This window comes from Scomber japonicus, chromosome 13 (assembly GCF_027409825.1).
Source record: "Scomber japonicus isolate fScoJap1 chromosome 13, fScoJap1.pri, whole genome shotgun sequence".
Lineage (NCBI taxonomy): Eukaryota > Metazoa > Chordata > Actinopteri > Scombriformes > Scombridae > Scomber > Scomber japonicus.
This window is the reverse complement of record NC_070590.1, coordinates 6,808,919-6,877,202: the sequence shown is the minus strand read 5'-3', so window position 1 is coordinate 6,877,202 and position 68,284 is coordinate 6,808,919. Positions and strand designations below refer to the sequence as shown.

Sequence of the window (68,284 nt, the reverse complement as noted above, 5' to 3'; positions counted from 1 at the left end):
AAGCACCATTAAAACACAACATGATCGGACATGATAGGAGCTGTACCGGATGCTCAGATACAGAAAACATTAAACTCCATCAGAGGTCTTGTTGGTGTGGGTGTTTTATTTCAGGCACTGGTGAGATAATGAAATATAATCCAGGAAGGCCAGTATGACAAACTCTGCAAGGCAATACTGTGTTCTCAGTTTATTTGACAACATAGTGTAGTGGTAAAAAGAAAAATAATTTATTGCTGGTTTAATATAATATTGTGCTTATAGTGTATTTACTTAAATTAGGTTGCGTTTAATCCATTCAGGCTGCAACTGATGATCAGTTTTATCAATTAATTTGCCAATTATTTTCTTGATTAACCCTCCTGTTGTCCTCAGGTCAAGGAAGGATAGGAGGAAGGAAGGAAGGAAGGAAGGAAGGAAGGAAGGAAGGAAGGAAGGAAGGAAGGAAGGAAGGAAGGAAGGAAGGAAAGAAGGAAAGAAAGGAGTAAGGAGGAAAAGAGGAAGGACTTTAGGAGAGAAGGGAGGAAGGAAGGAAAGGAGGAAGAAGGAAGGAATTTAGGAGAGAAGGAAGGGAAGGAGGAATGAAGGAAGGAAGGAAGGAAGGAAGGAAGGAAGGAAGGAAAGGAGTAAGGAGGGAGGAAGGAAGGAAGGAAGGAAGGAGGGAGGAAGGAAGGAAGGAAGGAGGGAAAGGAGTAAGGAGGGAGGGAGGAAAGGAGGAAGGAAGGAAGGATGGAAGGAGGGAAAGGAGTAAGGAGGGAGGGAGGAAGGAAAGAAGGAAGGAAGCAAGGATGGAAGGAAGGACGGAGGGAAAGGAGTAAGGAGGGAGGGAGGAAGGAAAGAAGGAAGGAAGCAGCAGACCCGGGAGGACGACACAAGGGTTAAAGATCTCCTCCTTTATTTTAAGACACTTTGTAATAATAAAATATGTCTAGTGTGTTTTATCCACCTTTTTAAAACATCCTTAAAATAACAACTGTGTTTTAACATTAGACTCCTTGTTGGGGAAAATTGTAGACAGTGCATTAGCTTTACCGCAGCACCCATTAGTTCTTTTAACAGCTGTGGTCAAACGCATCCGGGCTGAAGTGATGAGAACACAGCTGCTGGTCTGCAGGTCTTTAGGAAGTTATATTCTCCTTTTCTTTCTCTTTGAAGACTTACATCACTTCCCTTGTTTCATTTCGACTGGAGCATGCAGCCAAAAGCAGAACAGTCACCTCTCCAAATGCAACCATTTTACATCATCAACGCAGAGTTCATGTAGTATGTAGTGTTAGATCATCTTCTATATGTCAAAATATGTATTAAATGTTGAGGATGTTTAAATGATGAACATATTGAATGTGTTTATAACCACGTATTTTACATGGAGAAGGCAATTATAGTGTATTAAGGCATACAGGTCTTAAGAGTCGGGGTTCCTTTAATCCTCCTGTTGTCCTCGAGTCAAGGAAGGAAGGGAGGGAGGGAGGGAGGGAGGGAAGAAAGGAGGAAGGAAGGAAAGTAGGAAGGAGGGAAGGAAGCAGGAAGGGAGGAAGGAAGGACAGAAGGGAGAAAGATGGAAGGAAAGGAGGGAGGGAGGAAGGAAGGAAGGAAGGAAGGAAGGAAAGGAGGGAGAAAGGGAGGGAGGAAAGGAAAGGAGGAAGGAAAGGAAGGAAGGACAGAGGAAAGAAGAAAGGAAGGTAGGTAGGAGGGAGGGAGGAAAGAAGGAGGGAGGAAGGAAGGACAGAAGGAAGGGAGAAAAGAGAGAGGAAGACAGAGGCAAGGAGGGAGGGAGGAAGGATAGACGGAAGGAAGGAAGGAGAGGAAAGAAGGAACAGTCAAAACAGACGGGGTCAATTTGACCCGGGAGGACGACACGAAGGTTAAAACTCTGAGTTAAGATGACCTCAGAGGAACTTTCCACGTCCAGCAGGTGGATATGAAAAAACAGCTTTCTAGTCAAACTCTGCACAGTGAAGCTCAAACATCCAGCTGTAGGAACAAGAGGACAAGCAGCCAAACATATGGCACACACACACACACACACACACACACACACACACACACACACACACACACACACACACACACACACACACACACACACACACACGGCCACCAGGCAGAGGAAAGCACGCCCTTCGGCACCGAGACAAAGATTGCAGGCAGTGCTTTTTCATTAGTCACTGCACATTTCTGTAATTATACGTGATTTATGTGAAAGTGACTACTGCAGTTTATACTCAACACAACAATAACAAAACATTTTCATAAAAATATGTATTTCACAATTGGAATTACGGGCATGACGGCGCCCCGCTGCCATTACTGCACCACAAGACCCTGACCCAAACCATAATCACTACTTGCTCAACCCTAACGTTACCCTTAACCTTAACCACTGACCCAAAAAATCAGCTCCTTCCCATTTGCAACTATTGTCACATTTTGAAAGATTGAATAATTTAAGCATTTAGGAAATATCAATATAGATAGTTGAGTTTCATTTGTTGAACATGGAGACCTCAGTTTGACAAGCTGTCCCTAATTAACTAGAATTAAGTTTGAAATATGTCCCAAAAGTAGGATAAGTCAGATTCACTCACTCACTCACACACACACACAGGTTAACTTAGCTCACTTTTGGGGACATTTCATAGACTTACATTCATTTTCGAGGAGACTTACCCTAACTCAAACCTGAACCTACACCTAACCCAAAAATCAGCTTTTTCCCACTTGGAGACCCGTCTTTTGTCCCCAGTTGGACAAGTAGTCCCCACTTAAATGGTCTTTATTCTGAAATGTGTCCCTGAAAGTAGCCTAAAATAGACTTCACACATACACCGGTGTGACTTATACACCGGTTTTTACGGTCCACTTCTGGGGGACATGACATAGACTTACATTTATTTCCTGAACCCTAACCTTAACGTACCTGTAACCTTGACAACAAACCCAAAAATCATCTTTTTCCCACTTGTTGTCCCCAATTAGCTGGTCTTTAATCTGAAATTTGTGCCTGAAAGTAGCCTAGCTGTTCCCAGTCAACTTGAAAGTGACTTAAGGTATACTGTTCCCCCCCATCCCAGCTCCCACCACACACACACACACACACACACACACACACACACACACACACACACACACATACACACACAGACACACACAGACACACACATTTTTGGCCTCAGCACTTCTGAAATGAACCTGGCTGATACAAAGCAGCAGTTATCCAATTACAGCGAGGGAGTAACCTCTCTCTTCAGACTGCTGTTTTAAGACACACTCGAGAAACTGTGAACTCATCCTTTTAATCATTGTGTAAACAGAAAAAATGCTCACTAATGAACATGTGATATTACAGCTGAAGGGTAAGAGTGTAAAGATAAACACATGCACACCTCCAAACAAAATGTGCAAATGGAACCATGGCAACGGCCAGAAAAAAAAAAAAAGTCAGTGAAGATCCTAACCAGCTATTTTTCCACAAAAACTAAACCACAACTCTAGAAGAGCGATGAGTATCACTGCTGTGATTTCACATTTCAGCAGCCAGCAACATGTCCGCAGCCGGATTAGAGGCAAGGCTATCATCAAATGCTTCGGACAGACTATAAACTGTCTGAAATGTGCTGCTGCTTCTCGTCTTTTGGGCAGTTTTGAAAGAGAAGCAAAAATCCTGCTTTAATGTACAAAAATAGTGACTTAATATTCTTTTGGTTTTCTTTTATAGGATGTCAAAATTTTAAGTATATCAAAATGTGGCACTTTATAGTGAACAGAGGTCTATTTCTATGTTTTAAAGAATAGGTTGTTTTTCATTAAATGTCTTGTTAAGTTAGAAATAAAAAAGTCAAATGATATTTTAGTTGCATTTTGTGATTTGATATGAATGGAAGTGATTGTGATATGGTCTACTAACGATCGCTGGCTCCTGAACCGAATCAAATTGAAATCGTATTGTGGCAAATTTTGTGATATCAGAAAATATCAGAAGTTGCAAAAGTACTCACATTCTGTACTTAAAGGTAGAATATGTAGAATGAGCAGAACAACGCCATCTAATGTCTCGAGATCTTAGTCGCAACAACCAAAAAGTAATTCCAGCAGTCGGGTTGCCAGGTCCGGTGCCGGATTTTATTTTAGCTCTAACTCTGTAAATATACCACTTTATCCACATGTCTAACCTTTTTAGGTGAGAAAGTATCCCTTTAGATCCACAATGTGACGCTAATTTGTCCAAATAACATCTGCTTAAAGTTTTGTTCCTGCGAATTCAGAGCCACTCAAGTTAGCCGTAGCGAGTAACGCACTTCCGGTCATTTTCACAAAATAAAACACCCGATGCCTTTTATTATTAAGAAAACCATAACGATAGAGTTGGTGCTTTTATTTTGAAAACAGGAAGCGAACATACCCTCGCTGTAACTGACTTGCTTGAAACAGACCACCGAGGTACATTACATTGTAACGCCAGTGGGAGTAGCAGCAATGTCTCTGCATGTACTGCCTAATCCTAAACACCGATTGGCTTGTGTGTGGTGTCGTCAGAAGCAGAAGAGGCTCACGGTCGTAAACATCTAGTCACGTGTAGTCTGAGATGGACGTGCAGATCAGGAAATGACGTAAACGGACCGTATATGGTTTGTTATTTGTGTTATTACATTATGTGTTGGACTAAATACATGGACATATTGAGGAAAATATTCCGGTTTTATGAAAACGGATTTCATATTTCACAAGAATGGATACTTGGCGAGCTGTACAGAAAGTCCTGAGTCATAAGATGATCGTTGTGGATAAAGGGAAGACTTTGAAGGTAAGTAGGCATTATAGCTTTTCTCACTTAGCTGAGTGGCTAGCCGAGCTAATCGGTAATACTATTACGGCTGTGAGCAACCATATAAGTCGTGAGTGGCCTTGAATGAATCAGAACGATCTAAGCTTTCCAACAATGTACGGCATGAGTATATATGTTTAAGGGTTGGTGTTTAAAACATTCAGAAGACCGTGTGGCTACCTCCTAACATCCGTCCCGTCCCGTGAACGGAACAGCGTGCGTTAAGAGGTTAATGATCAAATATCAAAATCCGAATAGCGTCAGAAAGTCAACCCACTCTCCACATTTCCATTGCTACCGTTTTGATACTTCATGGTACACAAACAAATAGCATCTCATGTGAAAGCTAAGACCCTGTCGAGTTCAACAGTACCACTATTATTGCGCTAAAAACTCAGTGAACCAGCAGCATACAAAGGTAAACAACCACTTATTTACAGTGACTAACAGATATTCTGTCTTACCTTCGAAGTTTTGTGATGAAAAGTTGTACTTGAGAGCAAAAAACGCTGGTTTTACTAAGTCCAACACGGCTCTGCTTGTTAACAACTCCATTTCACCCAGTGCCAGCCTACAGTAGCTGCACCGGAACAACAGACAACCCTGGCAACCCGCAATTCCGGCCGTTAATTGGCTGGTACAATGTACACAGAACGTGTCAGAACGTCATTGTCGAACCCGTCAAAAAATTAAAAAAATATTAATTCAGACTAAATATTTTTTTTTATGGAAAAGCAATACTTTCATTCTGTACCCCTCAAAACGCCCGTGGCTGTATTATTTTTTTTAAAATATAGCTTTTAATAAATATTCTACATATTCAACCTTTAAGTAGAAGTACAGACTCTGGTAAAAGTAAAAGTACTGATTCAACTCCTTTACTTTAAGTAAACGTAAGAAAGTACAGGCTCTGAAATATACTTAACCCTCGTGTCGTCCTCCCGGGTCAAATTGACCCCATCTCTTTTGATTGTTCCTTCTTTCCTTCCTTCTTCCCTCTTTCTTTGCTCCCTCCTCCTTCCATCCTTGCTTCCTTTCTTCTTTCCTTCCTCCCTCCCTCCTTACTCCTTTCCCTCCTTCCTTCCTTCCTTCCATCCTTGCTTCCTTCCTTCCTTCCTTCCTTCCTTCCTTCCTCCTTTCCTCCCTCCCTCCTTACTCCTTTCTTTCCTTCCTTCCTTCCTCCTTTCCTTCTCTCCTAAATTCCTTCCTTCCTTCCTTCCTTCCTTCCTTCTATCCTTCCTTGACCCGAGGACAACTGGAGGGTTAAGTAAAAAATAAAAAGTAAAAATGAATTTTTACCATCAATGATACATAATACCTCTTTTATTTCAATAGGATAGTTTTCCTCTTTTTTAACAACCTGCGCAGGAAACAATGACTGGACCCAGTCTAGTTTTGCTTCAAGGCAAATTTCAAGACAGAATATGTATATATAAATATATAATATATATGATATAAATATATACAATTTAAATATTAGGGCTGTCAGCGTTAACGCGTTAATCACAATGCAAATAAGGGCTGAGCATAACGTGTTCATTTTTTAAATCACGTTAATCACTCTGCTCTGACTCACTGTCACAGATTGCTGTTATTATCGACCTCTGTAAACTGACAGTGCTCAGCATGTGTTCATATGGTAGCAGTCTTCCTGCCGCTGTCATATTCCTGCACCGTCTGAACACATTGTTGGGACTTTCTTTATGATATGAGCAGCCTCCAGGGCAACACGGAGCGCACACACCAAAAGAAGAAGAAAAAAGAAAGATTGGTTTTCTGTCGCTTATTTGCAGGTCATGCCTTTTTTTTATAACGTCTGAGGTTAAAACAAGTAAGGAGTCTGTTTTCATAATGTAAGGAGTAGACAGTACAAATGTTTGTGTTCAGATGTAGGGAGTAAAAGTAAAAAGTCATCACAAAAACAAACTACTCACATTAGCAAGGGAAGCTGATTTTATCTGCAGTTTAGTTTCACTAAGTTTTGGATTGTTCATTGTAGTTTTTGTTTAGTTTTCTTTTTTTCTTTAAGTAAATTATTTTTTCACTGCTAGTTTTAGTTTTAGTTAACTATAATAACCCCGATACAGTAATGAAGTATCTGTACCTCGTTACTGTACTTAAGTAGATTTTTCCCAGTTCCACCTCTGGCAAATATCGAATCGTTGTGCGTTGAATCGATATAATATAATATTGTGAACAAACGCACTATTGCTGGGTGTTTTACTTTGAAGGTCTCGACGGGATGAGACCTGTTTGTGGTCTCCCTATACTGGTCCTAGCCCTTTATTTCAGGAAGTCAAACTGAACCGAATATAGTAAAAATGGAGGGAGAAAATGAAAAGAATAGACTAAAAATTAGGTGTATTTTAAGTTAGTTTTGCATTGTTCATTGTAATTTTTATTTAGTTTTTAAAAAACTTGTTTAGTTTTATTTTAACTGAATTATTTGTTCACTGCTAGTTTTAATTTAGTTACTTATTTACTTACTTTTTTAATTGTTTTATTTATTTATTTTTTTACAAAACTCTTATTTCTTTAAAATCTCAGTTAATTAAATAATGTTTTCACTGACAGTTTTAGTTGACAATGATAACAATATAATAACTATAATACTTAGTAAGTACTTACTAAGTAAATGTTCCCCACCTCTGGAAATTATCGAATCGTTGTCCATTGAATCGATATAATATAATATGATATCATATCGTGAACAATTGCGCTACTGCAGGGTGTTTTACTTTGAAGGTCTCGACAGGATGCGTGCGCAGCTATGTGTTTACAGTGGCAACATTGACGCTGCTGCACGCGGGGCTGAACGCAGCATTCCAGTGTGACTCCTCGAGCGAGATGTGAGCGCTGTGCGGGACTCTGCGTTTCCCCCTCTTCTCCTCCTCTCTCTCTATCTATCTATCTATCTCTCTCTCCCTCTCTCACAGCTCCAGAAGCCGCATTTCTTTTTTTTTTTTTGAAAGGGAATTATAAAAAAAAATGTCCAACTTGAAGGAGTCCAACACTTGTCCTCCTGACGGTTACAGAGCTTTGAGCACCACTGAGCTGAGGGAGCTTTTACAAAACGACGACAAAATGGACCAAATCATTCGTCTCAATGAGAAGGTAGGCACTGGTACCCCTTCTTCTTCTTCTGCTCCCCTTCAAGCAAAGTGCTGTGAGGAATTTGCACTGCATGTTAAATCTCTACTTGTATCCCTTTGTCGTTTCCTATCCCTGCTTTTTCCTCTTCTGTTGCTTAAAAAAGAGCATTTATGGGGAGTGTTTTCCTATTTAAATCACGTTTTTTATGTGCAAATCCGCTCTTACATGGCTCATCGATTGTCTGCGTGGCGAGTGGTCGGATTTCCAATTCTTTTTTCCCCATGAACCCCCCCTCAAGCCTCTCTTTAGATGTTTTGTGGTACATTATTAGTTGCTGAAGAGGGAAATACAGTGTTAATGTATCAGTGTTGTGTGCGTATATGGGGTTATAATGTATCAGACATGTTCTTATTGTGCAAGGAGGCATCAATCCGTGTGGTGTTGTTGCCCCAGTCATACGCGCCGTTGTGTTGGTTCAAATCTTCTGCAAGACCCCCTTTAAAAATCTGGCAATTAAACGTTTCTGCATTAGTTTGTGTGTCTGTACGTCACTTAAAAGATAAATTGAGATTATATCACATTTTTTAGCTCACGTTGTGCAATTCGGCGCTGCTTTAATATACATAGGGACACTTATTTGAATAAAATTTCAACTTTTATAAGTGGTGGTGCTGCTTTGTGTTCCCTCCAAAAGATACAGGGGAAAGTATCAGCGAGCAAAGAGGAAAAGTGCACTTTTATTAGCAGTGTTTTGCCTCCAGATGTATTTAATTTATGCCGAATTAAGGAGTGGGTTGTGACCTTTTAGGAAACATCTTTAATTGTGTTGTTTTATATGTAAGAGGCAGCGTTTTAACATGGTTTATTTAAATTGGCGACATTTTAAATGGGGTTTCGCATGTATTTCTAAACATGTCAGAGAGGCACGTTCAGGGGCTGCAAGATGACCTTCCTGGACTTCAAGTGGTGCAGCTCTCTCTCTCTCTCTCTCTCTCTCTCTCTCTCTCTCTCTCTCTCTCTCTCTCTCTCTCTCTCTCTCTCTCTCTCTGACACACACATATATGTACATACATGTATACAGGGTTGGGAAGGTTACTATGGAAACGTAATAGGTTGCAGATTACTAGTTACCCTATGTAAAATGTATCAAATGTAATTATTTCAATGACTGATGAAAGTAACTTATTACTAAGCCCACCAAAATGTAAGTTGAGGTGTTTTTCATGGATACTGACATGATTTATAAAGGAGACAAAGTTTTATCTATCATTTGAAAATGTATTCATTAGTTCATGTAGATTTTGGAATATAAAATAAAGACATTTTATGAAGAAAGTCAAGAATCAGCATCAGCTGCATTGGTACTGTGACTCAATTTAAGCCCATGTGTTCTCCAGATAAGCCCACATCATGATTTATTCACAAAAAAATATTGATTTCAAAGAATTAAAAACAACAATATATGTATTCAGTAACATGTTGAATATTAAAAAATGAGGAAAAATCCCTCCTGAGCAAAATCTTAAGGGTCTGACTTCAGATGTAACCTCCTTTTGAACCGTAATTTAAAAACACATTTTTTCTCATTAACTGTAACAGTTACATTTATTGTCTAAATAAATTGCTTTAACACTGTTACATGTAACCAGTTGCTCTCCAACACTGCATACATGTATATACGTAAGGATTAAGGGGGGAGAGGTGCCCAAACATTGTCAAGGGCCCCTATTTGGATTAGGTTTACCTTGTGGGGGGTGCTCAAATAGAAAAGACTCTCACTCTCAGGACTCTGTGGACTAAAGAGCTGAATGCATTTCTCAGCCAGTGGAAGCAGTGAAACACAACCAGGGTGGCCTCATCACCTTTCAAATTACACTCACCTTGATTTTATGACCAGTTCAAAAAAGCTGAATATCAGGTTATCTCACTTTAAGAAAGACAATACGTGGCGGAGACGGTGTGACATTTAAAACCTGACCTCTCTCTCTCTCTCGCTCTGTATGAATGTGAAATTTGGGACGACTGAGCCAAAGTGGTTGATTCTCACCAGGAGGTCATACAATCTTCCCCCGAGAGCAGAGCGGTGTGTGACTCAGAGCCACCATCCACAGACCTTTAGGTGGGGGGTATGAGCAAAGTACTCACACAGGAATCCCATTTTATCTGTCACTGACTAATAATATAGAGGACATGTATCTTATTATAGTAGCAGTCTAGTTTTAGAATCTCGTGTTTTACCTGAAGGCTACACGGTTGACTGCTGCATTTATTTTTCTTAACACGTCTCTCTCATGTCTCATGCATCAATATGAGCTTTTTTTTTTTTTTGAGCACTGTGCTTCATTAATGTCATGTTAATGATCTGTGTTACGTAAACCACTCAGTTTAATCATTGCTAATGATCCATAATCATGAACGCCACAGACTGCTGCTGCTTTCTTATTCTCATTAATAACCAGCCACACAACAAGCTGCATGCCATGTTGTTGGATTTTTCCAATGCAGCTGTGATTGAGTTTGATTTTAAAAGCTGCAGTGATTAGTCAGCTGACAGGAAATCAAACATCAACTCATTTAGACTTCTTTTAAGAAAAAAAAAAAGCCCAATTCTGTTTGTTTCAGCTTGTTAAATGTGGATATGTTCATGTTTTTTATATCTTAAATAGTGGTAAATTGGATATCTTTCAGGTTGGACAAATTTCAAGACATTTTTAGGTTGCATCTTGGGCTCTGGGAAGCATCGATCGACATTTTCTGACATTTTAAAGACCGATTTTTAACTTGAGAAAATGATCGATAAAGAAAATGATTGTTATTTGCAGCTCTAGTTTGAGGACATTTTCAACATCAGGTTTCAATGTCAGTCCTACAGGAGCTTCTTCCTAAAGTCATTGTAATGTAGTGATAGATCAATGTCTTATTAATCCTGACAGTGGAAACTAATTTAAAGCCATAAAAGGAGAAAAAATGGGACAAAGAACTGCTGTGACCTCGGCTGCCTCTAATGCTCTGTCGCTGCAGCACTTTTTTGGGGTCTGTCCATTAAAGACTCATCATTAGGGATCAATTATCAGGTATCAGCCTTTTAAATGAAACCAAAATGTGTCTGAATCTGACCAGAAGTCCTGATTACTGCTTCTCTAATCACGTAGTTTTAGGCAACACTTGTTAAATGAATGAAATGAAGGATTTTGTATGTCATTTACAGATACAGCCTATATTTATATCTCTAAAAGTTAAACCACCGAACAGTTTAAATCATTTTTAAATTTAAAGTTGAAAGAGAAAACCCACAACTTTACTATCTTAACAAGCTTGTAGGAGATGAACGTTTTAATCGCCGACTTTTCCCAGTAAATCTAACCAGCTGTAGCTCATAAATCCAACGAGTTCAATAAGAAACCGACTGTTGTCTGGCCAGCAATTTACTCTTTGTCTAACTTTATTTTTTATTTGTGTGGGCTGTGTCTTTTTAACATTTAGTGGACACCAACAGAGTGGCGACACTGGAGCTGCAAAGTTGTTTTAATCTGTCAATTTATTTTCTTTGATGTCAGAAAATGATGAAAAACGAATGAAAGCAACGTGATCATTTTAACCCTAACCATGAAGTGCTTTCTGTGTCTAAACCTCACTAGACTTTAACCACAATGTTATCACATAATTATAAGAATAATGATAATACAATAACTTAATTTATGACGGCAAAAAAACAAAAAATCAAGTACAAAGTCATCAAATAAATGAATAAATGACAGATAAATGATGTCATGCTGCCTTTTACTTCTGATCTGGACTCGAGGACTTGTCTGAAAATGAAAACAAAGTGGTGAAAAAAGCAATAAACAGCAGAGTTGGGTGATAACTCTTTCATTTGATCATTTATTATAATAGAAATATTAATTTAAAGTTGCTTTAAACTCATCCCAAATGTTGCTAGAAGAGATCAAGATGTTCTTCTTCTTTGCATACTTACAGACTCACAGCATATAAACCTTCATTTCTCTTGAATACAGGCTTGAATGTTAAATTGATGCTTTTTTGGATCTTCAGAATCCTAATTAACCTGATGAACCTTCATTTCAAAATAAAAGAGAAACACCTACTGTATCTCATGTGGTCAAACATGGGCAGACATTGTTTGTTTTTCTTTTGGGTGGGTGCAAATTTTAAAAAGAGGGTGAGCGATCTTTCTCACAGTCAAAACAGACTTTTTAATAGAAAGTTAGAAGAAGAAGGGAGGAGAAAAACAAACAGGCTGTTTACTTTGCAACATCCTGCATAACAAAAGGCCAAAAAAAGAAAAAACACACACACACCGCCTCTATTTATCCAACATGATCAACAAACACAGCATCAGTGTATAAAAGCTGAACTAAACAGGAAAGACAGAAGACTTACTGCTCATCAGCGTTGTTAATGATCTGTTTTATTCAATCCATTAATCAATCACTTTTTATTTGTATAGCACTTGTCATACATAGTAATGCAACAGAAAGTGCTTTACATGCCAATAGATGGATAAATAAATAATGACTCAATAAAAACAGGAACTGGGTTTAATTTTACAATTCAGTACACCCAAATAAAATATAAGATGAATAAATGATGATAATAAATAAATAATACAATAAAATAAAGTGGATAAAAAAAGCAGAAACGTGAAGTGGGGAGTATTAAATGGAAAATAAAGATAAAAAAAAAAAGAAAATAATAAAACAACTTAAGAGGAAATGTGATGAAGAAGAGGAAACCCAGGGGCAAATGTAAAAGTCATAATTGGTCTTTACATAATTAGTCTCTATACCAATTCACACTCATACATTCCCCATCAGTCATTAATAAGCGTTTGATTGATCCTTCTCTTTGTTTAATCTTATGGAAAAAGACTATTTTATGTTCCAGGAGAACATTTTATAGAATATGAAGTGTATATAACAACATGTTTGAATCATCAAACTTGTACATTTGCATATTTAAAAATGTGTTTCAGCTGCACAAAAATAAAAAAGATGAATTTTGTTTCCTTTTTTTATATACTGTGGCTCACATTAGGAAAAGTCCTGCTAAAAGAAACATGTAAACTGTGCTTTTATAGCTATTAAATGTAAAAAATGGCTGTGAACAGTATTTAAGGATTAACCGCTTTATTAATTAATGCACATATGTTTATATATGACTGGTGTATTTCTAGAAATCTGTGAGTTAAGATGGAAAAGGTCCCCTAAAATCAGACATCTTGGTGTGTTATGAAGAGGAAAACAATCAGGAGATGAAAATAGAATAAAAAAAGGACAATCTAAGAAGGAAAACAGGCTAAAAAATACAGATAAAAGACAGATGAATAAATAAAAAGCACAAAGCGGGACAGCAGAGAAGGTGTTAGCTTACACAGAATGGGTAATACACCCCTCATGCATTCATTATAGCTAACAGCCATTGTTGCTTCAGTGATATTTGATAACATGCACATTTTACGTCCTTAGATATTAAGAAAAGTGTCAAACAACACTTTGATTTTCCATTCTTGACTGTGCAGGAAAATACTTATAAATGAAATGAATCAGCAGGTGAAGCCTCAAGAGCATCATTTCAGTCAGAAGTGCATAAGTGCTGACTATTAACCCCTCTACCCCCCCGTCAAAAATGTTTTATTTTATTAAATACTCGCAGCAGTAAGGAGAAGTCACTGTCTGACTGTCTCCCCACTGAGACAGACGCCGCGCGCATTTATGCAACTTCATTAATTATTAAAAATCTTCCGACACGCCGACAGGATCAGTCGGGGATCTGATGTTAATTAATGTTCTGTGTTCTTCTTCTACACATCCCAAAAGGTGAAACAGCGTAGTTTAGGTTCATACGGTGAAAGCAGCCATTCCAAACTCCATCAGAGCTATCTTCAAAAATTCATTTCAGAAGCTAAAAGTTTAATTTAGAGTTTTTTCTTCTGTCCTGTTGAGTTTATAAGTACAGTTTTTAGCAGATCTGACACATTCACATTGACCCATTCACACACTAATGACAGTAGTGACCACGCAGGGTGCCAACCTGCTCATCACATGGAGACTAAACCATTCACACACATTCATTCACCGCCGACGCAGCCATAGGGAGCAATTTGGGGTTAAGTATCCTGCCCAAGGACACATACTGTAGACATGAGGACTGGAGGAGCTGAGAATCGACCGCTCTACCTCCTGAACCACAGCTGCCGTGGGACCTCGTTATTTAGAACCATGAAGTCTGTATTTTACTTGCATTCATGGACAGTATCCCCCCTGGAGATGAGTGACAACATGAGAGGCTGTGAACTTTGCAGCCTTGTTTCTAAATGCAACATAAGTGTGATGGGAGACGAGGACAGCGTTACTCCAAGCCCTCAGCTCTGGTGTTAAATGCAGAAGAGTCTCTGCTGTCTTCTCCACTGCTGCCAGTGTGATCGACTCCACAGCACCTCAAACGAATAACAATAGGGTTAAAATTCGAGTCTTGCAGGTAAAACTTGACTCATGTAGGCTGATGTTCCAGTTCAGTGTAGGTGTGCTTCATGGAGGTCTTGTAAGAGCTAGATAGTGAACTAAAAGTGGCGCCAATTCAGTCCTATAAGAATTTCTCGGCTGGTGCATACGCTCAAAAAAAAAAAGTGTCTAGTTTCTGGGTTTGCTTCCAAGTAATGCGACCCACTAAATGGACTCAGTAGTGTTTCATCCACCGACCCCGCCTGCAAGTTCCTGCTCGGCCCACAGAATCACACTACATAACAGAACAGGTGCAGGTAATAATTAATTATACATATATATATTCATGTTTTCAGAAAGATGAGTTAATGTATGGCAGAGTAAGTGTACTGCACATACATTAAGGGGCTCATATGGGTGTTTAGTGTCCTGATGGCCCACAGAAAGTCAGTGGAGCGCTCATGGTCAAACAGTGCACTCCGTTGTTTCATTTGGAGGACTTCTTGGTAAAGTCATGGGCCGGAAAACTAAAACAAAGTGGTGGAATACACAAAGTAAAGCTCAGTAGAGAAGAAGAGAAACAGCAGTGATGGGTGATACTTCTCTAAGGGGTTTGTCACCTCTCACTTAATCATTTATTATAATAAAAATATTATTTTAAGTAGCTTTAAACTCATCCCAAATGGTGCAAGAAGAGAGCAAGCTGTCCTTTCCCCCCCCCTCACAGACTCACAGTATACAAACCTTCTCTGGGCTGAGTACGGGCTTGCACTTACATGAAGAATTCTCTTTCATGGAAAAGGCTTTTACACCCTGTCAATTTCATCTCAGACCTGAATGTTAAATGGATGCCTTTTGGGCTGCAGAAGCCTAATTAGGCTCGAGCCTCATCTATGATAAAAGAGAAACACCTTATTTACTGCGTCTCATGCGGCGAGACATGTTAAACCACAGAAAACAACAGATCTACCCTCCTCCTCCTCGTCTTCCTCCTCTTCCTTCGTCCTCTCTGGAGCAGAATACCTGACTCCTAAGTGCTCTCTAAATGTCATTTGTCAAAGCACTGTAAACACTCACTCTCCAAAAAAAGAGTGCAACAGCGTGGTTTGATAAATGGAGGCGGACTAGCCAAAGCAGGAAATGGCATGTCCGTATTTGATTCCTGTTTAAGGAAAACAGCAAGTCTGAAACGAGCCGCGTTATCGTCATTCTCCCAAGACGTTTTTTTTTTTTTTTTCCAGACCTGTAGTATATATCTCTCTTTCTCTCTCTCTTCACTACGGGGCACATTCTGCAAATTCCTCTCGACTCGGGACCGCGATTGCTTCATACATCCTTTTGATGACCCGTAAAATGTGAGACAGATGCACCGTACAACACTGTGCTGAATGAAACAGGCCTTCAGGCTTAAACTTTGACTGACTGACTGCTGAAAGAAAGCAATTGAGCAAGAAAAAGTATCCGGCTGGGCAGAGACCCCAGGAATGCTGAGACTGATGGAAGAGTCAAAAGAGATTCAGATTAATTTTTTTTTTTTTGCCTGGTGAATCTCACTTAGTGTCAGTTTTTCTTTACAGCGATGTCGTGACAACATTGTTTGGCAAGACTTAAAAGGGAGTGGCGTTCATTTTAATAATTTATGAGGGTTTTTTTTATGGTCTAGTGACAATGACTCTCTCTATCTCTATCCCTCTCTCTCTCTCTCTCCAGCCCCTCTTGACTGATGACCACCCCTCCCCCCATTTACACATACATACACCCACTACCATCCCTGAAAACCCCCAACATGCAGCATCACTGAACGACTGCTGCTTAAAGGCATAAACGCCCCCAAAACCTTGACCTTTTTGATTAGGGCTAGACGATACGAGGGAGAAAAAAAAACAATAAAATATTTTTCAAAAATCACATTTTTAATTCCCTGCAGAATACAGAACATTTTTAAAGCGTTATATACGAGACAGAGCTGAGCAAGAATAATACAAAAAAAAAAGACCTGCACCACCACCTGCATGGCTGTCATCATTAGGCTTGAAATACAGCTTGTCCCACACAGCGAGTAAATGTCAGTAACAGATGCCTGAACTAAGTGGAACATCCAGTTTTAATAATCAGTTTCGGCACGGACGAGCAGAAATGTGAGCTCACTAACTGATCTGCTCCTTCTGTTATGTTGTTCCCTTTGCAGCGTGATACCTGCAGACTGCTGTTAGTTAATGTTAGCCGCCATGCAGGTAGGAACAAACTGAATAAAGTCACCACCTGGCACCCAACCCCTCGTAGCCAGAGGTGATGCCTCATCAGTAACCTTTACATACTGTTCACGGTCAAATTTGACCAATTAATCTGACATTTACACCCTATACTTTGTGACCCAAAGTTTACAAATGTGGAAATACAAAGCAACATTTATGCAGCTGATACACATTTTAATACAAGCAAATGTACAAATTTGACCTGCATTTATTCAAAAATTCAAAAATCTGTTCTCCTAGACGATATATAGTGATAGTGAATGTTCTTTTTCTCCCCATACATAACTATAATAACACTGTTTGCTCTCAGACAGCTCCGTTAAAGATCAATCCAACATTTATTAATGACTGATGGGGGAGTTTATGAATGTGAATTGGTGTAGATACTAATTATGAATCAGAATATGAACAGTGTTAAACATAAGCTCTGTAAACTGCAGCAGGTGAAGATAGCGTTAAGTAAAGTAGCGTAAACCAAACAAGTCAGTTTTCAGGACTGTCGTGACCCATAATAGCTAATATATATATCAGCTCTCTTTTATGCATATTATAATATACATGTAATGATACTGTAGAGGACTTACACTAGATTTCAATGGTGTGAATACAAATCATTTACATGTCATGGTACTGATGATGCAAACCATACATTTCCATGCTGCTGCTCTTTCACATTAAAAGCTTTCTACCAGCTAGTAAAGCAACTAGTACAGGGGTGTCAAACATGCGGCCCGCGGGCCAGATACGGCCCGCTGAGGGGTGCAATCCGGCCCACTTGCCATCCTGTGTTCTTGTCCTTCCTTTCATCTGTCCTCCCTACCTTCCTTTTTTCCTTTCTTCATTCCTTCCTTCTGTTCTTCCTTCCTCCCTTCCTTCTGTCTGTCCTTCCTTGCGTCCTTCAGTCTCTGTCTTTTATACCTTTCTTCCCTCCTTCCTTTTGCCTGTCTTTCCTTCCGTCCTTCCTTCCCTCCTTCCCTCCTTCCTTCCCTCCCTCCATCTTTTTAATGGTCCGGCCCACATGAGATCAAATTAGTCTTTATGTGGCCCTTGAATGAAAATGAGTTTGACTCCTCTGAAATATGAAATGTGTTGTATTTGTTACAGCAATGATATTCTTCAATAAAAAAGGTTGACACATTAAGATAGAGACATATTAAGTGCTGTTTGTTGAGTGGATCAGTTTTAGGTTGTTTTTTTATTAAGTATGGATCCTCTACACTTCATTATTTTTTGCATGTAATAATATTGTAGAGCACTTTTACTGCATTTCAATGGTGTGAACACACATTTTTCACATGTCAAGTTTTACTGCTGATGCAAACCATACACTTCCTGCTGCTGCTGCCCTTTCACATTAAAAGCTTTCTACATGCAAACCAATGGGAGACTTCTCTTAATGAAGCAGATTCACTTTATTTTTGCAGGATTGAACAACATAAGTAGTAAAACATGGCACATCAGTAAAGTTGAGACTAATAAAGGATTATCTTATTTTAACAGCTCTCAATGATTAAACAAATCAACAACAAAAAAAAAGAAACAAATGAAGAAATAATAGGAGGACAAAATGCATTACAATTTACATTTTTAGACAGAAAAGGGGGAAAAAGAGCAAATCAGTTTAAAATATTGCAGGGAGGAATAGTGCAAGCAGAGATAAGTAGCTGAAAAGACAGAGACAACATTTTCCTATAGACGTGGAGGATCGAGGTAAACAACTTTTAACTTGCAGAGCTGTGTAGTAGGAAAAAAAAACATGTCTCACAGCTCAGCGAGATTTCCCACCACCACAAAAAAAAATAAAAACGACCCTAGCCTTCAGGTGATTCAGAGGTTTGTGTGCAACTTCCATTTGCTGGCAACAGAAGATAAGCCAGTCTGCCTACATACAGTGATTGGATCAGGCAGCTTCCCATAGACTTTCTTTAACACACAGAGGCAACTTTCATCACATCCCTCACAGATCTAGTTTCAGGCTGCGTGAACTCCTGCATGTCAGATGTGTCGTCACATGAATTTCTGAATAATAATAATAATAGATTTTTTTGTTTCTGTTAAGTTTCAGGACCTTCAAGTGGACAGAGAGATGCTACTGACCTCCAATCGGAGTGTAGCCGAGGACAGCCTTGCCCGACGACCCCGCCTTAATAACGGCAAACTCCAACTGGCGGAGAAATACCGGGAACTGTCCAACCTGGCAACCACATGCTGGGAAAAACAGAGTCAGCTTGGTGAGTTAGTTTACCCCAATGCACAAGACACAAAAGGAGGAGGAGAAGTAAAAGAGGGGGGTGGGGGGTCGGGGTCATTTTTTGGTTCCATATAGGATGCCAGCGGATGATTGCTGTCGAGGCATAAGTTAAGAGGAACGAGGTTGTGATGACAAGGTCACAGGTTCAAATTCCAGAGCTGGATGGGTAAATACATCGGCGCTAAGTCCAAGTTGAAACTGCAGCTCCTTAAAATGTCATTTTTCAGATGATGTATGACCTTTTTAAAACAGCTGACTGAGGCCAAAGCATTGTTAGCTTAGATGGCCGCAGAGATTTCTTAATTTTGTTGACTTTAGTGGAAAAAAACCAAAAGAAGCTATCCAAGTAAACCACTTAAGGCTAAAACTAATTATACACGATGTCCCACAGTGGCTCCTCATTGCCTTAAGGTTTAAAACCAATGATCCCGACAGTACCCACTACTGTACTCTTTACCAAAATGTTGGCCGGACATCACTGGCAGCGAGGAGAGCGTTGGTTTTATTCATATAATATAAAGCTTTACTACAGATACTGCCACCCTATATTTAATCTCTTTTAACCCTGAAGTTGCATGATAGTGGTTCTTGCTAGAGCACAGCTGATATATCGGTCAGCTGATAGTGACCGATCAAAAGCAAGGCAAGGCAATTTATATAGCACATTTCATACACAGGGGTGACTTGATGTGCTTTACATAATTTTTTTTTTTAAAAATCAGAAAAATTGGAAACATTGAAACATATATAAAAAAAAGAATCCAATTATAATGAAGATAAAACACAGTAAAGGATAATAGAAAGAGAGAAGGCAGACAAAAAGCTAGACTAAAATAGAGCATAAAATAGATAAATTGGTATTGTTAAATATATTGTCCAATATGTGCTGAGTTATATATATATCAATTTTCTTAATTCAAGTTTAATGTTTTTTTCCCAATTCATAGCTAATTATAATTAATAAATTCCCAATGAAGTTTACTGTTACTTTAAAATATCACAGTTTTCTGTTACATTATTTTTGTAATTAATTGACCACATTTAAGAGATCAGTGCTAAATATATGTGTGTTATGTATATATTCTTTACATATAACATTATCAGCAACTACATCGATATCTCATGTTTTTGTTCCCCATTGTCAGTGTCAGCATCGGCCCCTTAAATCCAATATCGGTCGGGATCTAGTACTCACTCACAGAATAGCTTGTTGCTCTACGCTCCATTAGTCATAAATGAAGTAGGAGAAATGTAATTCACTTACAACTCACCTTACACTCGGAAAAATCTGCAAAAGGTCTTAAAATTAGATTATTTACCACCACTACTGCTGTTTTAAAGGTCTTATTTCAGACTTTGTCTTAATTGACTGCAAATGTTTTTAACTTCACTGTAATCTCATCTGTTTACTTGGATTCATTCGTCATCATTGTTGAAATGATAAGTGAGGATTCCTTCAAGGTAAAAATAAAGGTTATTAATCACAGTAAGAAAAACAGCCTTTACTGGACTCTCTGAGACACATTAAAGCCAAAAAACTTGTTGTGACACTATCGCTGGTTTAGATTTAAGAAACAAAAAAAAACAAAAAAAAGGAAAAAGGAGAGGAAACTTCACATCAGACTACAGAAAAGCTTCAGTGTCAGTGAGACAAGCCTTCAACCACTCAGCGAAAAAGCCTCAGCATGACTGGGGTTCGGTCATGGGAACGAAACGGAGCATATCAAATGCCAGCAGGAAGCTTGCAGCAGTTGTCAAGGAATTTGCAGGGTGAAAAGGGGCCTTGTCTTTGTTTAGGCAAGTCATGCTTTTGACGGCGAAGCTATAGGGCGGCACCAGAGGATGTCTCATAAGCCTCAGCCCCTAAATTTTAAGCGCCGTGGGCATACTTACACTGACGGCGTTAGAGCCAAAGCTAAGAGCAGGTGATAAATCCTTTCCTGCATTAATTTCCAGAGGTATTGTCAACTCTTACTTATTTATAACTCTTGAGTGGAAGCTTTTATGGATCAGGCGCAGTGCGTGGTTTACTCTAATGAAAACAATTCCCACTCCAGTCTCAGCTGCCGGGCCAGTGATGGAAGTTTGGAGGAATGTTAAACTTCCTGTCGATGTGTGCGCAACACACAGATGCTATCCCACCTCCCCAGCAAAGCTGCAGGATGGGCGGGGGTCCATCCTTCCTCTGCACAACATCTGATTCTCATTTGGCGCAACAAGGGAAGGAGGAGGTGGTGGTCGGGGAGGGGAGGGGGGGGAGAGAGAGAAGGATGAATGAGATGAATGGGGAGGCTTTTCTTGAGGCGAGTAATCGTAGCAGAGACAAACTGTGGAGTGGATCAAGGTAGACAGCTGTGTTGTTGAATACATCCTGCTGTTGGTAGAAGGGATCTGTGAGCGGACAAAGCTGGCAGAGCGCGTTGTGGTTGCGGTCCCTAGGTGGAGTTGCTAACCTTGAATGTTTGTCGACTCCTTCTCCAGACAGTTTCTCACAGCTATTACTGGCGTCTTAGTTATACATCTGTTTTTTTTTCTCTGCTACTAAACAAGTAACTATAATCGCTGGCACAGGCTTTTAAACATTTCTAATAGTTTTGCCAAATGCGTTTTGAGGATTATGTTGGATGTTGGGTGTATAAACAGAGGTGTTAAGAGTACTGAAAGGTTTCTGTTACTCACTAAAAAAGTACTCAAAGTAAAAGTTGCCTAGTTACTCCCCAGAGTTAATGTGCAATGGAGTGAAAAATGAAGAAAGGTGTGTTAAATTGCTTAGCTCTTTCTCTGCCTCCTGTCGTTAGCTGAAAGCAGCTTGAATGTTTGTCCACTCCTTCTCCAGACACTTTCTCACAGCTATTACTGGCATCTAGTTATACATCTGCTTCTTTCTGCTACTAAACGAGTAACTAATCATTGGCACGGACTTACAAACTTTTCTAATAGTTTTGGCAAATGTGTTTTGACGAGTATGTTCAAGGAGTTATATTTTATTGTTTCCACGTGTAAATCGTAGGGAGTTCATCAAGGTGGATGTTGGGTGTATAAACAGAAGTGTACTCAAGTAGAAGATACTGTTACTTTATTTTGAAATTGTACTCAAGTAAAACTAAAAGTGCTAGTTACTCTCCAAGGTTACCAAGGTTACCATAAATTGCTTAACTGTTTCTCTGCTTCCTGTAGTGATAAGAGTTCATAAAATAAGTGTAATTTATTAGCTGTGTTGGAGGCGAGGCTCAGTGAATTATCAGCTCCGGGGGCGGACGCTGTTCTTCCGGTGCTGGCAGCTTTGTTTTGTAATGAGTTTTTTGATGTGATGCATTTGATTGGTGGGGGAGGGGGGGGGGGTTTGTAGCTCAGAAATGGATGAATGTACAAATATAACTTCATTTAAACCATACTTAAGTAAAAATATATTTACTGACTTAAAAAGATACTCAAAGTACAAGTAAATGAAGTAACCACTCAATTACAGTAACTTGAGTATTTGTAATTCCTTGCTTCCACCTCAGCATATAAAGCGTGGGAGTTTGACACCGGAGAGCTGGTTTAGATCCTGAGCGGGGGCGTTTGGAGGACTTGAATCCATCAGGAGCTGAGCCCAGATTCTTATAGTGGCTACGGTGGCATCCCCTCCTGAGAGGAAAAAATCTGAAAACCTTTTCTTCTCCTTAACTGTGAGGATCTACACACCAATAAAACTCATACAAATACTACATTGAAGGAAATAATGAAGTACTTTTCAAGAACTATAGCAGCAGGATTTAACTTCTTTTTCTTTTTCTGTACTACAAGTATAAACTTCTCAAATACTTCTGTGCATGTTGTAGGGCCCTGTGATTTCCCCAATCACGGAATCGCGGAAGTAGCCGATTAAAGCGGAATATCGCGGAATTTGACATAATTTGACCGAAATGTTGTTTTCGTGTGGAAGAGGAACGTATGTCTGAACGGAGGGAAGCAAATCTGGGTGGCACAACAAGCCCCCCTCCACACAATAACCCCTTCCCACTTCAAAACAACGTAACCATGGCGAAGCAGCTGAACACGGCTCTGTCTTCGTCTGCGGAAAAACTTCGAAAACTCGACACTAAGCCCTCAGTACAGAGCCGAGCAGTTCCTGAAGGACTTCTATGTGTCAGGTAAACTGTTATTTTGCAAAAACACACTGTTTTGGTTAGTAAAATAAGAGTAAAAGGTAAAAAAAACAGCATTCATAAAAATTAAAACGGAAAAAACGGAATTTGGGAAAAAAATAATGTAGGAGCCGAAATCCGACAAAAGTCAACATCCACAGCAACTAAGATGACAGTAGGGCGTCTCTGTTGTGGTAAATATTATGCTTCTTAACTTACCTCTTCTCTATGTTCAGCTCTCTGTACTACAGAATCTCTTTGGTCTAAAGATCCCTGCTGAACACTTTCAGTCGTATCACTAGTGTTAAGTTACCGCTGTTGAAAACCTTCCACTTCCTGCTTTTGCTGCTTCAAACTAAAAGCTTTTAAAGGACCTTTTAAAAAAATAAGACTTTTATTGCACTAAACACAGGCCGACACAACGAGATGTGGAGATATTTGGAGCTCTTTTTGTTCAGCAGATCATTTAGAAATAATGCAGTGAGTAATAGTACAAGCAGAAACAGCTCCTTTATTTAAACACCCACACTACAGCAGCAGCATAGAAAGAAAGCTATCACGTGTTTGCATCAGTTTGGTGTTAAAGTAGAAAAATAACCTGATGGAAAACAGAGCGTTCAAGGCAGTCTGATGCTTTTTGCTCACAGGGATTATTTTCTACATACATTTCCCTCCATTATTTGAAAACATCCAACATTGTAATATTATGTAAATGACAGATAGGGAAAGCACAATGGTTGCCTTTTTTAATGACACAATCCCTGAATGAAATGGAGAAAATATTAGAGATCCCAAAATGCCAGTCAACTGTTGCTGTTTCTTACTAAAGCTAAATTTAGAAAAAGGAAGAAAAAAAAAAAAAAAAAACCCCTGTTAAATCCGCAGGGCCCAAAACATGAGGACTGAGTTACTCTTGCAGAATAATCCATTGTCATACAGTGTGTGAGTACTCTGCTTGTCTATCACTCCTCTCCTCACATAATAATTGACTCCGGTAGTCTCTTCTCTCTCGCCTCGCTTCGCCTCGCCTCGCCTCACCTCGCTTCTTCTCCTCCTCCCTTCCTCTTAGTGTGTCTTCCCTTTGTCCTCACCTCACCTTTTTCCTCCCTCATGATGTAGTCGACGCCGATATTCTCTTTGACATTACCATTTCTGCTCCAGTCAGCAGTCAGAATGGACAAAGAGAGGCTAATTTACACCTCCACACACATACTTCCTATTTACTATATAGTTCACTACATTTACCCTCTGCCATTTCATTTGAGTGTGTAAATATGCTGGCTATATTTTGCCCTTAAAGTCCAGAGTCCATGGCATGTACACTACTTTCTACTAACAATCCTACAATGCGATGCTCCACATTTTAAAGATGTGAAATCTACCGTCACACAGCTGACGGTGACGACATAAAATGATGGTGATCTGCTCTCTATTGATTACTCTTTGGTCACGAGCTTTGGGTAGCGACCGAAAGAATAAGATAGTGGATACAAGCGTCTGTGCTCAGCTTTAGAGATAGGGTCAGGATTCAAAAATCAATATTGGCAGGATCAAATATTATGAATATACGACTATCTGTGCTTTCACAAAATATCTTCACAATGAGATTTTTGATAAATGGATATAATGACTAAATGGATAAAGGCAGACAATATAACAGTCTGTCTGTCTTTAAAAGCAAGACAAAGACGACACTTATTCCATACCACGATATTCAAAATCTAAGATGATATCTATAAAATATCAATATCATTATAAAATCAATTTATTACCCAGCCCTACTGTCTGGGTTTCATTACTCAGCCTTATGCCTCCAAACCCGGCCCTGAGTAAGCGTCAGAATAAAAAAAAAAAATGGATGGTGTCTTTATTATATAGGGAGTAGTGAATGAGTGAATGAGGGAGTGATTTCGGACCCAGCCCTCATGTGTAGGCCACCAAGTGCTGGAGGGGGTGTAACCAAAAACGGATTCGGTCTCAGTGTCTTTTTGACCCTATCTCCTCTCCTCTCCTCTCAGGCTGAGTTTAAACAAGAACAGGAAAGTCTGTTAATCCTGCAGTGCCAAAACATGAGGACTGAGTTACTCTTGTAGCATCATCTCATTTATACAGTGTGTCAGTACCTCATCTACCTCCTCTCCTCTATAGTCTCTCTTCTCTGATGGATGATTAATGATCTCAAACCACGCGTATACTGTCAGTATTTCTCTTTCTGTTTCCTTTTTCTCCTCCAGGTTTTTCTCCTGAGGATATGTTATCCTCTCTTGTCGCTGTCATGTCTTTCCTCTTTCTTTTCAACTAGTTTGTCTCAGTGCTTCGTAGGTGGAAGCACAATTAATAATGACCTCAAGTCTTCTCTTTACTTGTCAGGTTTTTGCTCCGAGTATACGTGCTACCCTTCCTCGTCGCTGACATGTCTCTCTCTCTCTTTCGGGTTCAGCTCATCTATCTCAGGACTGTAGCTTCTCGGTTTAAGTCGAGCAAATCTATCAGTGACCTCTCCGCTGTCCAGACCAGCCAGTGACGCTTTCTCAATGGACATCACAGCCAAGTGAATGAGCTGTCCTCTAAACCATTGTGCTTCTAAAGCCAAGTATGCAATCAGCTGCAGCTGGAGGAGGGAGGGAAGGAGGGGAGGAGGGAGGGAGGGAGGCAGGGAAAAGACGCTTTGGGATATCAGTGGAGCTCTTTTTTTTGCAACCATGATCTCTTCTGGCAGTAGGTGGATGTTGTAATGTGTGGTAAGGTTTCTTCGGAGGGGGAACTGTTATGAAGCCGGATGACACGCCTGTAAGCCTGTCATAAATTGTGCTCCAACTCTTGGGAAGCTGCTCTCAAGCTCCTGCAGCGTTTCATCAAGGACGGTAGAAAGCGATCCTTGCCTGAGATGAAACTCTTTGCCTGAGCTTGCCGTCCAGCCTTTTTCTGCTTCGTCCATAGTTTAGTTTAGTATATTAGGACACTGCATGTTAATAATTACTGTAAATATGCCAGAATGAACCCAAATCTATCAAATTATATTCATGTAGCACCTTTTTATAAGGGTTAATGTAGCTCAGAGTGCTTCCCAGTTGATTGACAAGCTGATGTAATAAGATGAGATTATTGTTAAGATGGTGACAAATCTGTAAAAGCTCTGATTACAGTCCCATGGTGTAATTAGATCGTTGAGATACTCTGAAGGGTCACTCCAGGGAGGTTTCCCAGCACGACTTTGACAGACTCGACCTAAAATGCTCAGCGAGTCTCGGACCTCTGGACATGTTCTCCCTTCCCTTATGCCAAGCTGTCTCCAATTTGTTATGATTGACTAGCGATCTGTTAAAGAAAGACGAGACACCCTCAAGCAGATCAGATCAGTCACGTGCTTCGGGGACTTTTTTCTTTTTGCAAATGTGGCAAAAAGAAGCAGATTTAGTTTCATGGGCGTAGCAATAGACATGGATTGCTTCAGGGTGTTTTTGTCCAAAGCGAGCTGGAACTCATAACAGAGTCGTTGTTGTTGCTGCTGCTTGAGCGACACATATGAGATGTTTCAGTTATGTTTGACAGACTGCTCCTCTAGTGATGTTGGCGTCAAATGCATCAAACTTGCAAAATCCAAGTTGTTCCTTTATCAATATTCAGCTCCTTCTCCTGCTATGACATCAGATCAGCTTTGGATTTGTATGTATGTACTTACCTCATAAATCTGCCTTGGCTATCATCCTTTCTCCCTCAGTGTGACCCCGAAAAGCAATCCCCCTGTTTCCCCCCATGAAGGTCATCCCTGCCACTGTGCATTAAAGATATCGGCCTGTTACATCGCAGGAGACTCGAGTAGCTTTAAAACTCATCATTGAGGAACGCTCATGCTCCCTTAAGGAATCTCTTTATCCAGTTAGTATACCCTGCATTCAAGAGGGGGAAATCTGTTTGGTTTTTTTTTTTTGGGGGGGGGGGGGGGTGGTTTGGTTTTGCATCAAGCCTGCAAACAAAGAAAAATGCAGCATTTTTCTGCACAGAGCGTTCCAGCCACTCAACGTTTGAAACCAGCTCTGTTGGAATGCTTGTTTTTTTTCTAGTTCGAGCTGATTGTGTGGCAAACCGTAATTCTTCACTTGCATCGGGCCTGTTTGTGGGGTCCCGAAGTCAAGTCGAGGGCTTCAGCTATGTGTGTGTGTGTGTGTGTATCTCAGTACCAGAGAGACTTCCTGGCTCTCTCTCTCTCTCTCTCTCTCTCTCTCTCTCTCTCTCTCTCTCTCTCTCTCTCTCTCTCTCTCTCTCCCTCTCTCTCTCTCTCGCGCTCCCCCTTCCTTCCTTTTCTCCTTCCAGGCTCATCTGTATCTGAAGTCTAAACAACAGCCAAGTTCATAAACTCTCACTTTGATTAATTGTTTGAATAAATTACACGTGCCAACATGCAGCCATGTGTATCAGTCTCAGATTGCGTCACATCGGCTACTACTATGAAGTCTTTATGGAGTTCCTCACAGCATCAAGGCCTATTTGCCTCACACAGAATATTACATGTAGGGCTGGGCGATATGGACAGAATCAAGATATTATTAGAAAATAGATAAAAGGCAGATAATAGAATAGTTTGTTAAGCTCAGAAAATGACATTAATACTGTAATGCAGCCTTTAAAAGCAGGAAAAGACACTTATTCCACATCATTATATTACGATATCTAAGACGATATGTATAAAATATCACAATATCGATATAGTATAGATTTATTGCCCAAACCATGTGTTTGAATCAATTTCCAACTACCATAAATCTCACCTGTAAGCCATAATCTACCTCTTATACTGCCAACCTCAAACTCCTGACTGAGGTTTTCTGCTTTTTTTTATTTAGTTTTTTTTTTTTTTTTTGAATGAGAGAAAGAAAACTTTTCCCTCTGCATCGGAACGAACTGCAGATGTCAAATTGAAGTCAGTGTTTTGCTGCTAACTATAACCTGACAGTGGTGATAAAAAGCTGCAGTATCAGCTACAGATTCACACCGCTTCCCTTCACCAGTTTTATTGCTATCTGCTTAAACATGATCATAAAAAAGATAGTGTGCTGCAAGAGAGAATATATTTGAGAAGAAACTACTTATGTAGGAAACACAAATGGTACTTTATGCATCATACGTGTGTATATATGTATGCAGATCTGTTTTTGAATAAGCATTTTATAGTATACATTCATTCAATCCATTTTATTATGAACATTATTATTATATATGGCAAGGCAGCTTTATTTATATAGGGCATTTCATACACAGGGGTAACTCAATGTGCTTTACATAAAAACTAAATATTAAACAATTAAGATCAAGAAAACCATACATACATGACACGCTATTACAAATTATTGTTGTATAAACTTTATTTAGGAAAGGGATTATTTTTATTTATTTTATTTTATTATTATAAAAAAAAAATTCTAATGTATTCTTGGTTATTGGTATGGTTTTTATTTTTTTTATTTTTTTTTATTTGGTGTTTTAGATGTTTGTGAAGGAAAAGTTTATACCATGGTTCTGTGTATTAATCTTAAAATCAATAAAAAATAAGTGAAAAAAAGGGAAAGGGAAAAAAACTCTTTCCACTAACTGTTAACAAGCATTAATAGACATATATATATAATGTATGTATATTTTTAGCCATCTTTTCTATTGATAACAAGGCAAATCTTCACAGCATCAGATCACTTTGAGATACCAGATACATTCCTATTCAAAAGCTCAGAAGTGTCACTACCTATGAATCAAAAAGAAAATGCATCAAATATCTGATTCTAAGATAAGGAAGAATTTTTAAGAAGAAGCCGCGACTTTAATCATCACAGAAAAAACCCCCCGTGAAAAAAAACGCCCGACTTTCACAGCTTTGTAGCGACGTTAAACACCATTTGTCAGCTCGGTAAGCACAACAGCCTCATGTTTGACTCTTGGCACCGGTTCAGTCGAACCTTCTCAGATAGACTGTGGCCGATCGTTTGATGCTATTGAGTGTTTTCAGATGTTTGACTGCTGCAGTTGACTGACAACGGCTAGACTGCTCCTTTTTGTCTCATACAATTCCTCCTTAATCTCTCCGTAATCCTTCAGCCAACACGCCTCGCAGAAGCATTAAAAGAACATTAGAGCGCAGGAAGTGTGTTTTTCTTCTGACAAATAAAATATCGAGTCGGGCCTTCAAACGTTGACCTCGCAGTAACTGTGAATCCACACAGGAAGTGAGATGTGAGAGGCGCGTGTGCTACGACGCCCACCTGCATTCAGCTTCTCTGTCCATTTGTGAGCAGCAGCTGGCAAAAAACGCCTTCGCCAGCCTGGACTGTATGTGTATTTATTATTTATTTATTTATTTATTAATTCATTGATTTTCCCCTCACACACTATAATAATAAAAAATGTATTTAGATAGATAGTACCTTTCATACATAAAATACAGCTCATAGTGCTTTACATTTGAAGCTATAAAACAAGAGGAAACAAGCTAAATTGATCAGCATAGGCTAAAAAACATTAAAATAAACAAGAAGAGATGACAGTTAAACAGATTTAACCCTTACATACTGTCCTGGGTCCAATTTGACAGCTGTAAAAACAAAGTAAAACATTTCATTTAGTCATTATTTTTATTTTTGTACAGATGATACACTTTTTTATATGTGCAAATGTGCTAATTTGATCCATATTCTATAATCCAGACTAATTAAGAGTCAGAATCTGAACAGTATGTGGGGGTTGAAAAGTTTTAACCCTCCTGTTGTCCTTGAGTCAAGGAAGGAAAGGAGGGAGGAAGGATGGAGGGAGGAAAGGAGGGAGGGAGGAAGGAAGGAAGGAGGGAGGGAGGGAGGAAGGAAGGAGGGAAGGAAGAAGGAAGGGGAGGGAAGGAGGAAAGGAGGAAGGAAGGAAGGAAGGGGGAAAGAAAGAGAGAAGGAAGGAAAGGAGAAAGGAAGGAGGGAAGGAAGAAGGAAGGGAAGGAAGAAGGAAGCAAGGAGGGAGGAAGGAAAGGATGGGGGAAAGAAAGAGAGAAGGAGGGAAGGAAGGAAAGGAGGGAGGGAGGAAAGAAAGAGAGAAGGAAGGAAGGGAGGAAAGAAGGAACAGTCAAAACAGACGGGGTCAATTTGACCTGGGAGGACAACACGAGGGTTGAACACTGATTCACTAAAAGCTGTGGTGTAAAGGGTTAGGGTTTTTTTTTAGTTACGTAGTAGACACGCACATCCGGAATAAAAAAATGCACTGGACCAGATAACTAAATCTGTAACGGCAGAATCAAGTCCGCACCCTGCAGCTCCTGATGCAGGTGTAATCTAATAGGATATCAAAAGTGACGTTTCAAGCAGCTGAAGAAGAGTAGGAGGCTCCAAACGTCACTTTTGATATCCTATTAAATTACACCTGCGTCTGGAGCCTCAGTGTGTGGACTTCCTTTCACAGTTCTGGTACATAAATCATAAAAGTAGCTTCAACACTGTAGTGAATGAGAGGAATCTGCTCTTAAACGGACTTGAAGGCCTCGATTAATCAGTTTAGATTCAGTTAATAAGTTCCAAACACATACAGACGGATGTTTGTGTGATTTTTAAACACAGCTGTATGTGTAGATTATACTTCGCTTACATGAGACAGAAATGGACAGGAAGCGCGTGTGTGTCTGTTCGTGAGACACACGACTGTCCTTTCTTCCCTCCTTCCTTTCCTCCCTCCTACATTCCCCCTTCCTTCTTTCCTCTGTCCTTCTTTCCTTCCTTCCTCTTTTCCTTCTTTCCTACCTTCCTTCCTTCTTTCCTCTGTCCTTCCTCCTTTCCTTTCCTTCCTTCCTTCTTTCCTCTGTCCTTCTTTCCTTTATTCCTCTTTTCCTTTCTTCCCTCCTTCCTTTCCTCCCTCCTACATTCCCCCTTCCTTCTTTCCTCTGTCCTTCTTTCCTTCCTTCCTCTTTTCCTTCTTTCCTCCCTCCTACCTTCCTTCCTTCTTTCCTCTGTCCTTCCTCCTTTCCTTTCCTTCCTTCCTTCTTTCCTCTGTCCTTCTTTCCTTTATTCCTCTTTTCCTTTTCTCCCTCCCTCCTACCTTCCTTCCTTCTTTCCTCTGTCCGTCCGTCCTTCCTTCCTTCCTTCCTTCCTTCCTTCCTTCCTTCCTTCTTTCCTCCGTCCTTCCTCCTGTCCTTTCCTTCCTTCTTCCCTCCTTTTCCTCCCTCCTTCTTTACTCCCTCCCTCCTACCTTCCTTCCTTCTTTCCTCCGTCCTTCCTTCCTTCCTTTTTTCCTCTGTCCTTCCTCCTTTCCTTTCCCCTTCCTTCCTCCCTCCTTTTCCTCCTTCCTTCCTTCCTGTTTTATGTGAATTGGCCACACGTCGTCGTCTCTTCACAGCGACTAGTTGAGGACAAACTGAAAGCAGCCTCTGAACCCAGACTACTCCTACAGGACTGTACTTGCTCTGTCTTATTTCACTGCTTTGTATTTGTGGCGTTTGGGGTGTGTCATCAAAAATAGGATTATGGGCTCTTTTGTTTCAGATCTAAGTGAATCTAAACTATGAGACAAGCCCCTTTTTTTTATATATTCGCTTCCTGTGGGAACCCAGTTATGAGTGTGTGTGTGTGTGTGTGTCCAGCACCTCTGTAGCTGGAGAACAAAGCACATATGGTGTCTTGTAACCACCAAGCTCTTTTCTTTGGGACTTTCCATATTCAGATTGGAATAATAGCACTCCACCCTTTTTTTTTTAAACTGAAAGACAACAAGTCACTTGTGAGTTTTAAAAGGATGTCTTCGTGTGTGATGCTGACTTTTTTGACATTTATGAGACGTTTAGCTGCCAGGTCAGAGCCTAATACGTATTTTAGGGATTTAGAAAAGGGAAAAATGCAGAGGTTCTTACTCCCGCTTGGTAGCAGAGGAGATTTAAATGTGCATTTTAATGGAAATATGTCACTTTCCAAACAGGATAAATCTGAAAATTTAATGTGCCTTTACAATAGCTGATGGAAAAGGGGATGATCGTCTTATTTTGGGGCCAGTATGGTATTATGCATCAGGGACTGCTGTGGGGGTTAAGAATTGAGTTTAGTTTACAGCAGAAACAGTGAATTTTAGAATAACATTGACATTTGTATAAAAAGGTCAGTATTTGGTCTGTAATATCTCCGACAGGTCAGATTGGTGCATCTCTGGTTCGTGGGTTGTTGGAAGCCAATTAAGGTTGTTTTTTGTCTTGTTAACTACATTCCTGCCTTCCTTGATCAAATAGTAGGTTTAGCAGCGACTGGAAGCAAAATGTGTAAGAAGTATAGGATAATCCATATGGGAAGAAGAAAATCCTTGATATAAATTGAATATAAAGCCTTCAAAATAAATCTTCCACTTGTAGAAAGATGAGTTCTGGCATCAGACGGCTTGTCTTTAAGCCAGCATTAATCCCACGAGCCGCACTGACCATGTCTAAAAAAGGCCTTAGGGAAATATTGTCAAGCCACAGAAACTCAAATAACAGAGCATAAGGAAAAAATAGAGTTGATCACGCTGTTTGATTGGCAGGACGCGTCTGAAAGGAGCAGATGGTGGCAAAAAAAAAAAAAAGCATGAAAAGGCCGATAGTGTCGTGTGAGGCGGGATTCAACGTAGAGTCCTGAATTAGCTCGAAATTAGCATGTTGTTACTCTCACTCTGTAGCGCTTCATAAGAAAGCTGTGAAGCTGTTATCACACTTGTTTTGGGTACAACAAGCAAAGCTCTCGAGTCGCTGCGCTTTGACGTTGTGTTAGAGAGAGGACACACACACACACACACACACACACAGAGGAGGCCGCAGTGCTGCAGGGGTCTAATTCACTGCTGAGTCTCTGGCTAATTTTCAAGACTCGGATACATCCATGCCCTGCAAAGGCCCCATCTGTAATACCATGACCTATTTGTGTATAATCACATTTCCAACAACCAATGGGTACAGTAGAGTTCGCAGCTTCTTGGGGCGGCGGGGGGGGGGGGGCTGCGGATTGTGTTCATTATTATCAGCTGATGGCATCTCCGGTTGTGTGTGTGTGTGCTTGTGTTGTTTCCAGCTGGCTCTCCATCAGTCAGTCTCATTGATATCCAGCGTGTTACCGGCAGATGATGTTACCGGCAGGTCAGGCATGAAACATGGAAATGTGTTTTGGCTTAAAGGCTTGAACGGATGCCGCAAAAGAAAGCCATAATACAATATAAAGTGAATCTAACCTCTTCCTGATCTGCTTTGATCAATCATTTCTGCTGCGTTGATCTGATAAAGTAACAGTTTATTTGGCTTTCAAACCGGTCTATATTACGGAAAAGGCTTATTATTGTGAGTAGCTGCATGTCGACTGTTTCAACACAACACTACAGGACGTTACGGCTCGAGCTGCAACGCTCATGTGATGTCTGGCATTTAACAAGCGAGACGAGGCAACACAGGAAGTATGTTGTATGATGTTGGAGGTAAGAGGTTATTTTCTACTTGACCTTTTTTAATGCCATCATAGTGAAACACAATACACAATACACCAAGCTTACTCAGTGATGGTGTTTTACATATAGAGTAAAGGTGATGTATGAAGAGGTGTGAAGAGCACTGGAATGACTCACGTAAAGAGTAACCTTTAAAAAAAGATGAGTTTGTCTCGCTCACAATTTCCATTGATCGTTTTAAAGCATAAATAAATAATTAACTTGGTAATGGATGAATTTACAACTGAAACAAACTTTTCTTCATATAAATCAGAGGTGTCAAACTCATTTTCAATCAAGGGCCACATACAGCGCAATTTGATCTCATGTGGGCCGGACCATTAAAAAGATGGAAGGAAGGACAGAATGAAGGAAGAATGGGAGGAAGGACAGAAGGAAGAAAGGGAGGAAGGAAAGATGGAAGGAAGGAGGGAAGGAGGAAAGAAAGGAAGGAAGGACAGACAGAATGAAGGAAGGAAGGATGGAAGAAAGGGAGGAAGGACAGAAGGAAGGAAAGTCAGAAGGAAAGATGGAAGGAAGGAAGGAAGGACGGACAGAATGAAGGAAGGAAGGATGGAAGGAAGGAAGGATGGGAGGAAGGACAAAAGGAAGGAAAGTCAGAAGGAAGAAAGGGAGGAAGGAAAGATGGAAGAAAAGAGGGAAGAAAGAAAGGAAAAAGAACACTGGAAGGGAAGTGGGTCGGATTGGACTCCTCGGCGGGCTGGTTCTGGCCCACAGGCCGCATGTTTGACACCCCTGATATAAACTGTACTGAAGTGAAAGTAAAATAACTTGACTTTACAGTAATATGAGAGCTTGTAATTCATTACTTCCACTTCCTGGTAATCAGAAAAAACTAAAAATACATATTGATTTTCTCTGGAGAATTATCAGAGGGGTAATTCAGTACTTGGAGCGGGAGAAGTACGTAGCAAAATTGAATTAAAGGCTTTACGCCAACGCTATTTCTCCTATATGTGCATGAGCTCCTAAATGAGAAAAATTTAGGGGCACAGTGAAAAACGTTCAGGGGACACCGAGTTTATTAAGTCAATAAATGGCCGACTTCTCTGCTTCTCTCCTTCTCTGCGGTTTATCTTCCACACTCAGTCATTTCTATGTTTTCACGGTTCTCACTGCTCGTTGGTAGCGACCACCTGCTGTTTCTGCTGTGCCTTGCTGTGCTGTGTGGGTGGGTGTGATGCAAGAGAGATGTATTCAGAGAGAGCGCACCATTTCTCCGAGGGGGGACTATCAGTGAGAGAACAGGAACTGAACTATCATTCACCTTTTTTTTACTGTGTGTTGGACCACAGTCAAGAAGTTTGTTCATTAATCAGGAACAGTCCGAACTCCTCGTTGTGTAGTTTTAGCTACAGCTGCAAAGATTAGGCGAGCAGCACTAACTCAACTGATTCGGTTACTTTGGCACACCGCTACCCTCCTCGTCCTCACGGAGGCGCTGGACAGACTGGTGACGCTCTGATGGACGGCGATTGTTGGTGACGATGAAGAAGGAAGCTAGATAATGAGCCATGAGCCACTGCTGTCAGACTCTCCGTGTCCACACAGGAAACAGAGAGAGAGTCAATAGAAGTTCATTAATGGCTCGTTATTAAAGTTAGTGTTTTTAGAGACGCTGTCCAGTAAGTGTGTGTCAGACCAGTATATCGGTCAACCAATACTACTAGTCAATACTGGGCCCATATGTTGATATCGGCCTGTATGTTGCCCGGTATCCACTGATATATTTTTTGTATTTTTGATGCACTTATTAGGGTTACTATGACAACTAGGACTTTTCTTTTGTCTTTTGAATCTATTTTAACTTTTAATATAAACCTTTTCTCATATTGACATTATTGATATTACTCATTTTAAAAAAATCTATTTATTTATTTTTACTTATTTTATTTAAAGTTTTTTTAAATCATTTTTTATTTTTTCTTGCGTTCATTGGTCTAATTTTTTTTATCTTTAATTTGTTTTTATTCCTTTTTTTAATGTATTCTTTTGTCAGCTTGTCAATCAACTAACTAAAGCACTTTTAACTGTATAAATAAAGTTTGATTTAATAGGATAAGGTAGGGCTGTGCAATAAATCAATATTATATCAATATTGTGATATTTTATAGATCGTCTTATATTTTGAATGTCGTAATATTGTGATAATAGAATAAGTGTTTTTTCCTGCTTTTAAAGGCTGCGTTACAGTAACTGAGCTTATCAGACTGTTATATTATCTGTTTTTATCTACGCAGTCATTATATCCACGTTACTGATGATTATTTAATCAAAAGTCTCATTGTCAAAGCACCAATAGTCACCCGTACAATATTGTCCCAAGTATCGATATGGAGGTATTTGGTAAATATTGTGATATTCTGCCCGTATCGCCCATCTCTTGGACGAGGTTCTAAGGTTTTATGTGTACTCGATCAGAAGTAGCAGAGCCACCAAAAGTCCTGATTGCAGCCCTCTCGTCTGCAGTCTGACACGTGAATTTCCCCTCGGATTGTATTTCCAGTGTTTACAGGGTCTCTAGCAGCTCGAGCAGAGCCTATTAACATGTTGACATCAGCCGCTTGCTGAAAGGTTGCTGCTTAGCCCACACAGCGCGTTCACGCCAACTGTCACATCAATCAGGGTTTCCCACAGCACAACTCCTCCAAGAGCGAGACGTAGGTTTTGACTCCGCATCGTCTCAGATCACCGGAGAGGATTTCTGAACGCCGACTCTAAACCCCGACCTGACCAGACGTCTCGACAAGCAGAGTCTCAGAGCTTCTGGGGAGTCGATACTTGACAGTCCATTTGATTATTTTTCGTTTTGGGAACAGGCTCTTCAACTTTTAATGACTGCAGATTTCTCGCAGCACAACAACACAATCTTTTTGAAACATGTTTGCTTTGGTTGGTCTTGTCTGGCCAAGGCGGTGAAATAAATAAATATATATATATATATATATATATATATATATATATATATATATATATATATATATATATATATATATATATATATATATATATATATATATATATATATATATATATATATATATATATATATATATATATATATATATATATATATATATATATATATATATATATGAGACCAGAGCTGCCAACGGCCAAAACACAACGAAAAACAACCAGAAATTCAACAATAACTCCAATTTACTGAAATATTATACTTTTGAAGACAATGAGACTAGTGAGATTTCTCTTTTTGTCCAATTAAAAACATAAAACACTGATATTTAATGCTCAATATAGTCACAGATAACCCCAACTATAATGTGCATAGTTCCTTTATAATCAAAGAAATAAACATATGTATGTAAATCACAGAAAGTGAAAGTGAATGCATGCCCCATTGCTTACAAATTGGCATATATTGATTACCATGGCAACTCCAATATCCTGCAATATTGCACATTTGAAGACATATCTAACCTTTCTTTTTCACTTTATTGAAGTAGTCAGTTTCATTTCTGCTAAAACTGTGAAATTAAAACATACCTAGATCAATCCACATATATGTTCATTTATATATATTAGGGCTGCAGTTAATGATTACTTTATCAATTAAACCTTCTATCTTATGTAGAAATGGTGAAAAATGTTTTATTATCTTCCAGAGTCCAATCTGACCACTCAGATTTCTCTTTTTGCCCAGTTTAAAACACATTAAACACAGATATTCCATTCACAATATTGACTTATGTGCTTTGTTCCTTTATAATTAAAGAAAAAAATATATGAATGTAAATCACAAAAAGTCAATGCATGCCCCATTGCTTACAAATTGGCATATATTGATTACCACGGCCGAAAGAGCAACTCCAATATCCTGAAATACTGCACTTTTGAAGACATATCTAACCCTTCTTGTTTCATTTCTGCTAAAACTGTGAAATTACAACATACCTGGATCAATCCACACATATATAAACATATATTAGGGCTGCAGCTAATGATTACTTTCTTATCAATTATATAGAAATGCTGAGAAATAGTGAAAAATGCCTGTTATATATCTTCCGGAGTCCAATCTCCAGACTCAGATTTCTCTTTTTTGTCCGTCAAACAGTTTAACCCTTAAACAGGCAAGGTGCACCAGGAAATACAGACTCTTAACCCTCCTGTCGTCCTCCCGCCCCTCTCTTTTGACTGTTCCTTTCTTCCTTCCTTCCTCCTTTCTTTAATTTTTCCTTCGTTCTTTCCTTCCTTCCCTCTTTCTTTGCTCCCTCCTCCCATACTTCTTTCCTCACTTCCTTCCATCCTTCCTTGCTTCCTTCCTCCCTCATTCATTCCTTCCTTCTTTCCTTCCTCATTCCTTCCTTCCTTCTTTCCTTCCTCATTTCCTTCTTTCCTCCCTCTCTCCCTGCTCTCCTTACTTCCTTCCTCTTTTCCTCCCTCCCTCCTTACTCCTTTCCTTCCTTCCTTCCTTGACTTGAGGACAACAGGACTGTTCAGTTGTCTTTGCCTTGAATTGGGAGGATTAGATTGTTAGACTTAAAGCTTGGTGTAGTTCTGTAACACATATTACCAAAATATATTATAAATATGTGTCAATGTTTTACTTTAGGTACAAATGAGGTAACTAGTAACACCAAATTATGTTTTTTACGTCTCATTTCCCACTCCTGCCGGTTTAAGGGTTAAAACACTTGCTTTGTTCCCTATGATTAAAGAAATGAATATATTAAATACAAGCTTTAAATAGGCATATATTGAGTAGCATAGTGACTGTATAGTAAAAAGCTTTTCTTACTCATGTTAATGGATCATATCGGCAGCAGCATCATAGCAGGTCGAGGCAGATGGCCGCCCACCTAGAGTGCGGTTCTGCTCGAGGTTTCTTTCCCATTAAAGGGGAGTTTTTTCCTCTCTAGCTCATGTGGGGAATGTTGAATCTCTATAAATTAAATCAAAGAGTACAGTCTAGACCTGCACTATGTGAAAAGTGCTTTGAGATGACTTTGGGTGCTATATAAGTGAATAAAATTGAATTGCAATTGAATCATGATGTTATATTTATATATTTGTAGGTCAGCCTCATGTGACACTAAAGCTCATTACGTAATGTTACACAGCATTGTACTCTTCATTTATTCATTTGTGTCTCTTTTTAATGTATTTTTGTGGGTTGTGTGATTTTGAAAGTGAATAAAACATCAAAGGCAATTTAAATAAAGAGAAAATCAGCAAATGTGATTAATCTGCAGTATACTAATCTACAAACTAATAAGTATGCAATTACAATTTGAAATAGTCTTATTTTGTAATGTTCTTTTTCTAATTATAGTTCTGGGTTTTTTCATTATTTATTCAGCTTTTTATTTAAAAAAAAAAATCTGTCTCTATAGCGGAGGTGGAGAGATGACGCCGTTAGTCTGAACACACTGTCAGCACTTTTCATGGTGACTATTTCTTAAGTTGAAGAGAGAGAAAAAAATTAAAAAAAAATGGCTCCAATAAAAACACTTTATAGTCATATTTCTTCAAACCTGAGCAAATAAACTATCTGCATGGACAGACGCCACGAGGGGTAAGTGGGAAAGTATGTCTCCCCGTAATTTGGAGGAAGTGACCGTTTAACAGCAGGGCCAACAGGAGGCCATGACAGCTTAGTCCATCTGCTCATCCGCCTGCTTCCAAAAATATGATGATTCACAATAAATTTGAGTTAATTGTATTTTTATTTTTAATCGTGTGTGTCGTGTTTCCATCAACTCAGTCTTTTTTTTTTTTGGCGACATGAAATTTACTGTGGATATTCATGATCTCCATGAAAGTAGGAAAAACGAGGATAAATCTGTCATCAGGTTTTTTTTCCATCCAAAAAAGTTTTGTTCCGTGAGTATTTAATAACCATCGAGGCTTCTCGAGAGGCCGCTAGAGGGGCCGAGCTACTCTCAGTCTTACTGAACAATAAGATGAAGTACCCAGTTTATCCTTTAATGTTATGTTTGTGAAGTTAATAATAATAATAATAATGATAATCCTTTATTTAAGCAGCGTGAGTCCTTTCCAATAACGTGTGATGATGAGGAGTTAAAACAGTAACTTATATAAATAAATAAATCACTGTTAAAGCAGCTCTGAAAAGTGATTTTTTATCTTTTGTGTTTTTTTGGGTTTTTTTTTAGTCTAAATCTTGGAAGCGTTAAAAAAGAAAGGAGAAAGAAAACAGTTTTTCTCACAGCAGCTCAAAGCCTTGTTTCTTTTTCTTTTTTTTTCTCTCGATGGCAGTGAGAGTGCCTCGATTTCCCCCTTCTCCAATCATCTCATATCTGCTCCTCTCATGAAATGTGTTACCCCCGTCACTGCTACCATTCACTCGTGCACAGCATTGGCCTGCAGGTCCACTCCCCCCTTCCTCCTCCTCCCCATCTCTCCCTCCCTCTCTCCCACCCTCTGGCACTCTCCACCACCTCCCTAAAATGTAGGTCACATACAGCTGCTGTAGGAGTATTTGTTTGCCTGGCTGTCACCTCTCATTACACCCCCCCCCCCACCCATTCCCCTTCCCCTTCTGCCCCCTTCTCCATCTGCAACATCTGAAGTGTGTGAGGTCATGAGCAATGCCACTCCTTTAATGTTTAATGCTTGTTTTACTACAACTACACAAACAGTAGCCTAAAAGTTGGCGATAGATTATTAATGCTGAAGTGACAGCGTAATAGAGAGTAGATTCAAGCATCAAAGCAGAGGACATTATTGAAGCCGTAATGTTTTTTTTTTCCTTCCTTCCTTCCGACTTTATCATCTGTAAAGATCTGGGTGAATGATTCGACTGCCAAGCAGCATTAACGTACTTCAGTGACAAGCAGGGAACGTTTAACGAGATGGTCTTGACTGGAAATGCAAGGCGTACAAAACTTGCCCGCACACATTGTCCGTTTTCTCTCTATCTGCTGAGATGGCAGGGGAGGGGTTGGGGAGGGGGGGATATGTCCCTCAGGGGGGGAGTTAGGGGGGAGTTAGAGGTATTAGAGTCATTACTCTGACCTTTATTTGCCCCCCCTAGTCTCTACTGAACCCTGTGTGACTTGTGGAGGGGGTGGAGGGAGACAGGGTGGGGTGGGAGTTGTGTGGCCTGTCACAGCGTCTCTCGGAGGGACAAGACACACTTTGCAGTCAGCTGGGTCAAGCCTGTCGGTAATGACGAGCGAGCACGAGCCCCAGGAGGCGAACACATGCTGTGAGCGCCTGACAGAGACGCACTTTAACATATTTGTCAGGCCTGGCCGGCCGTGCCCATCTCTACTTCTTATCCATCACAGAGGTCAATATTCACTTTTTAAATCCCCATATTTAGCATTTAGCAAGGTTTAATGGTTTATAAAACACTATAATGTAGCTGATAAAAGGACAGTTGAATGTTTATTAACATACAGAATTGGTTAACTAACATCTCCTATTAAGACATATTTTATATTAATATAACTGTTTCATTATATTGTTTTTCATTATCAGTTATGGGCGCTCACAGGAGGAGTTATATATTGCTTATAACTATGTTATAGCATGTTATTGACCATTTAATAACTGTCTATATACTGAATATTAATGCTAAATAAAGGGAATTAAAATATTACCAACTTGGCATTTGTGGCCCTTATAAATAAGTGTAATTTTATATATACTTTATATATATATATATATATATACAGTCAAGCCCGAAATTATTCATACCCCTGGCAAATTTAGTTACTTTTATTCAACCAGCAAGTTGTTTTTTGACCGGAAGTGACACAGGCGTCTCCAAGAAGATAAAAAGACGATGTACAAAAGGCATCATTGTGGTAAAAAAAATATTTCAGTCAGCTTTTATTTACATTTGAACAAAAAGTGGCATGTCCAAAAGGGGTATGAATAATTTCGGGCTTGACTGTATATATATATATATATATAGTCACTATAAAATGAACAAACCTCAAAGCTAAAACCACCAGAAATCCACCAAAAGCCCCTTTAGGTCCTTCTTATTACAACTTGGGTCTTATTTTGGTCATTAATGTAGTTGTAAGCAGATATAAATACTCTTAAAGGTTTATTAATGTACAGAATGTGTCAACTATTTCTCCTATTAAGACTTATTGTATATTAATAACATGAATAAACTCTGCTTACAACTATGTTATAGCATATTATCACCATTAAATAAATGTTTATATACTGAATATTAACGCTAAATAAAGGGAATTAAAGTGTTCCTAACCTTTCATTGGTGTCACTTGTAAGTAATAGCAATTGAGGTCTTTTTGTCTCAAAGCTAAACCCACCAAAGAACCAGATCTTAAAGGGATAAAGCTTATTATAACTTAGCTTCTATTTTTGTAGTTTTGGCCATCGTTTCGCTCAGTTGATAATGACATACTTGCCATGTTTAATATTTTCAGATCTTTTTTGGGGGGGGGGTTTGGGGGGGAGTTAGGTTTACATTTTATGTCTTTTGTTAGACCGCCAACAGTAGAGAGAGATGGCAGGAAATGAGAGGATAAAGAGAGATGTGAAATGACATGCAACAAAGATCCCCGTCCAGATGTGAATCAGAGACGTTGTGGTTCATGAGGGGCTTTTTTCTTTTTTTTTCTTTTTTTTTTTTTTTATATAATTTCCATCATAAAGAAAGAGATTTTAAAGTTAACTTACACCACCTCCTCAGGAAGCTCTCTGAAATAAATATGATTTGTTAGAACAATTCAGGGCTTTAATGATTTCATTTTAAAGGGTAGTTCCACTGAATTCCTGGTTTCAACAGTTTCCAACTCTTTTTTTTTTTTTTTTGAGGTCATCATATCTGTGGCTGGGATCTTTGTTTCTGAACACACTGATATATCTGACTTTACATCTAATAACAGGAAAGCATCTAAACAAACAACATGAGCATGAACGCAGCAGCAGCAGCAGCTTCCTGTGCCATGAGATTATTACCAATATCTCACATTTCACAGCTTTCACCTTCAAATAAAAATGTTTATTCAGGTTTGTTTACAGCCATATCTGATTGCTCACCCTCATTTTTCCAGATCTCAACACATATTTAGTTCTTTGTGGTTTTTTTACAGTATTAAAAATGATCACCAAAACTAGTAAGACAATAAAAAATGATCCTCACAGCCTTGAAATGAACTTACAAGTCAATGTAAGATAAGTAGAAATGAAATAGAGTGGAATTACCCTTTCTTTTTTTAAAGGAAAAAGAAGAGGCTTTCAGTTTGTATCTTCTTCAATTTGACATTTTGTATCGCAGTGTCAGAAAAATATCTCCCCACTCATCACGTCACTGCTCGCTTGTTCCTGATCTAATGTTTGATATGAGCAGGTTTGAATGTTGTGTGGCAGATTAAATCTGATGCGGGGTCTTACTGAGCTGCTGCTGCTGCTGCTCACATGTTTTTGATAAGGCTCCCTACATTTTTTTATTGTATTGACACAGACATAAATAATTCAAATATGACCCGAGTGTGTGTGTGTCTGTGTGTCTGTGTGTGTAACCTCTCAGGGATTCGTGGTGAGGAATGATGTCCAAAAAAAAAAAAAAAAAAAAAAGAGCTGGGAAGATGTAATAAAAACATTCATCCATATTTATTGTTTAGTTGAAGTTTCATAGGTTTTTATTGAGTGCAAACGGGAGAAATGAAAAAAAAAGAAAATCTACAGAAAGTAATACAGGCAGATGGTAAAAATGAGACTCTGAGATGGATTTCAGTTTCGTGGTCAAACCGAACTAAGACCAGCGTCCTAAAATAGCTCAAAGTTTAATATTTACAGCCCCCGTTTTCCCTTTTTTCTAGCCAAAAACTGTCCACCCCATCACCGCCATCTCCTCATCAGCACATACCCTAAAGGCTCTTTGTGATTTGGAAAGTAATTTTCTCTACCGCGGTTTCTTGGTTACTGGAGTTCCCTTTCCAGCTCCAGTGAAGTCATACCTCCTCTCCTCTCCTCCTCCTCCTCCTCTTCCTCCTCCCTCCGCATGCATCACTGATGTTTCTTTGTCGTTGCAGAGTCTCGTGGCCTGAGGCGCAGCCTGCAGACAGCGCAGAACCTCCTGCAGGAAGAGGTGGCTCGTGCAGAGGAGCACTCAGAGGTAAAACTTGTTGTTTTCGCCGGGAATCAAACACGACGAGCCTTCATCGCTCGTGTGTGATTCTTGGAAAGACTGGAAAGATGTCTGTCCAGTCTGATCTCTAAAGGCACAATATACTTATATACTTTAGATCAGGGGGTGTCAGACATACAGCGCCACCACTGGATAGCTGAAGCATGAAAATAAAAGTAAAGTAATTCCAATTTTTGCTATTCTGGCCTGTTTTCACTCACCATTCAAAGTCAAAGCTTGAGCTCTAACTTGAGAAAATTGACTTGCAATGTGATTCAGATTGAAATGATAAAGTCCCCTCAGTGGGTTTGGACATATTCTGTCAGTATATCTTACCATTTTAACCCCAAAGTTACTTTTTCTTGATATTTTATAAACAAGCTTTTTCTGTGACGAGCATCATTAAAACAAAACTGTGTTCCTGGCTCACAAACAAGCACTTTAATGACACTGAACCTGGTAACCACTCAGGATTTGACACCTTTATATTGATGCACTTGTTAAGGATAAGAGGGGCAAGTTAAACTATGAGGAGCCTACTTCATGCACAATGCTGCTTCCGAGGTTTTTCAACCCTGACCAGAATACATATCGTGGTTATATTTAAACCATTCATATATTGAACATTGTGCAAAATGTCAATCAGCAACTTCTGTACAAAGCCTGAGGTATAACACTGTTGAAATATTTATTAAGACATCTCAGACTGTTCATCAAATATGTACATCCCTGATTAAGATAGATAGATTGATTAGATAGGTAACTTGTCTTGGACTCTGCAAAACTAAACCCGTCACCAAATATGGGCACAACACACGCACACATAACTTTAAGTTTAAATTTATTGCACATAAAAGAAAGAAAAAACACAGAATAATATGATATATGATAGTGAGAGCAGCGTAGTATGATGTTGCATTACTTAATTAAGAAGGAAAAGTATGGATAATCTCTTAAATGGTAAGATATTGAATACACACACACACGCACACAAAACATAATAATAATGAACAAATGTAGTGTCCAGTGCAGAAAAGAGTCAGTTCAGGTTTATACTTGGCCTGCAGGCGAAACGGAAACGCCAAAACAGCATCCTCACACCATGAAGGTTATAGCATGTCTGCCATCATCCATCCAAACAACAGACAACAGAAATGATTCCTCCTGAAGGGCAACACACGACATTGAACTTATCACCCGCCCTTGCAATAACCTCCTATTTAGTTTAAACTTTTATTTTTTGTAATCCAGCTGATATAAAGGACCAAAAATGTTTCAGCTTCCACTTCTGAGCTCTGTATATGGAGTTTACACCGGTCACAGAGAAAGAGAGAGAGACAGAGAGAGAGAGAGACTGGAGACTGTAATGATCTCTCTGAACCAGATGTGACAACTTTTGATTTTGATGAGACAGGAAGGTTTCCGAACCACGCAGTCATCACAAATCTGACTACACACACACACACACACACACACACATAGTCAGCAGTCCACCGACGTTTGAGAGCAACTTCAGCTACAGAAATCCCTCCGCATACTGTTCAATCCTGCACTCAGATTTTACAGTATCATGGATTTTTTGAAACACAACTTATAAAAACAAACTGATGAGTACAAACCAATTCAGAATACCGATGTATTTCATCACACAACGTTAGGAACACTGCGCCGCGCCACACTTTTTCAGGCGGGAACCTTTTCAGTGTTGCGTTTCTTGCTGCTCAACAAACAGCAGAAGATGTTTGCCTGCCGAGCGAGTTACCATGACGATAGTTCACACAGGTTTTTAATCATTAGTCAGTAAACTCAGCATTGTCTGACGCAGGCTGGAAACTCTGCACTTTTATTTACAGTTAAAAACATTTCGCTTTTATTTTGAAAAATACCGTGATATACATTTTTGGTCATACCGCCCAGCACTAGTAGGGGGTTTTTAAAAAAAGAAAAATACATAAAACACATTTAAAGGAGCAATTCAAATAAAATTAAAACTCAAATAAAGCTCTCTGATAAAAGCATGTTTTTAAAAAGGGACTTAAAACAGATGATTTCCTCTCACCTATCCTTCTCTGCATCTTGCTACTAGTTGTTAATACTAGTTGAGCGTTACTTTCTGATATATATTTATTTAGACATACATTCAAGAATCATCTGCTTCAGAACACTTTTGATGGGACGTTGTATGTTTTAATTGTTGCAGATGGTTCATGTGATTTTGAAGGCTGCACAAAAATGTAAAAAAAAGTTGCATTTTATTTTAATTTTTGTAAACTGTGGGTCACATTTAGGTAAAGTCCAGTTAAAGTAAATGTGTAAATGTTTTTTTTACCGCTCTCATGGGTCACATTAGGAGAGTCCGTCAAGTGTAAGGTGTTGAGGGTGTTTTGACTGCTCTTTTTATGACCCTGAACAGTGTGTGAGGGTGAACATGTTCAGTTGAGTGTGCTCACTGACACTCACCTGTAGGCTCGTGTTAAATAACTCATCACAACATGCCTGTACAGACACGACAGGCAACACTCATGATGGAAAAAATGCAATCAGTGGGCCTTCTTCTTCTGTGGGCGCTGTAGATATTTTAGGACAACAGCATCTTAGCATTGTATTGTACTGTATTGTATCTGTTGTAATATTTATTTTTGATTTAATTTACTCAGAGTAAATCCTCCAGTCGTGATTACCTGCTCAGTGAGCTCATGGAGATTATACTGTTTAAGGCTGCAGTCAATACATTCATTCTCTCACTCAATTAAAGAAAAAAGGAAAACCATTTATGGAGATTTACTCATCCCACATTTACTTTGAAACATTGTTCAAAATGCTTCACAGATGAGTGACAATGAGATAATAAGAAACTGTAAAACTATTTGACTAACACACAAAAATGGAAGAAAAACCAACAAAACAGATTTTTTAACAAGATATAATTGTAAATAGAAGTCAAGCTAAAATTCTAATAACATGTTCTGCTCCCTTTTGAGGAAATAAATAGCTCCTAAACAGAGTATAAAGGTGTGGACACACAGGAAGCGTCAGCAGTGCGTGTGTGAACGTTTATTTCGGCGCCTGTTTTAACAGATCAGAGCGTCAAGCCTCGTCTCAGCAAAAATAGACAGTGGAAATGATCTGTTGGTCGTCACGTTGACTAAAAATATTCTACCTTTCATTACAGTTTCAATGTCTGTATGTGTAGAATATATCACTGACAGATAGGCCTGTCACAATAATTATCGACTCAACGTACAGTAATGTAATGATCAGCGTCATCATGTCTATATATCGACTTACCATATCATACATGGACATGACCTTGATCATTTTTTTTCAACCTCAGTAGTGCCACACTTCACATTAGCAGCTAATGGCGCTCTTCCACTACACAGTTCCAGCACTGCTCGACTCGACTCTGTTCCAGGAACGATCTTTTCCATTACAAAGAAGTACCTACTCAACGTGGGCGGGGTCGTCATAGCACGGCTCCGCGAAACTGCCGTGACTTCTTTTTATACGCGACACAAACACATAAACAATGGAGGACATGGAGGCAGTGGTGTACTTGCTGCTGTATGTGGCTTTCTGTCACACACAAAGCAACAACATTGAGCCGTATGGCTGTAACGGTGTTGCCGGTATTTAAAAATGCCGGGTTTGATTCTTGTGTGGGACGGCTCATGACTCTTCCAGTGACAACTCTTCTGACCAATCAGTGGCCGGCAGTCTGTTGATGTCATTTAGTATCGGCTCGGCTCGCTTGGAACCTCAGCAGAGCAGGTACTAAAAAAGTAGCAGGTACCAGGTACTATCCCTAGTGGAAACGCAAAAAAAACTGAGTCAAGTCGAGGCGAGCTGGAACTGTGTAGTGGAAAAGCGCCATAAGAGGTTGTTCATGTCACATTGGCTAAGTCCTGAGTGGACACTGCAGAAGATAAATAAGTCTGTCCCCAACCATAATGGCTGTCTGTGTTTTTATAAAAGAGTAGCGCCTAACCAGCATTAAAAGTGGTGTTTACAAAACTCACTCTAGCTTTCTATTCTCCTTATCAACATGGACATATTTAGTTTTGCATCCTCACAGCCAGTTTTGGAGGATAGTCAGTTTAGATGCTAACTGCTGTCACGCTGTCTGTCCTCGTAAGCTGTAGTTAAACATCCTGCGAGGTTAAAGGAGCGTCATTTTGATGATTTGTGTCTGCAAAAACAGCTGACATTTGTGATTTCAGTTGGATTAAAATATATAATCCTCTCTGAGCTGCAACACATAGTTGATTGACAGAAAATTAATCTCAAAACATTTTGATAATCAGTTAATTGTTTCAGTCATTTCTCTAAGGGAAAAAAAATTACAAACATTACTTAGTTTCCAGCTTCTTAAATATGAATTTTTGTTTCTTTTTTTCAACAACACATATAATGTATTTAGCTTCTGGACAGTTGATCAGATATATTAAAAAAACAGACTGGAGACGTCACAGCGGCCTCGGGGAAATAGTGAGTGACATTTTTTTAAACATTTAATAAACCAGATAATTAAACGTCTAAGCCAGATAATGATCAGTAGATGGAGCGATAATGAAAATAATAATTTGTTGCAGCCTTAATCTTTTTTGGTACATACTGTCTTTTATATTTTTTAACAGATCATATGGTTTATGGCTCAAAATACCAGTAAATGAACTTAAACTTCTTCATGCATTTATAATCCGCCTTGTTTTAAACCCCTGCATGTTCTTTTAGCTTTAATCTAGACAGTGAAGGGAGTCTTACTCACAGATGAAACCCACACCGCTGCTCCAGGCTCGGATTGATCCGTTCAGCAGCAGCAGCAGCAGCACACCTCCCCTCTCCACACCTCCTCACATCACCCCCCTCCTCTCCGCCTCACATGGCTCCAATCGATGCCTCCACGACTCTGTCATTAAAGCGGCCGTCGACTGATTGATTAAATAACACCAACCACGAGCTAAATGAAAACACCTCAGCTGCATTTATGAGACTTATTACATTCTCACACTGTCTGGTTCAAATAACTTGTTGAGGAAATTTTAGAAGATGATAGTCCAATTGAAGAGAATCTTCATGTGGGTTTAACCCATTCAACTCAATAAATCTTTCTTGTCCAAGCAAGGAGGGCAAAAAGGTCGACTGTAGTTAATTATTGATGGCAGGAAAGGAGTCTAGAGACCCTGTATCTCCACCCAGAGGGCAGAAGGTGGAACTGTGTGTGGTGGGATCGTCCAGCCAGGATGGAGGCGGACTTGCATCACTCGCTTTCTGTAGCTTTGTCCTTCTTCCTGCCTTAATTAGACCAAAACCAACAGATCAGGACAAGAGTTTAAAATGATTCAGTAAAAGATCTATTAAAACAGAGTCCACATTAAAATAGTTCAGCCTCCTCATTAAAACTAGTCTTTGTTGTGCTCTACAGTGGATGGTTGCTATTTATCGCCCATGATTGTGCCCAATAACAATCTAAATTGTGTTGTCAATCACTCAATCTTTACTTATGTAGAGCCAAATCACAACAAAACTAATCTCAAAGCACTTTTCACACAGAGCAGATTTAGTCTGCACTCTTTAATTTAATTTATAGAGACCCAACATTCCCACATGAGCAAGCACTTGGCGACAGCAGCAAGGAAAAACTCCCCTTTTAATGTGAAGTAACCTCAAGCAGAACCGAACTCTAGGTGGTCGGCCATCTGCCTCGACCGGTTGGGCTGATTGTCTGCTGTGGCGGTGTGATAGAGAGTGTGTGGGGGTTTGCTTCAATCAGCATGTCTTTATTAGTCTGGTTAAAGCTCTTTTTATTAGTTTAGTTTATTTATTTAGATTACCCGTAAGCAACTATCCTTCGACACGAACTTCTCACAAGTAGACGATAACCATGACGATACCACATGACACAACATACAACATACACATACAGCTTAACCTCACATACAACATAAAATAAAACATTTAACCCCTCTGTTCTCCTTGGGACAATTTTGACCCGGGAGGATGACACACATTAACCTTAAAAAATGAGGTATAATTTCATTTAAATGAGGCCTATTGACCATAATTTCCAAAAATATGTGTAAAACCTGGCAATAAGTTGGAATGAAGTTGACTAAAAAGCTCCAACATAGAATTGGGTGATAATTTCTACCATTATGCTTCATAAACAGTCAAACCAAACCGGGTCAATTTTGTCCCCTAGGGCATATCCGATATCAATATGAGTGCATCTCTCTCATCACCGAGCCAGTAGCCACGGAGACGGACAGAGCACTCACTGCTGCTGCCGCTCAAACTGTATAAAAAAAATCAACTCTGGGCTTTCTCCCGCCGCCAGTAAAAAAAAAAAAAAGCTCCGGATCAGAGCAGAATCCGCTGTGACTCGCGGGTGTTATTTGTCCCGGAGCTCCGGCTCTGCTCCCGGTGCTCAGCAGCTGTCCGTCCCTTCCATCCATCCGCTGCATTAATAAACATCTCACACACTCGGAGTCAGCGCTGCGACATCGCTCCAAGTATAGCTGAACAACTTTATGTGCTCCAACTACAGTGGGAAAATCACACTCCACCCTCAGTTTGTTATTCTCATACAGGCAGGTGAGATTCCCACTCATACTAGGCCTATCATTTATGTATTTATTATATAAGTACCGTACTGTACCGTCCTCTTCCGCTTAGCCGGGGTCGGGTCGCAGGGGCAGCAGCCTAAGCAGGGAAGCCCAGACTTCCCTCTCCCCAGCCACTTTGTCCAGCTCTTCCCGGGGGACCCGAGGCGTTACTAGGCCAGCCTCGGGGTCTCCTACCGGTGCTTTTAATTAATTAATTAATTAAATTCACAAAGTGCTTCACAAGAATAAAATTGGAAAAGACAATAAAGATGCAAACATTAAAATCTATGAAGCGAGAATGAAGCAAGAAAAACACAAAAGAAATTAAATCCATATTAACATGAAGACATTTGTGTTTAACATGTATATTAAATATTGACATTCATTCATTGCTTTGTGCTCTAACAAGGAGAAAAGATCACTCTCTGTGAGGAGAGGCAGGAGTGGGGGGGGGATAGTTGACTTCTTGTAGCAATTCATGAATATTATCCATGCATGGAATCATTAACAGGTGAATTATAATCAAATAGCTCTGACATACAGCCAGCGAGTGTGTTAGGAAGACGCTGGGAACCGTTTTTTGCTAACAGCTCATCTGGTTTCTATTGAGAAGTGGTTGTTATTATGATGTTTCTGATGAAAACTAGTAATAAATACAGTAATCTGCAACAATATTACATCCTAATCCACAGTGAAGAACCGTGAGAGTTCATTTGAGAGTTTATTTCTTCAGATTACCTGCAGAAGCACGCAATCATACTTCTGGATGATCATCAAGATGAGATAAAAAACTGAACTTCTGAATGAGCTAAACATTTCAGATCATTTCCTTTCCTGGTCTCCGTCGTATTTATGTGTTTTACTCGTGAACATTTGTTGTTTTGAGATGAATCCAAGCAGCCTGGCGTCAACTAGACACCAATCAAATATATCTCTCTAACTATCTCCTCTGATCTCGGTCGCTCCAAATGAAGCCTGCAGACGGTCATTATTGGCTCAGTGGGGGGAGGAGGAAAAGAAAAAAACATTTAGATTGTTTATGATTGTTCTGCAGCAGCATTGACGCAGAAATAGAAAAGACAGAAAAGACATTAAAATGTGGAAAAAGAGGAAGAAAGGAGTGTTTTTGTGTTGGCTTCTACCCTGAAGACTCTGACCAACAGTCTCTTCTTCTTCTTCTTCTTCTTCTTCTTCTTCTTCTTCTTCTTCTTCTTCTTCTTCTTCTTCTTCTTCTTCTTCTTCTTCTTCTTCTTCTTCTTCTTCTTCTTCTTCTTCTTCTTCTTCTTCTTCTTCTTCTTCTTCTTCTTCTTCTTCTTCTTCTTCTTCTTCTTCTTCTTCTTCTTCTTCTTCTTCTTCTTCTTCTTCTTCTTCTTCTTCTTCTTCTTCTTCTTCTTCTTCTTCTTCTTCTTCTTCTTCTTCTTCTTCTTCTTCTTCTTCTTCTTCTTCTTCTTCTTCTACTTCTACTTCTACTTCTTCTTCTGAACTACTTCTTGTCTCCTGTGATCATATAAATCACTCATACCTCCTCAGTTTCACTATGAAACTAATAGAAATGAATATGTTTTAAAAATGAGAGATACATCTTACTTTATAAGTTATCTTATAAATCATCTCAGTATCCATGGTTACTAGATTTTGGTGCTAAATGGGAACACTTACCCTAACAGCTGAATCAAAAAGTGATCAAATGTAATAAATTAAATTACTTTGATTAAGTAATTGAAATAGTTGCATTACTTATTATAGTTTAAATAGATTAACTAGTAATCTGTAACCTAAAGCAACCTTCCCAACCCTGATCACTGAACACACTGAATTACACAAACATACTATTCTTAAAGTTTAATATAACTCCACATTCAGCTGTGGCTTTTCTTCTTCATTTTTATTAACAAGAAGCTGCAATGTTTGTTTTCTGCAGACAAAATTAAAGTTAAGCTTCACTTCGCCTGTAACAGCTGTTTGTATATTGTCAGCGTGGCCAATAAGACCGATGCATTCACTGTAACGTGGTTATTTAAAAGCCGCCAGGGCCAGATGGACGACCCTGAAAGTGCACAGTGGGAGGACAGGAAATAAACCACAGAAAGTCCAGCATGTCATTCATGTCATGTGATGAGTCCTGTTAATGGAGGGTTTACAATGCAGCACACATCTGTGGTCTCAGATTTAAAAGCTCCAAAGCTGAATTTTCTTAAATGATGGTCATATTTTGGACTTTTCACCAAAACCAATAAAGAATTGACGTACTTAGAAGTAGAGTTTGTGTGTGTGTGTGTGTGTGTGTGTGTGTGTGTGTGTGTATAAGTGTGTCCAAACCCTGATATATGTTCTTCATCGCTGCTGTCGACCTCCGTTATTGTCTGAAACTACATCAGTGAGCCACATGTTCCTACATCATGATGAACACGACCACTGTAGTACATTTATCAATAAAGAACACCAAATGTGTATTAATCCGCCCCTGAAAGTAGTCCCTAACAAATGTGGTGCAGTATTTTCCTCCTACATTTTACATTTGTTAAGAACTACAGAGCCCAGATGTTTCAACATATTGTTTTGCCTTCTTAAAAATGAAAGTATTGTACATATTATGCGTGTTAAGTAAAAGTATATGGACTCAGGTTTTGGTCTTTTATCTTTTAAATCAGTTAAATCTTTGTGTAAATGTGAGTATTTGTATCTTTTAAATAAAAATACCTCAAAAAAATGATAAGATAAGACGAGCAGGTCTGCATCGTTTGTTTTTCATGCCCAGAAGAAAACGAGGTCACAGAGAGAAACCAGGTTACACGTCTAACAGTCTATTAAGCAATTGGTCGATGAACAGTAAACTCAATAGCAGCTATTAGGGCTCAACGATCGTGAAAACAGATCTGATATGGCAAATGTGATCTGATTTGAGATATATGACATATGAAAGGGAATAACAATAATAATAGTCACAATGATAATAATAATGAACTTTATTTATAGGGAACCTTTCATACAAGAGATGTAACTCAAAGTGCTTCACGGAGAAATGATTGAATGATTATTATTGTCATTATACCAGCAGTACAATAAAAATGTGTGATGCTCTCACTAAATTAGATAAAAGACAAACACATCAATATAAAAAGCAAAACAAACACACTATGCAACTCTAAAAGAGATGCAGAGTTGCACCATGAGAGCAGCCTTGGTGTAAGGTAGCAGCAAATAAACAAATATAAAATGAAATAATTAAATTAGAAATTAAAAACAAATTAGACTATTTGAGTAAAAATAAGCTAAAATGACTAAATAAATATACGTTCAGCTGTCATTTAAAAAGAAAAAGATGATCATTTAATGATGATTAAATAATTAAAATAATTATTTTTATTTTTATTTATTAACTCTTTTTTTTTTCAGTGATCTGTACCAAACAAAGAATATGATGTTTTAGGTGAGGACGTCCCTGCAGCACCACAATATTTTATTTTAAATCCTATTTTTGGACAAATTTCGCCTTTTAACAAATATTGTGCCTCCTGTGATTTGATCATTACAACAGTCCGTATTACGATTGTGATAAAATTGTCAATAATTTTGATTAATTGTTCAGCTGTTGATTCAGCTTTTCTGCTTTCTGTTTAGTTTACTGAGTTTTTTTTGGGATAATTTTGGCTATTTTTTCTTCATAGATGACTCAAAATATCAGTCTGATTAACACAAAGAGGAAGTCCATTTAAACAGCTTAATTTCTGCAGGACTATCACGATTATTCAACCTTATTTTTTCTTTCTCCTGCAGTAACCTGGTCAATGTTTTTTGTTAGTTTTTTGGGTACATCTGAACTGACAGCACGGTAAAGAAGAGACGAGGTCCGAGGTGACAGAACAGCGTGTACAGTATTTCATCCTCACACTGCAAACGTGTCCAGGCTTCTTTTTTTCTTCTTCTTTTTTTTTTTTAGATAAAGAGCTTTGTGTCGGTTTGAGTCTGACTTTGAATTAAATGCAGGGATGCAGAGCGGAGTGTAATGATCTTTCCTTTCATCTCACCACACTGATGTCATGGAGATACCTTCCTCTTTCTGAAGTCGTTGCTATGCACACACTTCTTCTTTTTTTTTTTTTAAATGCAGAAACCTGGTTAGATACACAGCAACACATATATACATGACCATGAAATCAGACTGCACTGACAGAAACGTAGCCGTGTTAAACAGATTTTTCTAATCCCTCCGATTTTATGAAAACCTCTTTTTTTTTTTCTTGAGGAAATCAGGTTACTGCAGAGAGTTGATGTTCATCTAAACAGACATGAAGCGCTATAACTTCCCAGTCTGCCGTTATATGAACACTCAGGATTTAATTAAACAACCATATATGTGAATATGTGACCTGGTAATGTGCAGAGAAACTGACAATATATCTGCTGTAAACAGTCATTCATGGTAAAGATGTGATGTAAAGCACATTTCAACAAGAAGGTGATTCAAAGTGTTTTATATAAAACATAAAATACAACAAGACGAGACAGGATGTAAAAACAGCACAAAATATATTTAACCTTCCTGTCGTCCTCCCGGGTCAAATTGACCCTGTCTGTTTTGACTGTTCCTTCTTTCCTCCCTTCCTTCCTTCCTTCCTTCTTTCCTTCTTCCTTTCCTTCCTTCCTTCCCCTACCTCCCTTTCTTCCTCCCTTCTTTCCTTTCTTCTTTCTCCCTTCCTCCCTTCTTCCTCCCGTCTTTCCTCCCTCCCTCCTACCTTCCTTCATCCCTCCTTTCCTTCCTTCCTTCCTTCCTTCCTTCCTTCTTTCCTCCCTCCTTTCCTTCCTTCCTTCCTCCCTTCCTTCCCCTGCCTCCCTCCTTCCTTCCCTCTTCCTCCCTTCCTCATTTCCTCCCTCCCTTCCTTCTTTCTTCCTTCCTTCTTTCCTTTCTTCCTTCCTTCCTTCTTCCTCCCTTCTTTCCTTTCTTCTTTCTCCCTTCCTTCCTTCTTCCTCCCATCTTTCCTCCCTCTCTCCTACCTTCCTTCCTTCCTTCCTTCCTTCCTTCCTTCCTCCCTCCTTTCCTCTCATCTTTCTCCCTTCCTTCCTTCTTCCTCCCGTTCCTCCTTCTTTCCTCCCTTCCTTCCTTCTTCCTCCCTTCTTCCTACCTTCCTCCCTTCTTCCTACCTTCCTCCCTTGACTTGAGGACAACAGGAGGGTTAAATATGATTAAAAAGTGTTAAAACAATTATTTTGTACAGCTTTTGTTCACTTAATTCTTTCTTCTCCTGTCATATTATTTAAACAGATGTCTAGAGGGAACCAAAAAGAGGCTTTTTCGCCAATCTATCTGCATCGGTTGCCGTGGTAACAACATAGATAGGCTTAAGATACTCGAAAGTGTCAGCAGACGATTCGACTTCAACTTTGTTTGTAAAGCACTTGAAACACAACACAGTTGATTTTAAAGTGCTCTACACAAGAAAGAGAAATCAGACAACATTAACATTAATAATAAATGTAAAATGTTACAAAGAGCGTCTGTCTGCCATCTGTTGTCTCTGGATTTGATGTTACTCACAATGCGACACAAAAGACACTTTGAGGTCAGATTTGAGCGTCAGAAATGAGACAAAACTGTCAGAAATCCAGTTGGAATTTTAAACCAAATGTGCCTTTCATCGTGAATTTCTAAAAAAGATATGGGTTTATGGTGTCCATGTGGTTTAGTCAATTTAAAGTGAAAATAAATGTAACTTCAGCTTTTAAGCCATTTTGAGAGAATATATTAGAGGATTATGGTAAGTGGTGTAACCATAAAAACAGTAAATTCTCAATAAAACACCATATCAACTAGTTTGGCATGATCTTACATTATATCTTTTATATTAAATAAAGGTAATGGAATACAATTGTTCTGAATATTACATTTAATCTGGAGAATCATGTTAATCAGGAACCACTTAAATACATTGTAGGTGGATAAAATATTTAATATTTATCTTTTGTGGTTACACCATTTGACATTTTAAGGAGCATCTTGGGTTTTTTGGAAAACGGCGATCAACATATGTCAACACAAAACAACTAAATGATTCATTCAGTGGATTATCAATAGCTTAATTAATTATGAAAATATATATCTTGTGTCTTTTATGTCTGTTTTAAGATACAAACCAAACTCATTTAAACCATCACACACCCTTTTTATAGTGATTTCCAGTCATTTAGAGCTTTATTCTTCCATTTTGCATGAAAACACGAACTATGAGAGCTTGTTTCTGTGCCGAGAGCTATTTAAAAATGTACAGTAACAAAAAGGGGAAACTTGATCTCATCTCGCTCGCTGTGGGAACCCGCCGGATGTCTGTGATGATTACTTCACGACTGTAACTGCTGTCCTCAATGTTTCTGCACAACCAGACGAGGCCCAGACTCCGCTCCTCACATCCTGGGAACACATACAGACGCTGATCACAGGGCTTTTCAAGCGTTGCCAAATGTAACAGTTGCAGCTCATTGTTAGCAACCATTGTTAGCTTTGTAAAATGTACTTGAAGTGAGATATTGCAGCTGACAAACTATGCCAAAGTTCATGGGTAAACATCCCCCCGAGTTTATTAAATCCTCTTTTTTCTACTCATAGGAGTTTGTTTGAACGGTTCCCCGCAGTCGGACCTCCCTTTGTGTGTTGTCCTGCCTGCTAATGTTGGTTTATTTGTCTGCCCCCCCCGCTTCACAGGAGCTGCTGGAGAAGTTCATGGAGGGGAACGTAAGCCTGGATGAATTCATGGACTCTTTCCAAAGCTCCAGGAAGACGTATCACATCCGCCGGGCTCAAGCGGAAAAGATGCAAGATCTCGCCCAAGCCAAGCGGCAGCCGAGCAAAAGCAAGAGAGCGGAGGAGCCGACGAGCAAGATCCCCGAGGTGAAGAAGGACTCGGAGCAGCCACACGAGCCTCAGCGGCCCAACGGCTTCGTAGCACAAGGACCTCTTAGAGTGTTCCAGGTACGCTACGGCCTCACGCCGGCCATCCTCCTCCCTCATTACCCCGTTTCTCCCCCCGCCTCGGCTCCAAGCCTTCAAAGTAGTACGCCCACGTCCGAGCCCCAGATGGGACAGACCCACATCCTCAGCCCGGGCACCTCGCTCCCTGGACACGGCCAGCCGGTCGGCCTCAGGGTCATCGGACAGTTACCAGGCGGCTGGCCGGTTAACGGGCGGCCGGTGCGAGTGCAGCAGCTTTACAGGCCGAACCCTCAACAGCCTGAGCCGCCGTACCGATAAAGTTTCAAACCAGCGGAGGAAGGAGGGGGAAAGAGGAGAAGGCAGGAGGAAGAGGAGGGAAAAGGAGGATGATGAAAAGCCGGTTTGAGAGGTCTTCCAAGACGACGTGGGAACCACTGGCAGCACTGCTAACGTCCGTTTTTTCCGTTCTCCATCCATGACACACCAAACACGAGCAGAGATAGAGATAGAGAGGCGGCAAACGACAGGAACCGGAAGGAAGATTTATTTTTCATTTTTTATCTTTTTTTTTTTATTATTATATTTTTAATGTTTGTTTTTTGGTTACACTGAGGCGTGTGAAGCACATTTACGACCACAGAACGACATTAAACAAAAACAAAAACAGGATCTCATTATTCATTCATACAAGTTAGGACAGAGAGAGAGAGAGAGAGAGTCATCACAGTGAAGTGATGTTTTAATATAAACTCATTTTTTAATCCATTAAATAAGACATTCATATTTGCCCAATATCATGAACACTGCAGAGTTTAAACTGGTGATATATATTTATTAATAATACCCAAACTATAACTTGTCAATATTATCAGCAGTGTCATGTATAATTACTCTCTCTCCAAAAAAAAAAAAACAACGAGAAAAGAAAAAAAAAGCCTCTGCCTTCTTTTTTTTGGGTTGGGGGGGGGGGGTGGGGGGGGATTTCATTTTCATGGACGGTGTTGTGAGCTCCTCGCATCAAGTGAGTGATTTATTTATTCATGTAAATCCTATTTTAAATGGCTGACTTCAAAAGCTTCTTGTTTACTGTGCGCAGTTTGAAGAGCTGCTTCTCTTTTTTTTCTAAAGCAGCCACTGTTTTTTTATTTCTCTCTTTTTTTTTCTCTTTTTTTCTTTTTTTTTTACCCCCCCCCCCCCCTCCTCCTCAGCCACCCCGCCTCTCTCGAACTGAGTTGCAGAGTGAGGGGAATTTAATCTCTATGAGAATGTCAGCATTCTGCAAGCCCACAGTCGAATATTTAAGGAGATTTAAGAGGTTTCTTTCTCATTTTTCTTTTTTTTTTTTTTTTTTTTTTTCTCTTCTCATTATTCATCCCTCACCATTTTAAGGGGAAACGCTTCGGATTGTAATTATAATAGCTTCTGCTCTCAAAAACTTGATATCACGACATACATTTTGCTCATGAATAACTCATTTAAGTGCATGTTTACTACAGCTTGACAAAAGTACATGAAAATGCCTTCTGTAGGCCAGTGCCCAGTTGCATAAAGCAAGAAAGAGAGATCAACTTTCATCATCATCATCATCATCATCACTTCCTTTTTAAATAAGTAAGATTGTTTATATGCATTTTAAGGCTTTCGGGGAATATCTTATTTTACAACTTGGGCCATATTTGCAGAGTTTTGTCCATCATTCCCTAATATCTAATAAAAAAGCAAAGTTATAGCAGCTATAAAGAAGTGCCAGGGGAGTTTACAGGTCAAAAAAAAAAAAAAACAATAAATATCTCCGTTATTGTTTATTAAGCTCTACCTCTTTGTCCGCCGTGCTCCTGATGATTTTTAAAAATGTCAAAATTAAAGGTTGAAATCATGCATCCTAAAAACCAACATATTGTATTTGACTCTTAATGGAATAAAAAAAGAAAAGTGCACACAGTGTTAAATCAATAGCTGTGGAGTCTCTCAAGCTGTGAAAAGACCTCCTACAAACTACACACAATAAAAAAACCCAAAAAACAAAAGACAGAACCACTGTTAGTACAAGTGATTGACAGTGTGAAAGATGATTTTGCAGCCTTACACATAATAAAATTAAAAGTTGTATAGAAATCTGTATTAAAAAGGAATGTCACCCAAACAAATAACATCTATGCAGCTCATTAATTCAATGTATAAAAAAGCTACAGGTCTTTGTCAGAAAGCACAGAATTGATTACTTGGTTTCCAGGTTATATAATAATATTTTATTTAAAAGAAACGTATTATGCTCATTTCTAACTCTGTATTTTTATTCTAGGGCTCCACTAGGGAAGCTTTGTGTGATTCACACTTTTAAAAAACTCTTTATTTATCTCATACTGGCTCTTTATGCAGCACCTGAGTTCAGCCTCTATCTATTAACAGGCAGTTTTAGCTCCTGTCTCTTTAAGGCCCGCCTCCCAATGAGCCTACTCTGTTCTGATTGGTCAGCAGCTTTCCTGGAGCCGAGGGGGCGTGTCAAGTTACCACTGATGCAAACCCGACATTTCAATTACTCAACATTTAAAAGTGATATTTCAAAGTAAAATGTAAAAAAAAAAGCCATCATCATTTTAGTGGACATACATTTACTTTATTATTTGATTTAAATATTCAACATTGTAACATTATATTATAACATTATATATATACTGTATATGACCTTTTCCACGACTCAGCAACTTGAGACTCTTCAGCCATTAAATCAGTTTGTGCAGTTTTTTTTTTCCATTTAAGGGTCATACAATACTTTGCTTGTAGGATGCAAAGTTTAAATCAATTTCTTATCAATTATTATGATTGATACACCCGACCATAAGACTTTCTGAAGTGCAAGAACTTTTTTAGTTATTCTTTTATTTTGAAAGAAAACTATAAAAAAAATATGTATTTAGTTTGTTTGTGGGGTTTCTTTGTGTCTTTGTATCTGTTTTTTTATTTTTTATTTTATTTTGCCTTTTTTTGTTTTTATTTATTGTGTTGGGAAGTCAGACAGGTGATGAAATGAGGAGGAAATCACATCATCATCATCATCAGACGGGTTTGTAAATGAACCCCCAAGAAATTAACTATTAAGTGCAAATTTACACTGTTGGTCTAACCCTCACAACCCGACTGTCTGACAGCTTGTGTTTCTTCTTCTTCTTCTTATTATTATTATTATATGATATATTATTATTGATGTAGCCATATTCACAGATCAGGATTACAGTTATAACCAAATGATGGGCCAAAACTCTGAAAACATAGGACCTGATTACTCTCCAAGGTCTGTTCATCCAAAAACGCACAAACATGCATTAAAACAGAAAGTAAGGAAAGACCCTTTAAAGGTACCTGTTAGTTTTTAATGGTGAAGGATGGTGAAGACTTTATTATTGACTGGATGATGTTTGGGACAAAGTTATATTGCAATATTTTTGTTATTTTTTAAATCCAGTTTGACTTGATTTTTTTTTAATTGTATTTTTATGTGTTTTAATTGTTTGGATTTCCACCTCTGGGTTTTGCCTACAGTCTCTTGCTAAATAAAGGACTCACCATTCTTTTAAATATGAACATAATCCAGATTCAAAAAAATGTTGGGAAATCATTCACTTTACAGATATATTTGAGATATGGTAAACTTTTGGATGCAGCTGGGCACTGGTTCCAACCAAACATGCAGTTTTGTGTCCACTCAGGGTCTTTTATGGGAAAGAAATGCAATCACTGCTTCTTGACCTGTAGCACAGATGTCGTCGTAACCCGGGGTGACGGTGAACTCATGAACATGTGGATAACTCATGTTGCCGCTCCACCCCTTCCTCCTCCTCTTCCTCCTCTTCCTCCTCCCTCTTCCTCTCCACCCTCCACCCTCCTCTCCTCTTACAGGTGCATGCCAGAGTGACTCTTTCTCCATAAATCATGGCGACACCAAAACCACCTCCTGACATTCAACATTCCTCCATTGTTGCAGTGAGATTTGACATGAATGAACATTTGAGTATTGTTGTTGTGACTGATGTGGAAATAAGGTTTAAACCTCCGACAAAAACACACACACACACACACACACACAAAAAATAAATAAACCCAACAACCATGCTTACCAAAATTCACAGGATTTTATATTCGGGCCGGATGATTCATGTAATTGGACGCTTCTGTGTTTGGACTATTCTCAAAATGTAAAGTGCTTTGTTCTGCGACTGTGGTTTTTGTTCGTCCGGTTTTGTTATACTGTGTGTCTATTTTTCTAATTGAGAGACTTATCCCAGCAGCCTTCATTTTTTTTATTCTTTTCTTAAGTGGAGAAAGAAAGAGGAAAAAGAGAGCAATGTTATGAAATGGATAAATGAATGTTTGCCTTTAAGAATTTTCAAATTAAAAGCGCGGCCACTCAAGCCCAAAGACACCCCTCTAACATTTCACATGATTTGCATCTCGGTTGAAATCTCGCTGCGGGGCGTTTCTCGTTGTATACCAAGATGATTATGAGCGATGTCAAAGCCGATCAGTGCTGCAGAGAGTGAAGATGAGCTAATAATATCCAGAGAGAGTCGTGTCATTTCCTTCTTACCAGAGTCACATCAGCTCTGTGTGTGTTACAGTACTGTATGTGTGACTCGGAGCACGTGGCTGTCAAAACTATTTCTGATATTTGTCCTGATTACGATGAGAGATTGGGAAAAATGGCAACCAGTAAATAACAGCATGGTAGATCAAACTGGAAACGATTAGTCGAAAGATTGAAGATGAATCATTTTAATGCCCAAATTTTAAATTCCAGCTTCTCACTTGTGAAGATTTTTCTGTTTTTTTACTCTTATGATAGAAAACTACATATCTTTGGGTCGTGGACTGTTTTAGGACTTAACTTTTTTGGCTTTGAGAAACTGTGATTTAACATTTATCACAATTTTATGACATCAGCTTTATTTATACAGCACTTTAAACACAATATGGTTGATCCAAAGTGCTTCATACCGAACAAAAGAATAAAAAACACAATAAATAAAAAACCAAACTAGACCAATACACCAAACTGTAGCGTACTCCCTGTTGAATTTGAATTTCCCAGATTAAAATGAACTTTAGCAGCTGCAGTTGTGTCTAATAATAAAGCTTTTTCATGACATTTTCTTCCTCAGTATAGCTTATAAATATAAATAAGTGTCATTCTGTTATAGTTGTAGATAGTTCCTGATAGAGGAGGGGGTTTGAGTCATAAAAATAGAAGCCCAAAGCAGATAATTACTTGACTACAGCTTGATAAATTGATTAAATTCTCATCAGATTAACCAATAATGAAGATGATTATCAGTCTCAGCCCTAATATAATGACATAATGGCATCATTTGGAGAGCTGACCACAGTCATGGGTCATGTTGCTTGGAAAACATGGCAAAGATGAGTCAATTAATTGATAAGTTGCCAACTAATACATTCATTATTATCAATTTGAGTCAGGAAAATGTCTCAAATGTGAATATTTTCTGGTTTCTTTAGTCTTCTATGACAGCAAAGTGAATATCTGTTAAGTTATGGGCATTTTATTGACCAAACAACTAATCAATAAATGAGAAAATTAAACATGAGATGAATCAACTATGAAAATCTTTAGTTCCAGCCTAAGATTTAAACACTGGAAACACTAAATGTACAGTAAATGGTGAAAAGAGCTGTAATAAACATACTCAGGTCTTTCACTTCCAATCCTCCCAATTTAATTATGTTAATCTTTTTAGGCTTAATAAATCACTTTCAAGTAGAATCAGAGTTTGGTTTTTGGAGTATTAAAGAAGATATGTGTCCTCTGATGGAGGCAGGTGGAGGTTGGATTTAAGGCAAACCTTTTTAATTTTGGTGACTGTAATAATAAGCGTCTGGTATTCTCTGCTGTTAACTAAGCTGCAGGGGCTTTCCAATTTAAACTGTTTTTATTATTACAACATTAAGTCATGCTAAAAAGAGTACACAGTGTTTGGTTTTTTGTTTTTTTTTTCATACTAAAATGATTTGCATGTGAAAGAGCATGTCAGCACACACAATAAGGCCCAGCTGGTGATTCAAACGCTTGTTATGCATACAGTAACTATTATTAATTCATGCTAAAGGGCAACAATGGCAAAAAAAAAAAAAAAAACTCACAAAGACTCTGGAGTGAACAAAGCTACATCTCTGCAGCTTGTATCATGACGTCAAAGAAGAGAAAAAATGTTGAATCGTGTTTTTTTCCCTCTGTGTGTGTGTGTGTGTGTGTGTGTGTATCTAAAGTTATGCAAATAATCCAACAGCAGAAAAAAAAAACCCCATCAACGCTGTGATCCTTAAACACATTTTGTCACTGATGTTTTGTTATATAGCGTCATAAAAAAATAAATAAAAAAAACCCTCCAGAGCTCAAAATGATTATGCTTAAACGATCTAAGATGACGCAGCTTGCTCTGATTTCTTTCTTTTTTTTTTCCTTTTTTTTTTTTAATGTGGCCTCTTTAACCGAAAAAAGGCCACCATGAAGCGTTGGCGTCACGGCGGTGCCTCGTTAAAGATGGAAATGTTTCGATACGACTGAGAGACATGAAGCGTGTCTGACGTTATGTAATTCAAACAATATCATATACTGGAAGATAAAGCTTTAAATGTAGGTTATGAATACATCAGAGGAGTCAATAAACAGCACAAATGTCCCTAAAAGATGAAATAAAAGTATCTAAATGAACTGCTAAGTGATTTATAAGAGTAGTGGAGGAGGGGAAGGGGGGGGGGGGGGGTCAGGATCCCTATAAAGGGTCATAAGATAAATTTGAAGCGTCCTGAAGTAATTAACTGAAGAGGAAAGCAGATGTTGGAGCTTAATTCGGCTTATTTTCCTCCAATTTTTCCTTTTTTTTACCTCTCAGTTGATGAAGGTTTGAACTATTGGCTGGTTTCTTTTTTTTTTTTTTCACTTTTTCAAGACTCTTGAAATTGGTCACAGTGAATCAAAGAGTCAGGGTCAAGAGGTTAAGAGTATTGATTTATTTTAAGGGCTCACAAGGCCAAAAAAATGTAGGAAATGGTTGGTATTTAAGACTAATATCTGACAGGAAGACATCAAACCTGCCCTTTTTTTAAAGTGAAGTCAAACTATAAACGTAAAACTAACCAGATCTGACGTTTATTTTAGATTTACTGAGGCAATAAGTGTTTAAAAGAGGAGAGGAGGGGAGGGGGGGGGAATAAAAGCACTTCTCTTAATGCCAGCAGGTGTGCGACTGGAAGGTTTATATCATCGATCCAGCTGGGAGACAAATCATGAAAGCATTAAAAAGAAAAAAAAGGAGAAAAAAAAAAGCTGTAAATTACTTACAGCTTTTGGGCCCCTTTTTTCCTACGGGGGACAATTTTGAAATCGGTCTTTTAGATGGCAGCTGAGCAAAAACGATGTTAAAATATTTATATCAAGTACATTAGAGCATACGCCGCTTCTCTCTGTGTGTGGGTGTGTGTGTGTGTGTGTGTGTGTGTTGAGAAGCTGCTAATCTATAAAAGTGATGAGTATGTGTTATGGCAGCTGAAAAGCCGGCCGACTGAGATTTACAGAAACACGACGAGCAACAACTGTGTGTTTGTACGTTAACAGTCAAAACATGTCGCGCAGTGGAGACGTTATTTAAAGAGCAACAGTTTAAAGAGAAAAAAAGGGAGAGGGAGGGGGGGGGGGGTTATGTGACTGTTTAGCTGTGTCACAGAAAATATAGCAAAGAGTGAAATGTCAAAAGTGCTTCACTGCTGTCGTCCCATCTGGTATTTAGCAGAGTAACCCTCGAGGATAGGCGCTAATGAAGACACAGCTGCTTCACCGCTGGAAACCAGCTTTTTTTTGGGGGGGGGGGGGGGGGGGGGGGCTAGAATGTCACATCAGTTAACCTTCAAGGTCTCTATCATCGATATTTTTAGCCTTTTTTAGGCTTTAGTTTGCAGGGTTGGGAAGGTTTGTTTACAAATGTCTGTGGTTACATATTACTAGTTAATAGGGTTACACCATAGACTGTATAAAAGAAATGGACGTAACATCCATGACGTCACCCATTGGTTTGTGGACTGCTGCTCGGAAGCCAATAGTTTCGAATCTAGTTCACCAACTTCTCACTTGATTTCTAACCTCAGTAAACGTTTTCAAAATGTGTTTATGGTCTCAATCGCTAGTTTAAAGCCTTCTTCAATGCAGTATGATGTTCATTTGTGACATTGTGGCCTCCCTGATTTTATATTTGACGATAAAGCAGGGTATGCATTAGGGCGTGGCTACGTCCTGATTGACAGGTTGATTGACCAATGTCCTTGAGATCCAGCCCTCGCAACCATAGCAACCTCCCCGCTCCGCCCATGGCCCCACCTCATGCCCATATACGTAGAATCCATGTTTTTATTTTTCCCAGCATGCACCTGAAATTTTCACGATGGCACTGCCCAGATCCGAAACTATTGGCTTCCGAGCAGCAGTCCACAATTGAACCGAATATCCGCTCGCATCGGTTTATCATTCACAACCCTACTAGTTAACATGTTTAAAATGTAATAAGTAATGTAACTATTTCAATTACTTAATCAAAGCAATGCAACTTATTACATTTAATTACTTTTTGATTCGGCGGTTAGAATAAGTGTCCCCATTAAGCACCAAAAATCTAAGTTCAGTGACCAAACACCTGCAAAACTAAAGATATTCCTTCGGCCTCTGCTGCACTTTGTGTCGAGTGCTAATTAGAAAATATTAGATTACTGGTAAATATTATAGTATAGCCTCAGTTTAATCTTTGTCTGGTTATATTAGCATTAATGACATGACAGCACTCATTATTTTCTTTCAAATTTACTACTTTAAGGTCTCGATTTAGTAACTTGTGCTCTTAAATTCATAATATTTGGTCACCATTTAATAATTTGTGCCCTCTATCTCTATTCAATAACTCTCCATTTAGTAATTTAAGTAATTTTAGTAATTTAGTAGCTCTCTTTATTTAATAATTTGTGTTCTCAATATGATTAGTCGTCGTCTCCGTTTAGTAATTCATGTTCTCTCCATTTAACAATTTGTTCTCTCCATTTAACAATCATTGCTCTCCATTTGATTAGTTGATGCTCTCTATTTAATCATTCGTTATAGGGATTTAATGGACTTCATCAACTTCATACATACTTAAGTACAACATTGCGTTATCTGTAAAATCACAGTTGACGTTAATGAGGGAAATATCTTCATCACTTTCTTCAAACATCTGGCTAACCGTATGCGCTTGGTGCAATGGGCTAAAAATGTAATCAAACATCAGTTATTCAAGAGCACAAGTTTGCACCAAGGTTTAGTGTTTTTTTAATCTGTAGAAATTCAACTAAAGAAAGCAACTAGCCTGTTTTCTCTGGGGCTGGTGCAGACCAAAGCAGAGCTAAAAGAAGCGTTAATATTGGACTAAATGTTTGTGAGATGGACAGAAACTCCAGATGAATACTCTCTATCTTTAACATGCTAGCTATGACTTTATTTATAAGGGAGATAATGTGTTTAATTGGTCGTTCTCATCCTGATAAGCCAAAAAAAGTCACTCCTAAAACGATTAGCGCTCCACGTTAGCTTACGTTAGCTTACTGCACATTATTTCTACTGAGAGGTCACATGTATTATCTTAGAGGCGTTGAGCTAAAAACTTGCTGCAACTATAAAGCCAGATAAGCTTTAATAATATGAAAAGTGTTGGGAATTTATAAAATGTACATAAAATTAAAGCAGCTTGAAAAATTAGCAATAAAAACTGAAAGCACAGCGGGAATTACACTCCAGGAACAGATCCTAGATGAGAAGCAACTCTATTGGTCTCACTAATTAATGAATCATTAAATAGTGGCTTAATGGTTAGCATTAAGATGACTCACTGGTTGTGATTTGGCGCTATATAAATGATTGATTGGTTGGTTGATGCCTCACATACTGATAGCTGTAGCTAACGTCTTCCATTAGCTAGTTTTTGTGCCGAAAACCACAAATACATTAAATTGACATTGATATAAGCAAAGAAAAGCAGCAAATCTTCACATTTAAAAAGCTGGAACCACGTTATATATAGCAATGCTTTTTGCTTGATAAGTTACTGTAATGATTAATTAAGTATCAAAACTGTTGGTAATTAATTATCTGTCGACTTATCAGTTAAAAAGCACCAAAAAATAACCTTTTATATGGATAATAGGAGCCTTTTATCTCTCAGTATATTGAATTATTGGGTGTTAACATTGGGCTTTGGTATCTAATGTGTTCTCAATGGGACAATGCAACAAAAAAGTGGCGTATTCCTTTAATAATGTCAGTCATCAATGGGCTGTGAACAGTTTTTTTATATGAAATGTGTCTTAAATATATTCCAAATTATGTATAAATTGAAATAGGCAAACGTCAGGGCATGTGATCTATCTGTGAGGCTTTTTGATGAGTTACATATCATCGATCTGACAGATGTGATTGACATTAGCCTGTAAGAGAGACGGTCTAAATGGAGGCTGCTGGGAAAGCTCTTCTGCATGCTCGGCTTTACGTAAGCAATCTTACTAATATGATCATGTTTGACATATTATTGAAGAAGACTTTCAGTGGGAAAAACAAACTCTTCTTGCTACAGTCTGTGTCCTGCCAACACTCCGACATTCAAGTGACCTTATACAACATGTTTACATGTGAAATGATTTCCATCTGCTTCCCGTATGGATCCAGGAGTCGTCAATAAAGTACATTTTGCCACTCTCAGTCGATTTGTCGTCCAGTTTGTCGACACGTTTTGATCGATATCTAGAAATGATCGTGTGGGATCTTTTCTCTGTTGTATTTCTTCTGTCGGTTGCATAAAACTTGAAATGTTTGATTAATATGTTTTGGTGAAGGCCAGGTTAAGGTTAAGGATGACATGCTCAAGATTAGTTACAGAAAATTTGTTATAACTACAGAACTACTAGGGGGGGAAACAATCTTAGATTACAAGAATTCAATTGTAATACTTAGAAAAATAAGTTGTAATGTGAGAAATAAGGTATAATTTGGAAAATGTCCTCGTTATGAGAATAAAGTTGCATTGCACGCATTTATAATCTCAGGAAGTTACACATTTCTGTATTGCAGATTTATTTA

At 38.9% G+C, this 68,284-nt stretch overlaps 1 protein-coding gene across 1 annotated transcript; it reads left to right on the top strand.

Annotated features, from left to right (window-relative positions):
- The first annotated feature begins 7,803 nt into the window (after window positions 1–7,803).
- Window positions 7,804–57,611, top strand: vps37d (VPS37D subunit of ESCRT-I). The gene is made up of 4 exons (XM_053331932.1): window positions 7,804–7,939; window positions 18,694–18,865; window positions 43,496–43,578; window positions 56,893–57,611. Exons 1-4 carry the CDS (start codon window positions 7,814–7,816, stop codon window positions 57,436–57,438), a joined length of 927 nt encoding a protein of 308 aa, XP_053187907.1. The 5' UTR covers window positions 7,804–7,813; the 3' UTR covers window positions 57,439–57,611.
- The last annotated feature ends 10,673 nt before the right edge of the window (window positions 57,612–68,284 follow it).

Coding starts and splice junctions, on each gene's coding strand:
- vps37d (XM_053331932.1), top strand. CDS start 7,814: ATGTCCAACTTGAAGGAGTCCAACACTTGTCCTCCTGACGGTTACAGA. Junction 7,940..18,693: donor TCATTCGTCTCAATGAGAAG/GTAGGCACTGGT, acceptor GTTTCTGTTAAG/TTTCAGGACCTTCAAGTGGA. Junction 43,579..56,892: donor GTGCAGAGGAGCACTCAGAG/GTAAAACTTGTT, acceptor CCCGCTTCACAG/GAGCTGCTGGAGAAGTTCAT.